The sequence below is a fragment of the Sparus aurata genome, chromosome 22 (assembly GCF_900880675.1).
Source record: "Sparus aurata chromosome 22, fSpaAur1.1, whole genome shotgun sequence".
NCBI lineage: Eukaryota > Metazoa > Chordata > Actinopteri > Spariformes > Sparidae > Sparus > Sparus aurata.
The window spans coordinates 24,153,547-24,214,494 of NC_044208.1; the positions used below are offsets into that span (position 1 = coordinate 24,153,547).

Genomic DNA, 60,948 nt, shown 5'->3' on the forward strand with positions numbered 1-60,948 from the left:
GATAGTTGTCTAACTAGACAAATGTCTGTTACAACTATAAGCAGCTGAACGACAACAGTTTATCTGTCCTCCATGAAACCTGTTGAAGCCTGTTTCCTGCAGCTGAGAACCATCTCCAGAACTCTTTTTCTTCCTGTCCTTCAGTGACACGGAGAAGGTCAAACAACTGAAGCTCTCTCAACTCTTCTGCTGACTTAAAAGAAACTTTGATGCCTCAAACTGGTTCAGAGTTCAGTTGGCAGGCTTTTAAACCAACATTATGTAACTTTTTTTTAACAGCTTGAAAATAATGGTGATGGCACAGTGTCTTGTAACAGGGCGAATGGTGTCTCTTTATCAGCCCCCTCTCTCTCTCTATCTGACTATCATATGTCTCTGCACTATGTAGCTTCAGCGGCCAAATCACACAAAATGCCAATTTCTAGATAATGTTACTTATCTAGACACCTGTCCTGATGTCAGTGCAGGAATAGAAATAATCATCTGAGCTCAATACAGTGTGCTGTATATGTCTCCTGGATTATTCGATTTACTTGAATAATTGTTTCAGATCTTAAAGTCTTTGACATAAGTCTGTTGTTATTTTAAGTTCATTTTTGAACGTTTTAAACTAAAAATCCTACATATTGCTTCTTTAGAAAGCAGTTCAGTGAGGGAAAGTGAGAGAGAGGAGAGACGTCGCTTGAGCTCAGAATTCTTATAAATAGCTTTGGACTGAGGGCCGTCGTGAAATGCTGAATAATAGCTTGAAAATGAACTTTTAGAAAGTAACACTCAAACGCCATTATTGTGTGGAAAACTGCACTTTGACTGGAAAGAGATTAGGTTGGAGGGAGGAGGCGTGACTCAGAGCTGCCATCGTGCACCTCGAGACAGGAAGAGCGATAACCGGTTAACGATGCTCTCCATGTAGAGAGCGACTGGTGCAACATTACACACTGATTTCATCAAACAGCACGTCAAGGTAGATGACAAGCGCTGGGACGTGAACTTGTAGATCTGAGGGGGTGGAGGGCGGAAATTCAAATACAGCGCCTGAAGGTAAAATCATTGAACATTTAACGTACGGTACGTGCTTTTTTCGTGTCAGATAGACAGTCAGTGCTCCTTATTGCTTTGAAACAGAACAATAAACGTGCTTTTTGAATTTTTCTGAAAGTGTGTTGAGATGATTTTATTACAAACATATTCCGTCTCAGTTATTATTTTATAGCTTTCACGCTTCAGTGTGTATCTCTGTCACACACACACACACACACACACACACACACACACACACACAATGACCAAGCTCAAAAACAAAAGCTTAGAGGAACATTTCACTTTCATAGTCTTTTTTTGAAGTCTTCGGAAAAATAGTGGTCTCAGTTTTCATCCCTCATTATCTATAATTGAAAAACAAATAGAAGCATTATTACTTCTTCGCGGACGGCACAAAAATATATATTTCCTCGGCCCAAATTGCTGTGAGGTTCAGCACACCACGCATCTATTACAACTGCCTCAGGAGTGTGGGCACACACAGTGTAAACAGGCAATCACAGGCAGAGTGTTCTCGGGTAATTTGCCGATGCTATTTGTCTCAGTGCAAAGGCTGCAGAGAGTTTCGAGTCGGAGTGAGAGGGCACAGAATGGCAACGAGCCAGGGAGAGCTGGTTTCCGACTCCGTGTGGGAGGTTGGATTTACTTGAAGCGGAGCTGCAGACACAGAATGTGTTAAACAAATTCACTTATCAGCCGTATGTAAATGCTGTTTTGCCACCACTCGGAGTGAGATTTAGCATTTAAACACGTCCCCCCGCGGGTGTTTGTGCAGAGTTTACCCGGGTCGGTACGCTGTCTCTCACGTCTCTCTCCTCCTGTAAATCCCTGGGTCGTCTGTTTGGTCGCTGATCATGCGAACACCCACTCATGCTAGACAGAATAAAAGAAATTAACCCTCTCCATGAAAAAAAAAAAGCACAGACTGTTGCTGATTGAGGGGTGGGCAGAAATAAAAAACTGACTGAAAAGGCTTCCAACAGTTTTTGAAACTTCATAAATCAACTAATTACAATGTACGAACTAGCTGATTGCTAATAAGCAGGAATTAGGAACCTAAGCATATAGGAGATAAATATACGTTACATGAATACATGCAGGCAGATAATGAACCCACTTTTTTAGGGGAGTGGATCTAAAATCCAAACACTCCAAACGCGATGTTTAGAGGGAGGTATCTGTAAGATATGGACAGAAATTTGGCTTAAAACGTTAAAAAAATAAACTGAAATTATCAACTGAGTGTGAAGAAAGAAAAAGTGTCGGCTTCATGTGAAAGATGTACTAAATGTCTCTGATGTTAGCATGCTAACCAGCTAGCCTCAGTCTGTCCTCTCTCATAATTGCAAATGTTGTCAGCCGTTAGCGTAAGAAATGAAAAGGACTGAAACATCTGGTCAAATCAAAACCATGTCCATGTCATGGCAACCCTGATCTAAAACATCAGCATGTTGCACAGTTGCCAAGTCCGCTTATTAAAAGCGACTTTGGGCTTGTTTTTCTGTAAAGTAGCTTATAAATAGTGGTAGTCGTGGGTCGCAGGCGTTTTGGGCTTGTTCTTCCTCGATCCTCTTCCTATTGTATTGTATGTCATATTGTTTGGAAGTTCTGGAATTAAAACAAAAAAGGATCATAACATATAAAAACAATAACAAATGCAATGATACAATTCAATAAATGTATGGATTCAGGGTGATATTTATGTGAGTGTGCAAAGTGTAATGATATCTCTTTTTTTTAACCATGACCGGAGAAGTCGCTTGTTTTGGGCTTGTTTTCATAGGCCCACTTGCTTGTTTCTCTCACAAGATCTGGCAACACTGGCGTGCTGCCTTCAGCAGTCTTAAACAGAGGGAATGTAAAACACCGGGATGAAGTGTTTTTGTGCATGTTTTCAGTTGAGGCATAAAAAAACCTGAGTATACATTTGATTAAGAAGACGAAATATTGCGAATTCTCTTGGGTTTCGGTGGAGAGGTTGGCAAAAGGAATATCTTTTTCTACTGTAGACGAAGCCAGGCACTCCACCAGAAAGCCTGAAAATAAAAAGAAGACACAGGTATGAATAGATTAACCTGCCAGGACACCCTGAGGCAAAGAAACCTCAAACTCTCTATGCCTGTATTTTTAATTCATTAAAGTGCATAGCTCAATAAAATCATTTTGAAAAAGGAGCAGCAGTTAAATAATGTTCAGTCTAATTTGTTGCTTTATTAATTACTTCATCTTGTCCCCTGAGAATATATATATATATATATATATATATATATATATATTTAGTAGTTGATTAAAACATGCAAGAAACAAGACAAAATACTTAATAATTCTTGATTTGACTTTGTTATTGTCACTGTAAGTCATGGCAACACACTGTCGACCAAAGCTATAAAAGCTGCAGGCCTTATTCATTTCTCATTTTGCACCTGGACTCTACACAAGTTGACCTGAGGGGGAACCTGTTGTTGTAAAAATGAAATCTTGGATACCTGATCAACTGCAAAACTTCTTCTGACCTTTTCCTGCTGGAAAAATGGGTTTTCATGGAGCCCCCCTGCAGCGAGGCACCTGCTGTGTAGAGTCAGGTGGTGGATGAGCGGCTTTTTGCAGGTGAGACATCTTTTATTATCACGCCAGATGTATTTATTCATCTTTTTAAACGCTTAAGAATGGATTGTGGTTGAGAATTTTGAGTAAGTCATGGTAAATTGTTGAATTTACAGATAGAATATTGATAGAATTTGAGTTGGCCTTTTAGGAAAAATCACATTTTGGTGACGTTCAACATTTTCTCTATGTAAAAAAAGATTTTCACATGATAAGAATGTACTGGAGGACAGGTGAGGAATCTGTTCAACTCATAAAATGTCTAGAAATAAAATGCTCTACTACAACTACTATACAGAAAAATGTAACTCTACCACTTCTAAATTCAAGTTTTTCTCTTACCAAACTAAGTTGAGCATAATTGCCCCGTTAACTCATTGTAAAACACACTTCATTCTCTAGAGCCACTGGCTGCACCGCTAACTGAGCCATGAGCAAATTAGCTAACGGTAACCAGCTACAGCCAAAGATAGCTAGCAAAGAGCAGCACGTCGGTTGTCAGTTACCTTGGTGATATGCTGCCCCTTTATGTTTTTGTTGCTACCTTTGAATTCAGGCAATATTCTAATAATTGCAACTTTAAAACAAAATTATGGACCCTATTTTACACCCATGAACGGTGTATGTGAACACAATGCTAACTTAACCATGCTAATATAGACACAGTGAAAATGTTGTCATGATGTTTAGCAGGTAGTTGATGTTTCCAAGGTAAAGAAGCTAACTTCTTTGGGAATGTGGATAATACAAAAAAAAACTGGAACAGAGGAATGTCTCTGCCATCTTAAAGGTGCAGTAAGTATGAATTTGAGTTGAAAACATAAACAAATTTACCAAATTTTGACCACAATGTGAAGAGAAAGAAAGACATTTGCATGCTATGTTGCTGTGTATTGTTATGCAGCGCTATCTACTGAAGTTAGCATGCTAACCAGCTAGCCCTGGTCAACGCAGACACCTGGTGGTTTGAGCTTCCACCCTGCACTGCCGCGACACCTCACAGACCCTGTCCTGAACACTCGGGCCGGCTTCCTGGTAAGGCTTTTCAGCTCAGAGGAAAAGAGAACGTTATAAATTGCATCGTGTCAGTTCTGTGTAACCCTGCTGCTCTTCACTTAGACCTATAACACAGTCTGGATGAATGCTTTTACAAACAAAACTCAAGTTTGTGCGGAGTGTTAAGACAGGTCGGCGGCGCTGTATAGCCGTCAGCTGTCTGATCCTCCAGACCGAATCTCTGAGCCGGATATAGATACAAAGATATCAGTGTAGTGGCTCAGGACTGATCTGTATGACTGCCGCTGTGTATGTCCAAACTCTTAGAGGAATTCCCCTCCTTTAGCGACTCGTTTTATTTGTCCTGCTCCTCGACGCTCTCCAAGTATAAAGAGCGCTCTTGATGTTTAATCCCGAAAGGTCTCCTTTTGATGCACATGATGATCGGGACAATGATAAGCCGACATTCACTGCCTGAGCAGAGAGCTGAATCTCAAGCAGCAGCAGATTCTGTGTCGTGAATGTAATGTGAGATTTAAGCTTATGTATCAGAGGGACGGTGTTCGTCGGATCGATTTTGGCTTTTGCTAAAGAACTCAAGCATCCGCGTGCCATCCGTCTCAGTGAAGTCCGGATAATGTTTTGTCGTTTTAGCGAGAGGTGTAATAAAATATCGTGATACTGATGAGTGGGAGCTGTCACACGCTGAATCCCGAATTCTCATTAATACCTGACATCTCTGCAGGCTCCGGCACTCGACGGAGGGGGAAAACGACTAATCTCCAAGAGCCCACATTTATTAATAGGGCTCCCATTCTGAAATAGTGGAATAAAATGACATGCATTCACGGTCTCTAATCATGGCTTTACCCCCAGAAGGTCTGCAGTTGGAACTTAAGAATATCCCATTTAATGGAAATTGGATTACCTTTTGGCTTTCATGTCCCCGCCATGCATGGTTAATTTCATTTAACTGTCCCTCTGATGAAATAGATGGGAAAATCTTTTACATAGAAAGAAAAACACATTTATAATTAAAAAGAAAGTGAAGTTGACATGTTATTCCATTTAACAGATGTTGCAGAGGAGGCAGGCGAGTATGCTAAAAAAGAAAAAATCGCTTTCTGATACAAATCTGCAGAGATTCATTTATTTGATGTAATGAGTTGTTTATAGACGGTAATTAAAATGGGAAAAAAAAGTTGATTTGACAGACATTTACTCAAGGCTGCAGTAAATCAAGATCATGATTTGCAATCTGTCCGCAAAAGATGTTTTCTTCGTAATCAAACAGATTTGTTTTTCTGTTGTTTTCCTCCCAGTCTCTTTCTTTCTGGTTCTCCGAGAAAGTCGCCCGAGCCGATCAGAAGATCTCTGTGCGCACAGTAGATCGGCGGGCAGAGGCGCCGTTGTGCGCTACAGGCAGGATTCAAAAAAGAAAAGACATCAAATTAAGTTGGCTTCATCATCTTAAAAAAACAACACGCAATCTCATCTAACCAGCTCTCTACCTCCCTGCCCTCTTCTGTGCCTCTTTACTCAGCTCGGTGTCGACTGAAAACGATTTCCAAATCAATTAACTTTGAGAAACACAATGAGGCCTGGGGTGCCGCGAAACCGGTGCCATCGGTGACGAGAGGCGGACAGGCAATTTGCCACTTGTGTGGACTTTAATAGTGCAGTCTAATGTTTTATAGCTGAGAAACGAGGCTATTTGGATTCCCCGTTAAACTGGGAAGGAGGGTCAGCCTTTCCTCTGCGCGCATACAATAATAATTCACCGCTCCTTCAATCAAGGTATTAAATATAAACTCTTTAAAGTGCATGTTCATATGTCGCCACTGAATATCACAGGACATTGTTACCATGGAAGCAGACGCAGCTTATATACAGTCGATCATGAAAACCAGTAATATATCGGAGACGATGTGAAAACAGCAAAGCGACCTTCAAAATCTCATATCTCCAGATGTAAGAAGGATTAATGGAAATCTGGTAGGTTATATTTGTTGTACATGTCCTTTATTGTGTGTGTGCAGCCGTAATAGTGAAACAGAGGGGAGCAGTGTGTCTGTACACACGTGTCATCATGTTACCACCTTCTGTCCTTAATGTATCAGTCATCATCTGTCTAATTAACACCTTCACGTACATTAGCGGATGCTGAGTGAGTCTCTTTTTCATTACAGCGGATTAGAACAGGTGAGGTGGTGACTGAATCAGCAGACAGCAGCAGATAGTTACTCAAAAATCAATGACTGTTTCAGTGTTTCAGCAGTTTTGTTAGTATGACTATTTTTTTTTTTTTGGCTTACACGTGCGATGGCCATCTGGTGTCATCCTTTGTCTTCTCTTTAGCGAAGACGCACAAAATGCAACCACATCCTTCACGCAACACATTATCAGCACACGCAAATAAACGTTTTTTTAATACCGAGCAACAAAGGGAAGGAAGAGCTGAAGTCACAGCGTTAAAAATGTCCACAGTAGTCAATGGAGAAAGGACGAATACATTTCGATCCCGTCTGAATTGTGCCATGAATCACACAAATGATGTTTGTGAATCAAAAAGATAGTTTTTCGACTCAATAAAGCCACATTTGTAAAAAGATAGTAAAATATCATCTCGTTTTCTGTGAAAGCGCTCAGTTAACTACAACGTCTCGCTCAACATACGTCACAAACACCAACATGGCTGCCAACTCAGCACAGTAAAAGGTGAAAATCACAATTATTATTTAGCAGTGTGAAAGGGTAGTAAGCTAATATACAGGGCCAGCTCTGTGTAGTCTTTGTGATTTCATGTCATTAGTTTCATGTCAAACTGCAACATCCTCAAGTTGAAAAGTGATCTTTTAAATTGACAAACATCACATCATGTGTACTTCATGGGACAATTCAACTGTAATCAGAAAATAATTTGTCTTCCTTTATTCTCTGTCTTTTCCAAAATAAGTTCCCATGGTGGTTCGCTGGAAGAGGTGTCACTTTGGCTCTCTGTTAATGGTAAGTTAGCAATGAGCTAACATAGGCTAGTGGACCATTGAGCTCCGCCAGCCAACAACGTATAACAAATAACAAACACTGTGAGAGGCATTTTCAAAATGTGTGTTAATAATGTCGGGACATGTAGGGAATTGACACCAACAACATGAATTTGGTATGCATGAAATTACTGTTATTGTGATACATGTTGATGTGGCGCTGATACAACTATATGGTGTTTTATGATAATGTATTTAAATGTTATAAAGGTTGTGCCACCTCCCAAACAACAAAAACTGCTGAGTCTGACACAGTCATAACCCCCCGCTCAGCTTACGCACGGCTATGGCACTCTAGGTTACATTTAACAGGTATTCAAGCTGTTGCGCTCACTTTATATTCATGCACATTCAGCATACGGATACAGACGCACACTAACACCGAAAGGGTAATAAAAAGAAATATGATAAAAACTGTTAAGGTTAGCGTTTATTAGAGCGAAGACCAGAGAACGGGGTTGTAAAAAAAAACGCAGCACCACCCACATGGGCGACGTACGCTAACAGCATGCATACACACAACCCCAATAAACTCAAACAATGAAACAAAGCACCCTGGGAATAGTCTCCAGTTTGCCTGTGGCGACGGAAACATTAGTTGAACAGAACAGTCTCTTCTGCACGTCGTGATCATTTCCCTCCCGTCTGACTGTTCCCCACCTCGTTCTCGCCGCCGTTTTCTTTGTTTTTTTTCTCTCACTAATTACAGCTACAGGTGGAGGAACTTGTTTAGCGGCGAGGGCCGCCATGTCGAAGGCAATCTGTACGAATCAATTGACTCGCCTCTCTTTGTCTGACATTCCCACATCTGTTTCGCCGTCTCTGTATTTCACACAAATGTCACGCATAGATGGATGGGTAGACAAAAACACACACACACACACACAAACATGTTGAGGTGGTTCATTGTTCAGCTACACACACACACACACACACACACACACACACACACACCTCAGAGAGTGGAGAGAAGGAGTACAGGGAAACTGCATCAGGTAGAATGGCAGGTCATTAACCAAACCAGTGGAACATGCAACTCTGACCTGTCTCGGCAGAGGAGCAGCCAGCAGTGTTATCACACACTCCATCGCTCAACCTTACCGAGACCATCTGGGGACTCCGTGTGTTTGTGTGTGTGTTTGTGTGAGTCTCTACTGTGTGTATTTGTGTGTATAAGTCCCTTCAAGGCATGCAAACACACACTTGCCTTGGTTGGTGACTGTAAAGAGGAGAGAGCGGAGCTGGAGTATTAGTCTTGACCTCGGTGATGGTTCACAGTTGAGCTTCATTATGAAACGGGGCGTCTGCGTTCATACAGTGCGAATCCTCTGTCGTGACCTTCGCCGCAGGTGAAAGGAAGAAGTCGAGGGTTGGCGCACATTATGTGAAAACGGATAAAAAGTGGTTCAGCTTTGTTCTTAGGCTGGTGCCACTGAGGGTCCTGGACGTGATTGTTGAGAAGTAAAAGAAAAAATAAACAACACGATCTTGTAAAGCTGGAGTGAGGCTCGATTTTGTCTCTGTGGCTGTGAATTCTGCAGAACAGCTCATGTGCAATACACACTTCTTTTTAAAGCCTGTCACATGCTGACGTGTGCACGTTCAGAACATTTTATAAGACTGCAGGGTGCATTGCCCGTTCAAAACATGCTGTTCAGCAAATGATCATGTGTTAATGTGACGGGTCTACAGATTCAGTATTAAAGGTCACATTTTATATCGACGAGTCAGTTTTAAAAAAGAATACATCAACAGAGTTTGTAGCAAGATTGAACGGCTCATAGACTCACTGGGGCCGAACTAAAACCAGCAAGCATGTTTGATATTTAAACATTTCATTTAAAATCTGGATGATTTCAAAGACAGACCACGACAACCAGTGATAAAGGCATCGCGGAGCAGCTGATGGACGCCGCCGAGCAACGACACACATTGTAGCCCTTAAGGTTACTGTCAGCTAGCATGCTACCGTTGACCGACACTTAAAATCTCACCTCTAGTTCTCGCTAAGAAAGCGAAAACGCGCGTAAACCTCATATCCCCACTCATTCAGACATGTATAACCGTCTACTTCTGTGTTTTTATTTTCCTCACTGCAACACTGCTACTACTACAAGCTGCTGCACCACGCTAATCTCTGTTTTGTTTATGTCTGCTTCCCCCAAGAGAGCGCAAGAAGAGGGATCAGGTGTGAGCTCAGTCTCAGTCTGCAGAGTCAAAAAGCCAGAACACTAAAGCCAAGTCGCAGCTGCTGCACAGAGCCATGTTTGCTGTGAAGTACATCGGATAACAACACAGACCGCCAGAGATTTCTTGCCTTTTAGTGAGATGTCCTGACAGTTCAATGCAAAAGTTTTGCTCAAGTTCCGTTACTGCAACAAACCTACGTGGGTCAAAGACTACATAAAGGTGAGCCATTCAGTCTGGCTACGTCAGACTGCCGCAGCCTCGTCTTACCTTCAGCTGGATGTAAGTCTTGACGAGAATTCTGTTTTCTCAGCGCTCGCTACTCAGGTCTCAGTACCTGGAGAGGAGGAAAGATTACAAGGTTCAACGTTCTACATTTTATTCTTCAGCAGGTTGCCTTTATGATACGCAAGAACAAAACAAAAAATTATTATTTATGGTGATCTTTGGCGGATGACTTGAGGGTTGTGTCTTTTGTATCTTTCGCTGCACAGCAGCGGGGTGAAAAGGCCGCAGCTGGGGTGGGTGTTTGTTTTTACCATTCTACGGCCTCGACCAGTGACTCTTTAAATGCACGGCAGATGTAAAACATTGCATTAAGATTCAAGATAAAAACCAGCCGAACAAAAGCAAACATATCCTGAAGGGGCATGTTGGATCTTCATCGGGCAGGAGTTTACTGTTTTTACTTGATCTCTTGATCTCGCACAGGCGTGGATTTGACTTGGATTTTGAAGTACAGCTGAGCTTAAAATGATTGTTTTTGTTTACTTCCTTGTTAAAGGAGATGAAGTTAAGCAATGAGAAAAACAGACGTGTTACTCATTTGCCTTTTAAATTGAGTAAAAACAGAAAATCCGAGCTATCTGAAGTGTTTATTAGCAGCGTTTCAAACCGGCGCAGGTCTTCCTCCGGCAAAGAGCTCAAAGCACTTCTAATAAAAGCTTCAGAGAGCGCCGGTTCCAGTGTGTGGGTGATGTTCTATTGTACTGCAACTGTTAACATTTGCCTTTGACTGTTGCTGTCCATGGTGCTGATTTAGTACCTCATGAGGCCTCTTTTATGCAGCTTGTTCCAGGCGGGAGTTCTGCACCTTTATTCCCTCTCTCTGGGACAAAAGCGGAACGTCGGGTCTCATCGTTGTTGGGACGATATCAACCCACAAGTCAATCAGGAGCGATTACCAAATGAAATAAGGACAATTGTTGGTGATGAGAGATGATATGTGAGGATAAAGTCTAGACAGAAACCCACTTTCAAACAGTCGCTCAAAGAAAAATGCTCTTCACCTCGAGAAACTACAGTTCTGTCTGAAGAACACAGAGTGCCAATTGAACAAGATCTTGATGTTCCTCGTCTGTTACCTTAGAAAGAACTCGAAGTGGATGTTCAGGGTTCATCAAGTCTGATGAAATGCCGACACATTTGCAAATAACTTTTATAATCTCCTCTACTTTATAATTAGGAGAGGGCATCCCGTCTTATCATGACCTCTTAAAAAAAGTGCGTCAGATCACTGCATATTTTTCTCTCAACGTAAGACAGAGAGAGGGAGAAAAGAGCGCATCTTTTTTAATTTCAACTGGCTGCGTTTCAGGTTTTGAGCCTCATTAATATTTATTAAAAGACGAATGCGTGATTAAAGACAAATGCACAGAGAGGTGGAGAGCAAAGGGAAGGAGAGAAACAAAGAGGGCTGTGAAGACGTCACACAGATGAAGGGATGGAAGCTGTTAAACTCTTCGCTTCTCTCCGCTCTGACCATGACGGAGCACAACTTTGAAGATGGCGGCGCTGATTTCACATGAAGTAGTTTACTGCCTCTTGAAGACTTTGAAAAGAATGAGATACCGGCCATAGTTGTGAAGACGAGACAGTGGAAAATTGGTATTCTTAAGTAGCGAGAAGTGTCACAGAACTGCACAGCGAGAGGGTCGTTTCGGGAGAAGTTGTGTTTTTTTTTGTTGTTTTTTCTTTTTCTTTTTACTAATTTCACATTCGAAAGAACAGAGCCTTCAATTTATCAAGTAATGACCTTTTCGAAAAGCAAAATGATTGGATGCTGCAGCGGGTAATTAAGTTTTTGTGCCACATCTTATCACAGCACAGAAAAAATAACAAATTGGTGGGATGAAACAAATTTGCCTTTTTGCAGTATCTTTCAAAAGTCGGGGTTTCAAAACAAGTGCAGATAAATCTCAGTTTCAGCCGCTGTGGTTAAGTGGCAGATCCGTTTGAGCCAGTTTTGTCCTGCTTTGAAAACAAAATGGCTAGTCGAAAGAAAATCAAAAACACATTTTAAACCTTTGACCACTCGGCCACTTGGCAGCTTCATACTTTGCGGATGTATTCAAGGTTAACTACTGAATAGAAAACTGCAAAATAGATTCTCAAATATTAATGTGACACTAGATATAATCCACAATTAGGGTTGTAGCGATTAGCATGACTCAACACACTGGCCTTAAGATTCAAACTATTGACGCTGCACGTCAGATTTGCATGTTATGGGCCACGCCAATGAAACGTGATAAACTTCATCCAGTTAGACTTTCAAAATAAAGCTTCACTTCACATAATATGACATATCATGACTTTTGGACTGTTTATAACGTGGTGAAATTGTCAGTTTGGTCAGGTTTAGGCACTAAAACTGCTTGGTGAAGTTTGGGAAAAGATCTTTGGGTTAAAATAACTACATTAAGCCTCGTAATTTACATAACTCACATCACAAAAGTTACGCCATTACGTGTGTTATTCACTCAGCATAACAAGTCTGATTTGCGCAAACTCCAGTCTCCAGTGTACGACCCATCCAACCACCACCCTACCTAGACTCCCTCAGCTCTTTGCCCTGCGCCACTGACCACGCTGCGTAATTGACACGTTGGGAGTGAGAAGGAGCTGGAGGATAAATAATCCTGGTTGATTATTTACAACACGAAGCTGAGGTAAAAGCATCGCGCCTATGAAGCAACTGCACCTGTGTCTGACTTAAAGAAGGACATTCAAGACGTAGCGCTCACTGCATCAAATTGTCCCTGATTGGAAACGCAATCATCAGTTACTTGGTAATTGCTTTTTTTTTTGTGCCGTTGCGATCGTAATAGAATAATGTGCGTAACTGTGCGCATACATTAAGGCTAAATTACCATTGGAGCCACGGCGGCTCATCGCCAGGTAAAGTGTTAATTACAGGGGAATGACAGAAATGCTCCCATGGGCCACAGCTGAATGGAGTTTCATGGAGCGAATTAGTGGGCGAGATAGAGGATTCATTCTCTCTCTCTCTCTCTCTCTTAGACACACACGTATACTCAGGGACACACACACACACACACACACAGTCTCTACCCATGTGTGTGTCCTTGCAGTCACAGCTGTCACGAAGCTCTGGCTTCACCCCGGTTGACCCCTTTGCTTTCAGGCCATTGTGCGCTCCCTTTCAATTTGAGTCCGCCCCGCGGTGGGTACAAACCATTTTGGAAACTGCTGAGTATATCGAACTTTTTTCAGCATGGCTACCGGGGAAAGAAATATCAGCTCATCAGGAAAAAAAAGCTCTCAGACAGGCCGAGACAAGGATTGGTCAATTTACACCTGGAGGAGGTGTTGTCTCCGCAGTGGGAGAGTTTAGAGTCGCTAAATCGTTCTATTAAGAACAACGTGGATGACTCATTTCAAGATTAATTTCAGTGCATGAAAGGCCGCTGGTGGGCAGTGAAGTTACTGCAGGCGGGCCGCAAGACGAGAACTGACTAAACTGGAGTAAATGACATGTTGTCCGTCATTTATCTGACCTGTTTTTATGCGGTGATGTGTTGAAGTCTGTTTCCTGTTGATGTGTGCCATCTGAGACTTCAACACAACACTGGACGTGTCTTATATTACAATCAATGATGGGGAGTTTTATCTGCATGCGTTTATATGTGTTCGCAAGTTGTTGTTTTTTTTGTTTTTTTTTAAAGGGATATTCCAGTGTAAATTTAATCCATGGTCTAACGCACCATGAAACTGTGTTAGACTCCCTCTCGAGAGATCAAGTTAGCAGACCGCTAATTTACGGAGTTTTATCAACCTCAGAAACGACCGCACGACAACAATACACTGCAGTAAATGGATCCAACAATAAACCGCCACCAAAAAGCCACAAATAATGCTCAGAACAGCACCAAACTTCAGCAACAGTACAAATAGGGTCTCAGCACATAGTCCGGGGCATCTAACCTCCGCTAGCTTAGCTGGATTTCTACTGAAAAGCTGACTAAATTTACCACTCTTCTGCAGCAGCTTCCTGTTGACAGGAAGTCCCGACGAGTCGATTACCGAGTGCAGTAGAGTTCCGCGGCTCATGGATGAAAATGTATGATTATGACTCCATGGAAAAGCAATCAAAGTTCATATGTGTCTTACCTGCCAGTTTATAACAGTTATTATCGAGAGCGGACAGGGAAAAGAACAGAATTGAGCATTTCTAACCACACTCGGTAATCGTCGCGTCGGGACTCCCCCGACCCGGAAGCTGATAGAGGAGAGTTGAAATCTGTTTTTAGCTTCACAATAGAAATCCAGCTAAGCTAGCGGAGGTTAGATGCCCCAGACTATGTGCTGAGACCCTGTTTGTACTGTTGCTGAAGTTTGGTGCTGTTCTGAGCATTATTTGTGGCCTTTTGTGTTCGCAAGTTTATACATTGCTACGTGTTAATGAGTGGGTTATTCATTGCATTGCATCTCAAAAATAAGGGAAATACTTCATCTTAGTCTCGAGTCGATCAGAGTTATGATTAGAAGTTTGCTTCCAGAAGATTTTCCAATGTCAAACTGGGCTGCGTTAATCTTGAGTCTGCGAGTGGCTGATATACTGCATATATATATTTAATCTTTGCCATCAAAGGTTAAGGTTATTTTTCTTTGCTTCTTTGTCACTCAAACACCGTCTGTAATAAAGTTCAGTCAGCAGTGGCTGTTTGCAAAGCAAAGACCGGTCTGACTCACTTTCCCATTTTAATCATTTCAGCTGCTGAAACTATTACTGCAGATTTGCTCTTTCATCACTGTTTGCTTTTTTTACCCTCCTCCCCTCACACACACACACACACACACACACACACACACACACACACACACACCACTATTCCCCATCTGCACCTATCTGTCACTGGAGATCATCTATTTCTACCCCCAGCTGCTTCATGATTATATTTTCACTCATAACCCTCCCACAGCTCCACACGGCAAACACACACACACACACACACACACACACACACACACACACACACATATCACTCTCCGTTCTCCGTTGCCTATCTTAGATTTTGATTCGGGGGGTTCGGCCGGGGCATGTTTGCTCTCTTCCTTTAGCTTCGCAGCCAATACAGGGAGAAAAAAAAAAGAGCGAGACGGCAGATTATTGTTTGCGAGATGTGTGTGTGTGGGAAGGCAGAGCAAAAGGAAGACGAAAGAGAAAGGGGTAGGGACGCAGAGATTGTGAGGATTTATTTCATAGACAGAGCCTCCTGATGGGATATGTGGTGTTCAGCTCCTCCGTGCCCGGCAGGAGGGTTCGCGGCCCCACTGTGCTGCTCGAGACTGAAGGAGGCGAAAACACACATCCACTCGTCCGTCGTCTATCACCTGTTCCTCATCTGGCCGGTATCCCCACTGTGGCACCACACGGGGCGCGCAGACAATCGTTTCTGGAGGGGGAGGTATAGATATCCCCCCTGCGCTTAACGGCTCTCCAGACATGGAAACGGTCGGTCAGACATGTCCGATTTTCAAGAAGCGCCATGGGTTCGAGAGCGAATCGAACTAATCTGAAAAGGCTGGAAGGAAAATAAGGAAAACAGCACACAAGGCTTTTTGGTTTGGGGAATTGTGTGTAAAATATTCCTAAAGAAACTGACTTTAAAGGTCAAGTGTGTTGGATTTACAGGGAATCTAATACAGTAATCACAGTTTTCATTAAGAATCATTGTGTTTTGTTACAGAGAGTGGATTGCCTTCCACTGAAACAATTCCTGAAAATGAACGAGAATCATGTCACACTTTACATTATTCTCGTACATTTTCAGGAATGATAGGGGTTCACTAACTTAACTTGACCAAATGTGACCCCATAAAAGTCAAGAAATACACAAAAGGTTTTATCACTCCCAATTCTGTGCAGCTAAGCAGTCTTTGTCGCAAAAAGTTTTTGACGGGAAGTTGAATAAAAACAAAACCAAGTGCGCTCAAGGCTTCCGTTCTCAAGGCCAAGTATTTTTAAGAAATCATTTTGCCTGCTCGGACGTGCCAAGAAAGTGATGACTGCTGAAGTCAGGGCTGCTGTTCGTGTGCCCATTTGATCAGAAAAACAGAATCGTCTGCCAATTTGAGCTTTCAGACGCACACACACACACACACACACACACACGCACACACACACACACACACACACACACAGCCCTCACTATCATTCAAATTATCTCTCTGAAAAGACGAACTGTATCAGAACACTGAGCGAAACCGACAGCACAAACCCATTTCCTTCCTCCTTTCTTCCCAAACAATGACCTCTGCTTGGACCCTGCCAACTCCAGAACCGATCAGGCAGAGAGTGGTCCGGTGGGGGCCGCCGCCTTACTTCTTCTATGTGTCTGCCAGAGTGCCGTTGCCCTTTTCACCTACAATTGCACTTCCATTTCGAGCAACTTATTGTTGTAGCCGTGCCCAGGGGTGCTGTAGAAGAGACATTTAAAGCCGTGCCCTTCTGCTCATTTTACGGCCCACAGACCGTGGCACCATTGGTCGGGCCCGCGTGCCAACTAAAGCTGGACAGCCCTGTGACTCAAACACTACCGCCTTTTTGGCCCCCGATCGCACAATGAAAACCAAAGAACCGAAGCCGAGCCGGCATGAGCCCCGAGACCGAACAACATGTTCGCTGATTGTTTATCTACGATGGCAGGAGGACGCATTTTGGAACAATAAAACCAGCCTGAACTAAGCTTGTTTAGACAATCGCTTCAAGTAACTTCCTTCCTTTTTTTTTTTTGCTGTGTGCTTATTTCACCAAGATGCTAGAAAAGAGGGAGGAGATAGATAAAGGTGTGGAGACGTTGCTTCAAGCGGTGGGAAAACAAACAATCACACTGTGAAAAAAAAACCAACCCAAAAAACCAAACGCTTAATTACTGTGACTACTGTGAAAGAAGCAAAATTGGTCTCCATTCTCGTGTTTATCTCCCATGAAGATGGATGCCAAGATTCGCTGAGAGCGCAGCAAACGTCTCTGCAACGGTGGAAGTGAGGAAGGAGAGACAGGAAGACGAGAAATATCTACAGAAGCCTGAAATACTGCTCCACTGTCGGAGCTCTTTGGTACAGTCCTTGTCTTTTTGAAGCTTTGTGCGAGACTTTGGGACATGCTAGATTTAAATATGATCTGGGAGCCGGCTTGTTACCCCTTGTGGGGGAAAAAAAGGACGCCATGTCCTCAGACACACCGCGGCGAGAGAGACGAAAAAGACGGAGACAGGGGGAGATAAAACGAGGAGGAGCAAGCGGAAGATTAGAGCGGCGGAGAGAGGATCTGAGAGTGCTTGAAAAAAAGGGGGGAATAAAGAGGGAGAAAAAGAAAGTTGAAAGAGAAAGATAACACCCAATAGAATATTCATGAACGTTGCCTCATATTCATTCATGCTCTGCTGCCGGTGATGATGGGACCTTGACACCAGGGCCCCCTGCTTCCTTGATAAGCGTGCGTTCACATGCTCCCACCCACCCCACAGCTCCCCCATGGCCCCTTGCATCCTTGCCCCCTGCACCCGGCTAATCCTCAACCTCCGCTTGGATCCCCGGCTGTAGGGACCGAACCGTCTTCATCCCCAGAAGCCTCCGAGGCTCCTGAGCGGTGGCGCTCACTGTGTAATATGATCAGGCTGGAGCAGAGCCCTCCGCCACTGACGACAGCTTGCTGTGGAGATAATTTGGACTGAAGGAAAGTCACTTTTTCTTTTTTTTTTTATTCTCTTTACATGACAGTCCGGATCATGTATGCAGAGGCGAGTGGGTGAAACACACCAGTGAAGCGGAGTAAACCATGACCTAACCGTGTGTAGACCACAGGGGCTCTTACTGCAGTGGAGGAGATAATGCTTCTTTTTAGTTTTTTTCCTACGATGATATTTGTGTTGCTGCTTTGTGAGAAGGAATAAATTGTGCGTGTGTGAATTTGTCTGTGGTTTTGAGGATAACTTAGGACTGTTATTGTCGTGCTCGGTCAAATTCTGTGGTGGATATTTTGGTGCCTGGTGTTTTTTTTTCTTTTCCTGTTTTGCTTGCAGAGGTGCACTGAGAGACTGGGCGGAGCTTTCCACGTCACGCTCACCTGCAGCAGGTTGGCAATCAGAGCCTGCTGATAAATCCCAGCTGTCCACACTACCCTCCTTTATCAGTTTGCTGTGGTACATGGCTCCAGTTAGATTGTCAGTTTTTATGGCTTCTAGGTGTTTCATTTTGCTCTCTTGGAGATCAAACATTTTCTCACGTTCTCTTCTCATCCAGTGTTTACCAGCACGCTCTGTGCTCTGTGGAGTCTGAACTCGCCATGCTACCACCAGCGCCGCGATGAGCTACAGCACCTCCACCTCCACACTCCCAGACGGGGACGCTCTGCACCATCTCTTGCTAAACCGTTGTGAAATCAATAAATTACCTTCTGACCTACTTTCAGCCTCATTGTCCACTTTCGCGTCCACGCGCTACCAATTGAGCGTGACACTTATTCAGCAAATGAATGCACTTTAAGCTCGACCACTGACTTGACTCTCCTTAAACGGTACGTTCACCCAAAAAATGTAAAGTCTGTCAACATCTGCTCACCCCCATGCAGAGGGAATGTCAGGCGGCAAAACAGCATTTCAGCATTCAGCCGAACAACTGAAATAGACGGGGATTTGTTCAAACGTACGAAAACAACTGAAAAAAGAAGAAGAAATGGCTCCAGGCAGATCCTCCTCCGGCATAATCCAGGTCTCCAGAAGCCCTGTGATTTAAAAAGGTAATATTTACAGCTCTTTTTCAAGGCCAACATCTTCATTGTAGCTGCTAAGCTAAGGGTGTTAGCGCATGCCCCCTGTCAAGTGTTTGCACGAGTTTGACTGGGTGTCGAGGTTTTAAGTACTGCATTTTCAAATTAATTACGGATCTCCGGAGACTTGTACTACTGCATGAGCTTTGGGGAGCCATTTTCTTTTTTTTCTTTTTCATTTGACGGGAGGCTCTGTCTATTCTTTGCAGTTGTTTAGGAGAATGCTGCAACGCTGTTTTGCTGTGAAGCTCCGGAAACAGATGCCGGAGACAATATTCCATCAAGGCTGTTGCAGCCGCTGATTGCTGCAGGACTCTTTTCTCCGGTGTGGACAAAAGGAGCCATTTATGAACTCATATAAAAGGTCCGCCAACGAGCTGAACCCCATCTTTGGTACCGCACCGGAGTAAGGGCTGTTTGTTAATGAAAGTCAACAGCATAGAAAAACAAGAGGATGATGGATTTGATGACGTCATCGGTCACATTTCATTGATGGTGCTGTGCTGGAGGGGATGGCACACACTGTATAACATAAAGCAGCATACCAACAACATACTGGAGGCTCAGGATTGTTGTAACTGCCGGCTGATTTCACGAGAACACGGTGTCAGCAGACAGTAATTTTTTTTTTTTGCGAGAAGTGGCCTGTAAAACATACCGACGTAAGCAAAGCAACACACATCGGCAGAACTTTGAGAGATTCTGCAGAGGCAGCTATTTTTTTTTTGAGTGCTTAAGTGGTGACCAGCATTTTCCCCCCGGTGCTGCCTATTATGTGTAATTCTGTCAGTTTAATGACAGCTATTCAACCGCAAGACATGGCATACTTTTTTTTTTTTTTTTTAAATCCTTCAATTCAGCATCCAGATCCATTCCAATGCTCTTCTTCTGTGGTGTCTTTATTTCAGTATGCCTGGTAATTTATATCCGCATTCACCATTGGACACCTAGTTTGTCCCTCGTTATGTAGGTATGGGAAAGTCAGAGTGAGGAAGTCTGGATGTGCAGTCATTTAGTGTGACACTTCATAATGAATCATGAATAAGTTGTAAATTGTAGCTTATGTAAATTAAACTTTAGTTAAAATGTATTTCCCTGTTGGCAAAGAATGAATTGCTTTATAAATCATTTCATTAAGCGAATATAAAGGTTTATAACTGCAACTTTGCAATAAACAGTTGCTTAAAGGTCAGGGTAAGGGTACATTTTTAAGTGGACTTAACACTATTACCTGTATTCTTGTTCACTACTCCTCCAAACAAAGACTCTGGTTCTTGCTATCTGTAAACATCTACAGTCCTCCACTCGCCCTCACTGCATCACAACCACAATTATTTTCCTCCGAGTTACTGCAGCGCGCCGTAATGAGCAGATATCAGAGAGTAAGTAAAGAAACATAAATTGTAAAAACCTGAACATGAAAGCGTCTGGCATTGAATGGAATCCAAGGTTCTGAAGACGCAACCGATATCCACCCCCCTGCTCAGCTGCCTTATTATCTTTTTTTTGTTGTTTTTTTTCCCAGCCAAAAGCTTGAGGCATTACTACATTTAAGTTGGACTGCACATGTAACAACCCCGAATTATCGGTGAGGGGTCAGGGCCACGTGTGTTGTTGCTCCACCTCACATCCAGGGGCTTCCTCAGTCTCTCTTGGACTGGCAGGAAGTTCGGAAAAGAGACTGGAGACACCTTTTTTTTCATCAAGTTTCATCAACTCATGTTTGTGTCAACACCAAATCCACTAATCAGACCTGCGCTTACTGACTTCGCAGGTGCCACTTGTGAAAGCGCTCTAAGTAGCCACTTTTCCCAATCCGCGATTCTGCCTCTAGTTACCTCCTCGTTTACAACACCCAGTCCAATTCAGCGCGGCTCGCTCTCTCTCTTTCATCCCCATTTTATGCAATTTCTGACTCCCATTCAGTTCCGTCTCCTCTTCCCCCCCCCCTCGCTGCCGGCGCCATTCACGACGCCTCGTGTACATGCGTAACCATGGCGACTTGCAAATAGAGCTGCACGGCGTCATTCACGTTTTTTTTTTCTTTTGTTGTGGTAGACGTGTTATCTGTGAAGATGTGCCTGGAGGAAAAAAAAGGCCCTTTTTATGTACCTGTTCTGCTCCGGCTGTATTTTGAAATTTTAAAGAAAAGCGCAGACTTTTGGTTACTTTCAGTGTGAAACCTGTAATTTTAGTAATTGTTCAATCATCCAACGAGCGCACCGAGTTTTAGAAATAAGAGCAGTTTATATGTGGCATATTAAAAAAGCTCTCGGCTTCTCGTCCTCGAGCCCCCACGCCCACTCAGCTACAGTCGGTTTGCTTTCAGTTTGCATGATTTCAAATGCATGCTAAGCTATCACATTATCCAATTTGAAACTATATCTCCAGTGCCTACAGTACATGCAGTGTGTTCAAAGACATAAGGAATAGTTTTCGGGGGGATTTGACGAAAGCCTCCAGACATCTCGGCAAACTGTCTGAAAAGTGTGCTGATGAGCTACCTGCAGGATGCTGTCTGGTCTTTGATGCAGCCCTTCTGTGCAGGTACAATATCTTCCTCCCATTACTTTCTGCAGTTCCATCCATTACAGTGATGGCCTCACTCTGAAACATGGAGCGTCTGCGCGGCTGGAAACTGATGAGCTGAGCTTCAGTCTTTATCGGAGATTTTTTCGGTTTTAGGCCTTCATAGCGGTGAGGGGAATTACGGCTATTTGATTGTGAGCCGGGTTTTACGGCTCTGTTACAATCCAAGAGCTGCTCATCGTTCCTAGGCGCTGGATTTTGTCTGCTGAAATAATCACTGGGATAATGATAGGGCGAGACTCGGATCAGACTCAAAGTTAGACATCCCACCAGTAACATCTGTTTGTCACGTGTGGCCAGAATTAGGCACTAAATAACTCTAATTGCCAGACATAATGACAATGATCTGATGGCCTCTGTTTGAAAATGGTATGTTAAGTTTCCGTGCATTGAGTAAAATAAGTATAACACTTGATGTTCTAACTGTTCATGTGAAGGTGACTGGATTAATTTGTGCCTCAGAATAAAAATATTGGCTCTCACCGGGTACAGCTCGGTTCCTTTCGTCTGTGCCGAGGAAGTGTTGACAAGAATCAGATCGTTCGTGAGCGTAACGTCGCCTCTTTACAGAATGATGCTGCCTGTGCATCCACTGCCACGCTTGGCTCTGTAACCCCTTGATCCCATTGGCCACATCCGTCTTACCTGGCGTGTCAGATTGTGTCCATCATGTCATTATCTCTCGCTTCTACTGTGTCTGTTTTAAGAGTGTTTCTTATTATTTCTGACTCTGTTGTGCTGCGTACAGATCGCCTCTGCACAGGGTGTTTTATTTTGAAAATTGATTGGATCCACAGTGCCAGCGTGCCGTCTGGCTTCCTGTCCGGCTTTATCTGCTCTGTGCAGCTCGACGCAGATGTGGCCCGCTTCTGTCGAAAAAAGACTTGTAGCCTATGGGCTGTTAGAAGTCCATCTGCAGCAGCGTCAGATCTCTTGAAGCTCTCATGAATCTTCACTGTGCGCTTGCCTGAGTGCAGATGATTGGCTTTTTTTTGGGGGGGGGGGGGGGGTGTGTCATACAACCACCATTTCTAGCGTTACAGACATTTTTTTAAAATTTAAATTTAGATTGTGTCCTGCCTTGTTTAGGGTATTGCTAACACTGTGTTTTGCAGGAAGTAAGCTACTGTATTTGGTCATGAATCCCAATGTTTAGAAAAATTGAAATGATAATAGTATGAGACAAAAAGTTAATTTCTACTACGGACACTAAACTTTATGGAGGGACATGAATGTCTGAGCCAGATTACGCGGAAATACATCCAACCAGAAAATTCAACCAGATAACTCCTTTCAATCTGTATTGATCGCAGCAGTCGCTCACGTAAGCGCACACATATTTGTCCTATGGGTGTCAAATATGTGTGTCCTCAAGAAACACACACACACACACACGGCAGCACTCACTTCTTCTAGTTTGTGCATTGCACAATTTAATCCTCAGTCCTCTGGTTTGTGATACCAGCCTGATTACTGAAAAAATTATAATTATAGGCTTTATGTCCAGCTGACATGTTGCTGATTGCAGAGGACTCACTTGAGATTTGCTGCCTGTACCACAGATGTAATTGATTTGCCTCGGACCTGCAAACATCAGGTTTAGGCTCGTGAGTCGGTATATCAATTTATCAAACTCAGGCCTCCCAGGCTGAACCCTCCCTCTGCTGCGTCACCTTTCACAGCCACCTGATGTGACTCCTCTGTGTTGCCATGCATCCGAGGCGTCGGGGTTTCTCCTTCATTTAAGCTCCATGTCTGACAGGGGCCCTCCCTTCACTCATCATCTGTCGCCTCCAATGAAGTTCATGCGGTTGCAGGCAAACCGGCCCGTTGCTATCGAGGATGATTAAAACGGCATCAAAGTCTCGGTCTCTGGCTTTAAATACATCACATGTCAGCTTATATGAGAGTATTGAATAATAAGCCTGGCTTAAACACCCTTTCCTCAATCTAAGATGCAAAATGCATCCTTACCAACAGCATCCTCTGTCGAAGACATAATCTCCCCGAGTCCAAACCAATTAATTGCTCCTTTTAAACTCTGTAGAAAGTTTGGAGCTAGTTTGTATTCCGAGGCCATTCATTAGCTGGATCAAGTGGTTTGGAAACACTCTTCTTTTGATTGTTTCCGTTTGATTCCTACTAAGCAGGGCCTGTAATTAAAAGAGATGCAGACAGAGGGGAGATAATGATACCAATTTAATTTTCTTCTGAACAATAATGTTCTGTGTTGTTATCCAGATAATTCCACATTTATATCTACAGATATATTTTGTGGAAAGTGTTGAAAGTGTTTCACCCCGACCGAGTGCTACTGTCAACAAGACAACAACACAACAACATTAAATATGTTCCCTGTTTCCCCTGCAGCATGCAAATAACCCATCATCAAAACTTCTCCTGGAAACTGCCTGTCACCGTAGAGAGCTGGAGACACGCTGAACTGTTGAGTCTGCAGCAACACATTGAAATATCCACCTCGACCTTATTTCAATCCTTCTTTTATCTCCATGTGTTGCTGCAGTAAGTTTATATAATACAGTGTTAAATCTGACATCACTGTCGTTGAGCAGCATGCCACCGGCCCAGGTTCATTTCCATGTTACAGAGATAACCATGTTCCCACAGCGACAATATCCCGTTACACATATTTTCGCCGACCAACATCAAAGCGGCATTATCTCCCCCGTTGACCTGCGGACTGACCTGCTCTGTTAACGGGTTTATGCCAGAGAAACTGCTGAGTGGCCCTTTTCCTACAAATGGGATTTCCTTATCTCTGGTCTGAGAGTATTCTGTTGTCAGCAGCAATAGATGACTCTCTCCATTTTGCTCTCTAATTCATTTTCCGGGCTTTCTCTTTGCCTCACATTCGTCCTCTCTGACAGGTGAGATAGATAAAAAAAACGGTGCGAGACGGTTGTTTTCTGATGGCTGCCGAGGATCTCGACTTCGCGAGTACGGATCGTGCAACAAGCCCGTCCGCTGGGCTCTTAAGAAGCCAAGTTGGACACAGAAAAGAGGATTACACAGAGCGTCCAAATTTGATTTAATAATTAAAAATTGATACACACTTTCAATTATTTAACATGCAAATGAGGAAGATAATTGTTAATTTTTGAATTCTAGAAGAGCCTCTGCAGTGCTATCAGCTCTGATAATCATTTATTCCTGTATGCTAATCTGCCGTGTTTATAATCTAACATTTGCATTCGGAAAGAATTACGCTTATCGAGTACCACACACACACACACACACACACACACACACACACACACACACACACACACACACACACACACACACACACACACACAACACAGGCACAGGATGGCAGAATGGATGGCAATGCAAGCTGGCCATATTTTTTTCTTTCTCGGAACACGGTGCACATTTGCATTTGCAATCTATCCGTTTCGGGAGATATCCTTCTGAAAGAGAACAAAGGGTAGACTGCAGGTCTGAGATTTTACTTTTCCAATTCAGATGACAGGAAACCTTTAGGATGGATCAAACATACTGCACCTTGAAAATAAAGAAACCCAGATCATTCTCACTCTGAACACGTCAAATACAGCAGCCTAGTCAGCTGTCTTATGCTTCAAAGTTTGATGCTGAAGCTCCACTCTAGCCTAGAAGTATAAAGAGTAAGGAGCATGAAAAATGTATCGGGTGGAGAGAAGTTATAGCAGCAATATTTTATCAAATCAACACGGACCCTGTGACATCTATTAATTGTGTTGTATTGAAATGAGCATGCTAACCAGCTATCCCTGGCTCTTCTGGCTCTAAAGCTCCTGTGCTAGTGGTGTCAACATCGACTCCCATCTGGTCTCTCAGCTCACAGTCTGGACCACTTAGCTGCAAGGCTAACTGAGCTAACTAGCTAACAACTGCTTCAGTTAGCGGCAGTGATATGCTGCTGCTTGAGTGACTCTCAAAATGACATGTATCCCCGTTCCCAAACCATGATGGTCGATGCGTACCACCAACACTTCTTGGTTAGGTTTAGGAAAACATCTGTTTGGGTTAAAACAACTTCTGTGACTTTAGTTACAAAAATTCTTACAGTGTGTAAGTAACTTTTGATAGATGATGTCATGTTAATGTAGGGGATGTAATTGAAATACATAGTAAGTCAAAAGCACTCACCTTTGCTTGTGCTTGTTGAACCTTCACACCTTTGGAGTGAAGCTGCTTTCACTGTTGACCCATATGGTTGTTTATCTGATTTGGACAGGCTCTGGAAATTTTTGTCAGCAGGCTTTATTTTGAAAGTCTATTGTACCACCCTAAATTTAAAGGGCTGTAAATCCAGGTACCAGTGGGTGATGCGGCCGTTGGCATCTTTCATGCGGTGATGACACTGGAGGGGAGCGTGGTCTGAACCCCAGCCCCCTGTTTGACGCATCAGTCGGCAGGAGAAAAGGGAGAGAAAAGTTAGGTGTGTGGAGGAGAGGCTCCCCACAAAGGGCTTGTTTGACATTCTTAAACGCCAGCTTACATGGCTCCGTCCACTAGACCGGATCTGAGGCACCCTTTTGGGTGAGGTCAGTCAGGGGGCGGGCTGGTCAGATCCCCAAGAACTGCCTCACCTCTTTTTTTAGTCACCGGACAGCCCCATCCTTCTTTGCCACCAGAACTACATCAGGCACTGTTAGACTCTTCTTTTACCCCCATCTTCAGCATTGCCACCAATTCCTCCTGATTCTCTTTTCTCTTGTGTTCTGGTAACCGATAGGACCGTGAATGCACCACCATGTCCAGGTGCGTCTTAATATGGTGCTGTATGAGGTCCATGGTCCTGGCCAAATCTGCTCCCTGGGACGGTGTGAGATGGTCAGCACAGAGGAGCGTTGCAGAATTTGAGGATTTTGGCACCTCAGGCCCCAGCTCATCTCTCTCTGTCACCGTTGTCACCAGGGAAACAGGCTACGCCTCTCTCCAGGCTTTGAGGAGGTTGAGGTGTTAAATCTGTGTTGCCCCTCCCCTGTTAGAATGCACCACCTCATAGTGTGACCACGAAGGGTCCTTGCCACTTGGTGAGTAATTTGGAGCTGGATGACGGGAGCCATACAAGCACTTTATCTCCCGGTGCAAATAATATTAATCTAGTTCCTCTGTTGGGCACTGTCAGGCACTGTTGATGCTCCTGGGCCTTAAGCACATTCTCCGGTGATAGCTGCCCTATGTGTGGAGTTTTACTCTAAGGCCCAGGACGTACTGAACTTCATTTTTACTTGGGCTTGGCCCTTCCTCCCGGCTTTCCTTAACCAGGGTGGAGCCCCCCGCGGTGTTCTGCCGACAGAAGTTCAAAGGGAGAAAATCCCGTGGAGGCCTGGGGTGCCTCCCGCACTGCAAACAACAGAGGATCTAGCCACCTATCCAAATTGCAGCCATCCTCGTGCACAGACTTACGAATCATGGACTTTATTCAGACGCTTGATGGTCTGCGGGTGATATACGCTGATCCAAATTGACATGATGCCTAATAACCCATAAAGTTCCCTTAGTGTACGTGACATAAACGAGGTGCCCTGGTCAGTTAGGATCCTTTTTTTGGGATCCCCTTAGGGAGATGACCAGAGACAGCACCTGTGCTACACTCTTGGCAGAGATAGAGCGCAGGGGCACTGCTTCGGGATATCATGTTGTGTAGTCCATGAGGACTAATGCAAAATGATACCCCCCTGTGCACCGGTGAAACGGTGCAACGAGGTCCATACCAATCCGCTCAAAAGGGACATGAGTGGTGCACACCAGCGGTGTACATCTCCCCAAATGCCTGACCAATAGAATCAGGCTTCCCGGTGGCTTTTTGGTACCAGCAACTGGGTAATTTCTTTTCCTGTCTGAGTGTCGGGACTCACTCTATACAATCTATCTCTAATCAATGTAAAGTGTGGATATGCCTGTGCGGCGTCAGAGTGCACCAAATGACCATCAATTTTTATCACAGGCAAAGCGTAGAGTCATCATCACGTTACTGTTCGAGTGGAAAATCTTCCATGGAGTGTAACAAGGGAACCTTCTCCCCGTCTGCAGTGTTGGACAACGTCGCATCACCACTGAGCACCGCACACATATCCCTACTGGTCGTGAATGCACCCCCACTAACTTATTAAACACCAACCAATCCGTGCCGAACATCCCATAGCAGCTGGAACCTGTGATGGAGAGGTAGCATAGGGAGGATTAGGGCGGAGTGCAGGGGAGGGCCCAGTGATGGCTTGGTGTGGACCGGGGGCAGCGGAACAGCTCTTCGGCGGGTGGCCGGAGTCGGGCGGACGGGAGCCGGAGACTGGCCCTCTAGTGGCTGGCCCTTGTGGCGGACCGCCAGGTGATCCTCCGCGAGGGTGACTGTGGCTGCCAGGTCCGGCAGTCAGTGGTACCACACCCACTCCAACGTCCCCACCGGGGGCCCCTCCACGAACTGCTCGAGCACGACTTTCTCGAGCATCCGCTCCCCCATCTGCAGCCACCTGGTGGCAGCGTCCTTCAGCTGCTGCGCCAACATGAAGGGTCGGCCCGCAGACCCTAACTGGATGCTCCGGTACCGATAACGGTGATCCTCAAGGGAGAACCCATCCTGTCCAGAACAGCTTTTTTTACCGCCTGGAAGCTTCCCCGTTGTCTGGGCCTCACCCAACAGTAAAGTGAGCAGCCGCACAGCCCACTCCGCTGCTAGCCAACCACACGCCACCGCCGTCAATTCAAACTCCAGAAAACTCTGGGGATTGTCCTCCGCAACCAGTTTGTGGAGCGCGATGCACGAGAGAGCGAGTGCTGTGACTGGCTGCAGATGCTGTGGCTCTGACATGTATCTGTGCGCTCGCTGGCCGAGTCCAGTTGGGCGCCAATGTAGCCTGTTCCGGGCTACCGTGAGTCGTCTCGGTAGTCACAAAGAACACAGTGGTTGATTTAAGTTTTATTGCTCAAATCCATCACACACAATACTGACAATGGGCGAACACGGCTCGTGCGTCTCGCTTCCTGGCTTCTCTCCTGAGCATCTCCCAGGCTTCCTCCATCTGAAGTCCAGCACACTACTGCATATAAAGGGACCTCTCTCTCTCCTGCAGCTGCACCTTGACCACGCTCACCTCCACACACTGCTCTTAATTAAATTCTGTCACTTCTAACAGCTTCAAGGCCACTAACCAAGCTGTGAGTGAAAACATGTTGACAAAGGATCTGTCCTTGTTTTCAGGTCCAGGAGAAGACAAAAAAAAATGCAAGTATTCATGTATGAACAAAGAGCGCGCTTATAGTCTGGATAATTTAGTTCTTTCCTCACTCATGTCCTTGGCAGTAATGCAGTTAATCATGTTGACACTCCTCTTGCTGCCCAGGTAGAAGCAGACAAGAGCCCCCCTTCGCTAAAGTTGCTGGTCAAGGTCATTAGTGAGTCATTACGGCCTCCTCCTCGCACATTTCTCTCCCCTTTAATGATGCGTGCATACAGCTGCCAGCAGACAGAGAGAGAAGAGTGAAAAATCATCCGTCCCTTCTCCTGACCTCCTCCTGCGCTCTCCCGCTCCTTTACCTTCCCCGTCTCCGCCCATCCGTTAACGCCAGCTCAACTCTTCCTCTCGGCCCTGTGGTGTTGACTGGGCGCGATATCTCTCCTCTCCTCCTTGACATTGATTCCAGTGATTTAAATCCTCCAGCTCGTGACACAAATTACCTGTAATTTACAGCCACTCCTCCATTTCACTCATAATATGCTCCAGTGAGAATTCAATGTTCCTTCTGTCTTTCTCCTGTTTTTTTTCTCTCCTGTTCCTCGCTCTTTGTTCTCTCTCTTTCAGTTCCCTTGTGCTCACACCTTTACTGCATGGCGATTTATAGCCTCCACTGTTCCCTTTTAGCAAAGAGAAAAGCCTTTGCAAGCGCAGGGAAACGCATTTCCTTTTGAATTGGCGCCTGGATGTAAAGCTGGGAAAGTGAAGTTTCTGTCGCGCCGCTTGAACAGACAAAGGCCGGATCCATCAATACGCAGCAAGAGATAATTATGGCATACGTCAGGAGCAAGGCCTATTTTACAATGCACAGGGTGTTTGTTCATTCTGTGGATAGAAAAACTCCACTAAATTGATAAGATTCCCCTCAAGGACTCTTCAGTAGCATAGAAAGAGACTAAATGTTTTCACTTGGCACTTGCAGAGGGATACTGTCAAGGTTTTGTTTTTATTTTTTGTCATCCGTTCTCTGTCATCCTTCTGAAAAGTTAAAAGCAATCGGCCGGTTGATTCAACTTGTGACAGCATAAATCCTGCCTATTGTCTCGCCTCCAAGGAGAAAATTTGAGTACATCAACAAAGAAAAGAAGTGATCGCATCAGATGCATTTTTTCCCCCCTCAAAATAGGAGCGCTCTTGGAAAAAGGGGAGACAAAAAAAAAAGAGGGGGGTTGGACTGTGTCACAAACCAGTGAGTGGAAAATGTCCTTTGTCATTTTAGTGTCTGCAGGTAGAAGCCTTGCAGATATGGCACTTCAAGAATGGAGGTTCCAATCACCTCTGAAATGGAATTACAGAGCACTTCACAGCTCAGTGGCATTTGAACGCTTTCAGCAATATGCCGCGGAGGGGAGGAGACAGCTCGAAAATGATACACTCTCAGACTATAGACACAGAGAAGCCCAAGTATTTTCCCCTCCTATTTCTTTGTATATAACCCTCTATTCTCCGTCTGTTTTTCTTCTGGTGTTTTCGTCTCTCTTGCTCAAAATTGCGATATCTCTACCCTCGATTGTGACTGGGACCTTTTTTGAACTTCAAAGTCGTGTCTATGGTGTGCTGAGGGTGTGGAATACAGATATTAGGGGGGGAAAAAACCGAGATAGAGAAACTTACTTGATTGGAGACATGTTTGTCTAGACGGCCTTGTGGAAATAAACTTTTCTTGTCAGGAAAATCTTGAAGCAACTGAACAATGTCTCCGCCGGTTCCTCTGACTGATGGAATAACTGTAAATATTGTCAAGACACTGGCAGCTCTCAGGCCTTCACACACTGATTAAAAAGAAAAGCCTAACTCCTCAGGGATGTCAGGTGTGATCAAAGATGGGCAGAGGATAAGAGAAATGGCTCCGGGTGAAGGAAATATCCAGACGTGGAGGGATACACTGAGTGTAACGGCTCCATTTAAATGATAATGAAAAAGTGGGAAATGTGCTGTGAGAATTTTAGTGCAATCACATTAAAGTCGTAGGAAAAACAACGCTTTGCATTTCTATTTTTCGTTTTGTGTTGACCTGCAATTTCCTGCCAAAGAAAGAAGAAGAAAACACACTCAAGAGGCTGCATCTGTATTCAGTCAATGCAGACCTTATTTAAGGCAATAAAGAAACTGTAAGAGCAAACCAATAAAATATTTCTCTCGTTAAAGATTCATCAAGGTGATTTCTTTTGATATGCTCTCTTATTTTTTTCTTATTATCTTATTCCTTTTCATTTAGTTGTGTTTGTGTGTGTGTGTGTATGTTTGTGTTTTTTTTAACCTATAAAAGTAGTTTTGCCTTATTAAGATTGATTTGATGTGTGGTGAGGGGCATAAAAGTGATGAAACGCCTCAAATCAACAGCTGGCAGAGCTGCACTTTTATTGTGCTTAAAATAAGGCAGCAATACTACAGATCACGATTTCATCTTTTTTTTTTTACATCTGACAATTCAAATAGCTTTTTGCTTGAATAGTGGGTTGATTGAATTGCTGATGTGTTTTGTGTGTCTGTGTATGTGTGTGCATGATTGTAACTGGCTGTGATCAACTTTAGCCCCAAGAAGCAGCATCACTCCTCTGACGTTGATTAAACAGCCCAATCACCAACAAAGATCGTGGTGATAAAATGTTTCTGCAAACCCTTGATTTTCAGTTTCTTTCGGTTGAATTTCCTATTACATTTTGTAATAATAATGTACTTATGGTCTTGTAAGGTTGAGGTGCAAACAAACGTTTAGTTGGGTGTTAGGACAATATCATTTTTGGACTTAAATATTTGTACCAACAAACATGCGATATGTTTATTTTTTGCACAGAATAGTATTTACACACATCAGATTTAACTTGATATTATTGTGCAAGCCTCGCCTTCAGCAACAGTCACGCGCTGAGGCAATTCGAAATGAATCAGGACACCAATATAAAACTTTTTGTGTTTTGAGGATATTCGTGATTGAATTTTAATTAATGAAATGCACAACAGGGCCTGAGTGAATGGACGGATTACTCAAGGCAGATTTAACAGGTTGTCTAGAAATGATACTAAAACAGAATCATTGTCAATATTTTTGGCTTTATTTTTGTTTCTCTTTGTGCTAAATGTCCATAATACACAAATGTATAGAAACAAGGCACATCCAATGCGTGTGTGTGAATGTGTGTGTGTGAATGTGTGTGTGTGTGTGTGTGTGTGTGTGTGAATGTGCTAACATACATCCGTATAATTACACATTTGTCCATCAGAGACTTAGATACAGTTCGATTGACTTATACTGAGTTTGTTCAAATAACCTGATAATATACTACTTTCACACCTGAGAGTCATAAAAACACACTGTACACAGATCATATGCTCAAATTCAACATTTGTTATTGTTTAAATTGCAGTTCATGCAACAACATGCACCTTTCATCTGAGGCTGGTGAGAGAACACTCAGTATGGAAGTCAGCTGAGCGGCTGCTCCCGGTGACATCAAAGCGGTTTAGAATGGTTTTTCACACATACTTTAGTATAAAGCAGGTCTGTCTGGTGGAAATCTGATTATTTCTTGCTGTTTGACAAGCAACACCCCTCGAGTTGACAAAGTACTTTAGAAGACAACTTTCGATCGAGTACTGCGATACTGGTAAGTCGCTCCCTCTTTCTTTCAGAGCTCCAGATGTCCTGTCATTTTACACCCAGTGTTGGAAAGAAGAGAGAGATGAACAACATTCAGATTTATTCAGTCATTTATGGGGAGGCCCTGACTGTTTTTTTTCTATATTTTATTGCCTTCAAATCTCAAAAAAGAGAATCAAATGTTCATGTAACGTTAACTAAAGTGAAGCTCACATTTAAAATCGTGATACTGAACGTTTTAAAGTGCAGTTCTGATAAGATTTCACGATGGTCAGGTGAACATTGAATTGTGGAACATGAGATTAATACATGATTTTCTATTAAACCCATACAAATGAGAGTTTTTACAAGCACTGTTGCTGGCAGGATGGAAACCACTGGACACTGTTACATTCTTTTGAAAGGTATTAAATGGAACACAAGTTAACTTGTCCTTCGTGCTTTTTTCATCCCATTTCATTTCAGCTTTCTGAGAAGGAAAATGGATTTCCAACTCCCCAACAAGTATAGATTTTTGAAGGTTTTGGGAGAAGGTCGCTATGGACAGGTGCTGGAATGTGAGGACGTTGACTCGATGCAGATCGTGGCTGTAAAGATCCCCACGAGCCGCCTGATTGAAACCGAGGTGGAGCCGTTTGTTGATTTAGATTTTTCAACATTGTTTACCCGACTTTAATACATATTTTCTATCTTTAATGCGACAAAGTAGAACTTTCTGTATCGTTGATTTTTGACTCTTATCTCCAGATGGTCAAATACTGACTCTTCCGGTGGGCATCCCAGGAAGCCATCCCAAAGCATCAGTATCTGATGACCTGGGGATGAGGGTCAGCGATCCACCATCTTTCTTCAAACAACTAATCTTGACCAACTTGTCGTGTGTCTTTAGGTTTCCATGCTGAAAATGTTAATGGACCACAACTTCGACCAACGCTGCATAATCAAGTTTCTTGATTCATTCGAAACACCATTTGGCGAGGCGATGGTGTTTGAGGCTTTGGATATAAGTTTATATGACTACATCTGCGAGGTTAATCAGCCCCCTGTGGAACTGGACCTCGTCAGAACCGTCGTCCAACAGGTATGAATACAGTAACTGCTGCCAGATAGAAAGCGAAACCCTGATCCGATCAAATTGTGGGGAAATTCTCTGACTTGTGTTGCTTGTTGCGTATTTGCAGGTAGCCACGGCACTGGATGCACTGAAGGGCATCGGGGTAACCCACAGTGATCTAAAACTAGACAACATAATGCTGGTGGATCATCTCAGACAACCCTTACGACTCAAGCTGATAGACTTTGGTTTGGCCATGAGAACATCAAAAATGAAGCGGGGCTGGAGATTCCAGCCAATGGAGTATAGGTAGGGTTCTCAAAGGCACTCATTGTTTTTATACTGTATTGACACATTTTGTTTAATGCTTTTCTTCCACCTTCAGGGCCCCAGAAGTCATTTTGGGCCAACGCTTGTCTGAGGCCATTGACATCTGGTCACTTGGCAGCATAATATTCAATTTGGTCACCGGAGAACTGCTGTACACGACAAACAGCAACTATGAATCGGTATGTTATCTACTGTAGTGACGCTCTTATGTTTTTTCTGTTTCTAATAGGTCGAGTTGCCTCAGTACTTTTCACCTGCTAGCCTAGCTAGAAAAGAAAGGGTTCACCTCACACTTTTCCTGCATTTTATTTTACAATTTATTTGTTGTCCGTGTACATCCCTTCTGCTTGATGAGAAATCGAAAGCTTGACAAACCTGCCTTGTTAAGTTACCAGTTAGGGATCCTTCGCACAACACAGTTAATTCATCACTATTAGCTCAAATTCAGAATTAAAAAGTGACAAATAAAGCAGGGAAGGACAGAAACAATACATCCATCGGGTTAGGATTAAGATAGTCCTTTGTTCAAACTGATGAAAATGCTTTAAACTGACAGTAGCCATGATGGGAGTTATAAACTTAGCATCCTGACCAAAAGAAGAGGGAGTTGCAGAACATGCTGTGTTTTATTTCCAGATGTGGGCTATTGTTAAACTCTTTGGTCAGCCGGCGGACCATCTTCTTGATAATGGGAAAAAGACAAAGCGGTATTTCAATAGAACTCACACCCAGAACTGGAAGTTCAAGGTACCACAATAAACCTTCTCTTACTTTACAAGTTATTTAATCTTTGTCAGACTTGTTTACTATTCAAAACAGTTATTCATTTATATTTATTAAGAATACACGCGTAACATTGCATTGAACCTTCTTTTAGACACCTCTGGAGTATTATGGACTGACCCCTCGAAAGAACTACACGGACTTAAAAAACCGTCTGGATGATTTAAAAAGGGTAAGTACTAAGTAACTTATATTGTAACTATGATTGATTTTCTTTTTATATTTAACATAACGATGATTTGGCTGATGGTGGATTTGAGCATTGTTTCTGTAACTAGATACGCGTGGAGCAGTGGAACGAAGCTGAGGCTGTAGAGCGGGACCAATGTATCGAGCTCATGAAGGCCATGCTGAAACTGGATCCAAAGGAGAGGATCTCTCCCAGTGAAGTCCTCAAACATCCATTCATTACCCAAAACTTTGACAGCAATGATGCTTCAGGATCTGCTACACAGAAACCACCCATGGTTTGTCCTCCAGTGCCCACACCCCACCCGCAATCAGACAGCAGCTCTTGGTGAGATGATTTTTTTCTGATCCTTCTTGTCGCTCAGGTTGAGTTCTCTTTTCTGATGTCAGAACAAAAGCAGGAATATTAAGCTGACTGTGTGCGTTTGTGCATTTAGTTTCAAGACTCCCAGGGCTTCTCCTGTCACTGCTGTGATGGATGATTCCTCTGCCGACATTCAACCAGACCACCGCAGATCATTTCACACAAACGATTCATCACGTATGATTGCTGTTCAGTGTGCAACACCTGAGAACACAGCGGTGTTTGAAGATGAGGAGAGTTCAGTAAGGTGAGATAATTTCCTCTGGGCTTAAAACTTGAACCCACCGGTTCAAGAGATTCATATGTTTTAAGATGTCTGTCGAACAGAGATACTGATTGTGTGTATGTTTAGTTTGGAGACTCACAAGAAGAACACGCCGAGAAGACCAGCCCCACCTTCTATCAACGATTCCTCAAACTCTCAGGAATCTTCCACTGCTGGGACGGACGATTCCTCTGCCGACGTTCAACCAGACCAACGCGGATCATTTCACACGAACAAACCATCACGTGCGATTACTGTTCAGTGTCCGACACCTGATAACACAACAGTGTTGGAAAATGAGGAGAGTTCAGTTAGGTGAGATAGCTTCTTCTGGTCCTAAAACTTGAACCCACAGGTTGAGGAGATTAATATGTTTTAAGATGTCTGTCAAATACTACAGGTTCTGATTGTGTGTATGTGTGTTTTTAGTTTGGAGACTCGCGTGAAGAACACGCCCAGAAGTCGAGCCCCGCCTTCTGTCAATGAGTCCCTAAACTGTCAGGACTCTTCCAACGCTGTGACGGACGATTCTTCTGCCGACATTCAACCAGACCACCGCAGATCATTTCACACGAACAAACCATCACGTGCGAATGCGGTTCAGCCTGCGAAAGCTGAAACATTGGTGTTGAAAGCTAAGGAGAGGACAGTTCGGTGAGATAACTTCCTGTGGTCCTAAAACTTGAACCCACAGGTTCAAGAGATTAATATGTATTAAGATGTCTGTCAAATACTTCAGGTTCTGATTGTGTGTATGTGTGTGTGTTCAGATTTCAGTCCAGAGTGGAAGTCATTCCGAGGGACGCGACGGTCCAGATGTCTCAAGACTCCACCGCACGTGGTAGGAAAAAGTCGCATCAGCTTGAGGGTGAATTGTTGTGCATTTGGAGGACAGTTGAGATATTGAACTTTGATATTTAACCCTTGATTTTCAGACGAGATCATTACCAAGAAGAAGAGGAAGAAGAAGAGCCATACCAGTCGCTTCTGGTGTTGGATAAAGACGAACTTCTCCGGTGTGACCTGCATTAACTAGGACGTGATGGGTGATGGGAAAAAGGTCTGTGAAGGTTTTTTTAATCATGATTTTCTGAGCTTTAAAAAACCTTCATAGACCTTCTGAGTAGGGGTGCATGATACACATCAGGCGGATTACAGCATCAGCACCGAATCATGCATCTCTAATTGTGAGGGGAAGCTCAGTGATTAGCACTGTGGCCTCGCAGCAGAAGGAGGTGGCTTTGAGTCGAGGGCTTCTTCCTGTCTGTGTGGGGTTTGTTCTCCGTGTGAATCTGTGGGTTTTCTCCGGGTTGCTCCGGTTTCTCCCGCTTTCCAATGTGAACAGAAAAAAATGTAATCTGTCAATATAACATTGAATTAAAATCAGGAAAACTGTCTGTGAAGGTTTTTTTTTAAGCATGATTGTGCTTTAAAAAAAATCTTCACAGACCCTCCGAGTAGGGGTGCATGATACAAATCAGGCGGATTACAACACGGTGACAACGACCAAATCATGCATCTCTACTTGCGAGGGAAAGCTCAGTGGTTAGCACTGTGGGTTTTCTCCGGGTTCTCCGGTTTCTCCCACTTTGAATTCCAAATTTAAAAAAGAAAAACATTCAATCAGTGAATGAAAAATTAAATCAAAATCAGGAAAACTGTCTCATGAGATGTTTTAATTAATACCACAATATTCAGTATTTTCCTGTGTTGGTCTCAGTATGACTGCAATGTGAAATTAGTGACTCGCAGACACACCTCATTGAGAATATTCAGCTTTTCTCAGTATAAATAAAAAAACTGCACACTCACTGCTCAGCGCTGAACAACCGGCGAACACAGTTAGAGAGTAGCTGGTGCATAAAGTGGATTTAGCATTTAGCAGATACAGAGACACAGCAGAGGGAAACATGGACTTACATTCATCAGGAGGACACAAATCCACTGCAAAACACTAAATTAAATGTTTTGTTGCTTTGTGTCTGCTGGATATGTTAACAAACTTTTTGCAAACATTTCACCATATCCAGGACACAAATATAATGATTTCTGGAATGAGACGTTGCTATTGCACATATTTATTGGGCGCTTTCCACACCAGTTAAGCCAGCTAGTTCCGTTATATTCCAGTATCTCCAAAACTCACACCAAAGCAATCTAGATTGATAAGTAGTGCTACAGTTAAGGAGTAATAATACATTGTTTTGAATTTGGGGCAAACTGTCTCTTTACTTGTTCTCTACAATACTAATTGTTCAGATCGAATCGATACACTTGATTTATATTAGTTGACACATAAATGTAAAAATAGGTCCCCAGTTGTCAATTAAGTCCTGATTTAGCACGTTGAACTCAATTCCTTCATCTGTGCAAAGGTTTGAAGGTGAGTAAGCCAACTAAGAAAATGTAAATTTCACCTATGTTTTTGTGATTCCTTTGGATCCTCCTCTAAAAACAGTGATCCCACAGGTGGTGATCAAAAAGTTGTTCCCCATTCCAAAAAATGGAAACCGACACTTGGAAGTGAATGTGTGTGTGTGTGTGTGTGTGTGTGTGCGTGTGTGTGTGTGTGTGTGTGTGTGGAAAAGGAAGGAAAATATCAGAGTTGGCGTGTTTATTGTTATTGTGAGAATTGGGACTCTTCTCACACACACACACACACACACACACACACACACACACACTAATCTCCATCGAACAGTTTGCTCCTGCCTGATATTGTTATGCTTTACAACCACCAATCAATCTGTGCAGAGCCGGAGCTGGTTGCGGCACCAAAGGGATTAAAGTGACCGTCCAATTTAAGTTTTTAGTATTCTACTGCCGGGGCCAATAGCAGCAGCTCCGTGCCAATGTAATCTTTATCTGACCTTTCCACTATCTGCCTCCAAATCAGCCATAACACTTTCTCCTTAACCGATTCATGAAATCGTCACTTTGGAAATCACAATTTCTCCGACGCAGAAGTGGATGCTGAGCCACATCCTCGTTCCTTTACCGTTTCAGTGTAGGAGTGGCGGAGGAGGCAGTGAGTCTCCTTCCAGGCCGGATTGCGTGAGCAGCGCGTGTGCGCGGCAGAACGACTTGCTTTTTTAATTTCGGCCTCCATTGTAACAGGTTAGAGCAGCCAGCTGGCAGCAGCGGCGCTTCATCTAGAGAATTGTTACCGTGACATGTGCGTGGATCTCGACAAAAATAATCCTAAAAACGACCTGTAGACGGTTGTATCGACATCATACCGGCGTTTCACTACAGTTTTATGAAGAGACTACACACAACAGGTGAAGGGCAGTTTCTTTCCTTCTCTTTACCTCTCCCGCTTTCTCGCCCTTTCATCGAGGGGGTAGGAAAATTATGCCATCATATTTATTGATTGATTGATGCGTGGCCAGAGGGTGAGTTAGGTATGAGGAGGTTTTTAGGGGTTTTGGGGGGGATCGACAGGTGAGAGTGAGAAGCTGGTGAATGAAACATGCCATCGAGCAAAGCTGAAACTTCACTACAGCGGCCGGTGTAGATGCAGAGGACTGTGGTGCAGATGTATAAAGATGAGTCACTTAACTGGACACAAGCAAAGAGTCTCATAATGGTGCCTGCGAAAACTGATGTGGGATGTTGGATGTAGTTTCCAGTTAATACATTGGCCGTGTAATCTCTTCAAATGGATGATGTGCGATTTGGTTTGACCCAGGCCAAGGCAGGTAATGAGGATAAGCACATATAATTATCCTTATGTTCAGTGAAAAGCGTGAACACAGAACTGGACCAGAAGGCCCGTGTTGTGACTTTATGCAAAAGCAGCGAGACATAATCTATCCTGAGGTAGCACAAAATGTCGAGCCGCTCTTTCACTTTTTACAAACGCCTCTGCCAGACTATAGAATTCCATTATAGTGGTAATATCTGTTCCTGGTGTCAAACCCAGAGAAGGTACGGGGCCCCTGGCAATACCCAAGGTGCATCTCACTTCATTTTCACCTCAGACACACAAATGGGACATTTCCTCTCCAGAGAAACAAAAAAAAAAAAAAGAAAGAAGACACCCTCCCATATGTTTTGGCGAGCGATAAAACAGAGATGGGGGAGCTGCTGTCAAATGCAGAGAAGTGAGAACATGTCGATGTGTGCGATATCACAGTGATTCAGTGGCGTGAAGAATACAGAACGGACTTGAATGAGGATCAGCGCCTAATTCTAAACGTGGTGCAATGTAGACTAGCTGCTGAGCTGAGTCTTTATGAGGACTTCATGCCAATGATAGTCTGTGTTTTTGCACATATTTAGCCTGTAATCGAGTCACTTGATCCAGTTTATCATTACTTGAAAAACGATTCACATTCCTCAGCCTCGGCTTCACTTTTTTGTTCAATGCTAAATAGCGACAGTCGGCATGCTAACACGTTAAACTCAGACGGTGCGCATGGAAAACCTGTTTAAAGGAGAACTTCGGCCGTTTTTAACCCACGTCCTTGTTGATCGAGGTTACCGAGTGCTGTCATTAGGAAAAACAACGAGAACATTTGGCGCAATATTTACCGAGTATCAGAACGGCAGCTAAAGCGAACCCATGGGGGCAGACATAACCGAAAGTGAAACTTAAGGATGTCCGCCCCCATGGGTTCGCTTTAGCTGCCGTCCTGATATCTGGTCAATATTGTGCAAAAAAATTCACGTTATTTTTCCTACTGACAGCACTCGGTAACCTCGATCAACAGGAATATGAGTTAAAAATGGCCGAAGTTCTCCTTTAACATCTGCTATGTCATTTTTTTTTTTTTCAGTTTGCTCAGTGACATTAGCATATAGCTAAATCAAACATTTGGACCTGTTGCTGGGCTGCAAATAAATCTCGAGGCAAACGACTAGTGAGTCTGCGCTTCTGCTCGAGGGCGGAGGGCGCTGTCTACATTTGTTTTGGACAATAGGCCTGAAGCTGATTCTTGCTTACTCACCTCAAGCGACAAGTCACAATAGCTATTGTCTGTCTCTGGCATTGTAGGGTGAAGCAAACAGGCCAGGTGGTGGAGCAGCGGTGGGCACAGCCGGCCTGTTTGCTCTACAGCAGCAGCAGCAGTGGAGTCTAACACAGCTGTGAGCAGAGTGGTAGACTGTCAGTGTAGTTTTAATACCAGAACCTCCTCAGCACATCTGAATAAGCTTGTACGCCTTCACGTTACATTACGTGTGCTTTCCTTTAACATACAACAGCGTCATACTGTGCAAACAAAACAAGGTACTTCAAGCTTACAATTAGCCTCTTTGGTTATAAATCTATGGGTGTGACTCCGGCTCTCCAGAGGCATGTAGAACATGACATTTCCACGGTATGAAAAAAAAAAGAAGCATTTATTTGCTTTTGTAAGAGCGCTCTGTACGCGATTAAATTATCCATGCATAATTACCTCCTGCAATATGATGGATTTCACAGCTTGCATTCTACAGCGTGTGGGCTAATGCGAGTCGACAGGAACAATTCCTCTTCATTAGACCGTTCCAACATCCTCGGTGACACGGGATGTCCGTGCTCACACGGCTGGAAAAAAAATACATGAACCAACGCCACTGCCATATGCACTCTTCTCCTGTCTGCAGTCTTCATTAATAATGAGCGAGATATTCCGGCGTAGAAACACCTTCTCCCGACCTGCCAGCGGTATCCTTCCAAAAGAGAGGACACCAGACTTTCATCAGAGGAGCAGATGTTGGCAGCCGGCTTTCTTTTAGTCCAATCACAGCGAAGCATATTTTTCCAAAGTGTTTCATCAGTGTTACACGTTGGCAACTGTGACAACAAAGCTTACTGTCACGGATGCATCTGTGAAGCTGCAGCAGTGCCCCTCTGAAGATAAGCGATAGTCACAGTCCCTTCTGCAGAACAAAAACACAGTCTCTTGAAAGTGGTGTGTGTGTGTGTGTGTGTGTGTGTCGCAGTGAACTGTAACATGACAAAAGGGAAAGCCAAAAAGGAATTTGTAACATTTAGTGTTTAGTGCAAATGTGTGTGCGCAGGAAGTTGTTTTTAGGTGGATTTAAAGTGACACCACATTCAATCAGGAAGTTGTAGTATTTTTTTTTACCTGAGAATGTCTTCCTGCTGAAAAAGCAGCGGTTCATTTACATGCAAAACCAACATTATGTGAGCGCTACATTAACTTTACACCTAATTAAAAGACGTCCCGCCAGCATTAAAGCCTACGCCGCTGGTGTTCAACACCTGTATTAGCACTTGGATTCTGAACAAACAACCAGCACAGCTCCATGATGTTCCCATAAGAGTACAACCAACTGCATCCATGGTGCGGGCATTGCTGATTGTTTGTGTCTCAACAGGCGAGTTCACCATTCCACGGTTGGTTATGTTCAAGCTCCTGAGGATGTTGGTGAGAATGCGCTATGAAATATAGATCTGTTTCTCTCCCGAAACCCCTTCTTCCTTAGCTCATCTATGCTGTGTGGAGACCATCTGGGGGCCTGTTGGAGGGCTGGTAATTGAGGATGTGGGGGTTAGAGACGAGGCCCCATCGGAAAATCCCCAGCGGATCAGCCATTATCCCGTGCCGAGGATTGGGTAGCTGCTCCGCTGCTGACATTTCCATTTATAACTGTCACGTTTGGATCCCGAGAAACAGAAGGGGAAAAACAAGACGTAGAGAGAAAAGGAGGGGGGAGATGGCTGGTGTGAGGCTTGTTTATGGCTGTAAACAAAAGTTTGAAACGTGTGTGTGTGTGTGTGCCAATACAATAGATTGGGATCTTGGTATAAGTTTCTGCTGGGGGAGCGTGTTTGGGGCTCACAGTCCAAATGTTTGACTTGTATGAGAAATGAGATGAAGCACTGCTGTGAACTCATTGGTCGTCAACGTTAAGGGGGTGACACAGTGAGACCAGGGAATCGAATTGTCAATTATCAGAAGTTGTTTTTTGTCCTTTTGTCGACCGAGCCAGTTGTAAAGGACGACTCCAAGCTCTGGTTTTCTTAAAAACCTCTGCAGTCATCTGGGCATACATTCACTAAAGAGAAACGATCCCACCATCTATATAATGGACCGAACTCAACCTCAGTAAAGAGCTGTTGTCTAGCAATTATGTCTAAAATGTAGTCAGTACACAGAAATAAAGGTAGACTTAATTGAAATTTAAACTTTGAATTTGATCGTGAAATAACGCTGCATCGCCCTTGTGCCAAACAATACACCAAGTACATCAAATCATAGCGTACTCAGAATAATCATCAGTGCAATTAAAGTGTGTTAATAATTAGTTAGCTGTCAAAATATTAATTGGGAATGACACATTTTGTACGTTGTATATTTTCCTTGTAATTCAATTGTAGAAAAGCACATTTGAAGTGCATTTAGTGTACTTATGTGTGCACTCGTTGTGGGGAAGCCCTGACGAGTTGATTACCGAGCGCAGCAGAGTTCCCCAGCTCAAGGATGAAAATGTGTGATTATTACTCTTTGGGAAAGCAATCAAAGTTCATATGTGTCTTGCCTACCAGTTTATAACAGTTATTATCGAGCGCTTGACAGGGAAAAGAACGGAATTGAGCATTTCTAACTGCACTCGGTAACCGACTCGGTCAGGGCTTCCCCACAACGAAGCAAGCTGCTGCAGGAGAGTGGTGAGTTGTGTGAAATCCGGCAAAGCTAGCAGATGTTTGATGCCCAGAACTATGTGCTGGAATCCTTTTTGTACTGTTGCTGAAGTTTGGTGCTGTCCTGAGCATTATTTATAGCCAAGAGTGGCTTTTTGATGGCGGTTTCTTGGTTGGAGGCATAGACTGCAGAGTAATGTTATCGTGCGGTCTTTTCTGAGGTTGCTAAAACTACATAAGCTAGCGGTCGGAAATCTTGATCTCTCCAGCGGTGGTCTTACTCGGTGTCGCGGTGTGTTAGACCATGGATTAAACTTATGCCGGAATATCCGTTTAAAGCGTAATTATTTGTTATATGTACATTAAACAGATATTGTGAGTCTCTTGTAAATATAAAAGCAGCTTTTTTTTTTTTTTTTACTGTAGTCATAGTGTGCTAAAAGTACATTTTAAATCTACATTAAATTAAGCACAAAAGGTAAAACTGTACTTTAATACAATAAAGTATACTGGGTGCTTCATGTACACTCAGAGTGCTGCTCCATCCGCATCGTACTTGATGGTTACACACCAATTTAGAATAATGATCGTAATATAAGATGCTGTAAATGCCACCTATATGAAGCTTACCGGGGCTCAATGTACAGCAGCGCTGCTTCAGTGAGTCGCCAAGAAAAGAAGCCGCTTTCGTGGCTAATGGAGTTGGATAATGTCCAAAGTGAATGTCTTTAGGTGTTCTGTGCTCTCATAAATGCATTCCCTGCTGTTTCTCTCCGAGTCTTCCCATGCCTGTCGACTGTACTTGTCAAGAATGTCCCTGTGCGTCCCGCAAACACCTCTAATGGCACGATTTCTCCAACTTTATGTAAAAATCCTTTTCCAGTTTGAAAGGTAATTGCACACACGGAGGGAGACGAGCAATCAATTCCTATAGAGAAAACAACTAAATCAAGGAAGGCGAGGAGGAGAGGAAGAGAAATCTATACACAGACAGTCGTTTGAAGCTTTAAAAACTGAAACGCACTCGGGGGACGTACCTTGGTAATTTTCTGAAAATTGGACTGGTTTATGAAAAGAAAAAATCATAAATATCAAATCTCCTTCTAAGAATACAAAAATGGGTTCACACTTAAACGAAAAAAAGAAACGCATGAATTACATTAACTTCCACTCGACTTGTGTATATTTGGTCTTTGTTTGTATTCTACGAGCGCTTCCCCCTTCAATAAACCACGCCGAGTCTGAAAGGCAAAGAGGATGGAGGAAGGATCACTCTGCCTTCCCCCGAGGAAGCAAAGGAGGTGAGAGGTCTTACACCGGTAAAAAACATTACATCCAAAGCAAAAGAGTTGCAATTTATATGTGCCAGACACCCACAGGTCCTGAACGGAGGGGGGGGGATCCATCCACTTGTCTTGGAGTAAAAGGCCCATGGGATCAGCACAGTGGTGGGATGAATGAGGTGTTGTGCCTGACACCGAGACATTCGAGTTAATAAATGGTGTGCTTGATCTGGGGCCGGCTGCGCAATTGTATTTGGACAGTCTGATGAATTGGGGACCGGGAGCTGTCCCCACTTTTTTTTTTCCTCAACAGAGGTGATAACTCACGTTGGAAAGCTTCGGCGTCACCTTAAAACTGTAGGTTTTTTTTTTTTTTCTGTCAGGGCCCCTCGGACACTGACTGGAATACAGAGTGGGATTAAATTGTCAATGAAGACTGTGATGAAGAGCGCTCATCGGCGGCATTTCCTCCTCCGTGAAAATTAGACAAGGACCGAGAATCAGTGATGAAAAAGGTGCAGAAGACAAATGGGCAAATGAATCTTTCTTAACATCAGCGTGAACACATTCACATCCTGTTCCAACGCAGTAGCTCCACTTTGGAACTGTGTTTAGCTGTACGCTCGACCTGTTGCGCTAACAAGCAGCGTCTTGCTTTTCAGAGGCGTCTTGTCTCTTCCGGTAATGTCAAGGCTGTCCTCGCAAGAACGAGACAATGAAAGCAGCTACAGAACTAACATCTGAGGAAAAGCTGCCGTCACTGCAGTCGATTATGCATCAAAGATGGCGACGACTGTAGCCCCAGAACACTGTGATGACAAATTAGAGACGCATGATGACATTTGAATTAACAACTCAGACAGCATTGGCAACATGGCTACAACTAGCAGCCCGGCTACTGTCAACAGACAAAAAACAAAATTGGACATAAGAGAACGTTTTACAAAACCCATTTTTATATGCTTGAAAGAATAAACTCTGGTCAGCTCCCCGATGAGGATTTTTCTTCACCACGAATACGGATAATTACACATTTTCTCTGGTACGATACTCGTACCAGATTCTAATTTCAGAGCTCAACCCTACGTGTTGTATCTGATACAAGCTTGCAACAAGCTTGGACTCCACCACAGTCGCCTCGGGCACGATTTAAACGATCTCAAGCGCAATTACTTCTAGGACGTGTCCAAGATCTAATAATAATCTCTGCATAAAATGAGGGTTGTATTTAGACTTTTTCAGTAGTCATGGTTGTTTTTTGGGCAGTTCAGGGTGTCAACTCATCATCACTGAGGGACGGTGGATGTGGTCCTCTGCTGGTGGACCCTGCTGTCTCTGCTGTCTCACATTCATCCGTCCCATCTACAACTCCAACTGAAAGAAATACACTGATATTTCACTGTGTGTCAACGGATCTCAGTCCATGGATTGGGGGGGGGGGGGGGGGTCATAGAAATTATCATTCTGATCGATAGCAGGTGGGTGAAATACGTCTTGAATTAGAAAATATTAATGACATCACCTGCAGCGGGACTCAAGCAGTGGAAACACTCACATCTGTGCACAAGGAACCGCAGATAAACTTCCTGGCTCCTCCTCCAAGATGACTTAAGTGAATGACAAATACAGTATATGGTTTTTCTTTCATCCAACACTTTTTGATGGTAAAACTACATGCATCTCACAGGGTTAAAGAAAAAAAAAAAGGGAAAAAAAGATCCTGGATCCGTCCCTTTATCCAGATCTGCAATCAAAAGCTCTATTCTGGGCTGATATCTGTCCTCCATCCAAGTTTTAGGGAGAGCCATTCAGTAGTTTTGGTGTAATTCTGCTTACAAACCAACCAACTAACAAACAAACACACACAGCTCAACACACAGCGCCCTTGGCAGAGGTAAGAGGCTGATTTATTAACAATGTAAGTGGCTCACATCACTCACCTCTGCTTCAGCCTCTGGTGGCTGTAAAGACTCCCTTGCGATTTTTACAGTTTAACCAGGATCCATCAGCACACAACTGGACCATTTGTCTTTCTGACGATAAGACACTTATCGATGTCGTGTTGGTTGTTTTGTGTGGTTGGGTGGTTTAATTTTTTTTTTTAATCATTATCAGTGTTTTATTTGTTTAAATGCTTGTTTAAATTGTCCTGATTTGTGCCCTGAGGGCCCCCGTTTAAAAACACAAGACAGTGCGTCTCAAAAAAAAGTTTGTCCTCTAATTACATTTTTGCAACAAAAACATGAAATCAGATCGCAATATAATTGGAAGTTGTTATCATGGCAACAATTAAAGCGCCTAATTAGCAAATGACAATTTTGTGATCGCAAGAGAATTTGCTCCTGCCAAAAAAACACCACGTTTGGTCTCTGGTCAGTGGAGTTACAGGATAAAAAGCTGGGCTAAAAATGTCGGTGGGACGGACTTTTCACACTTCGCACAGCGGGTCGGCACCAAGCAGCCACTGAGAACTGTCTCCTTTTCGCTCTGCCGTGCTGCAGAACTGTATAGGATGGCCTCAGATGCACGGAGCTGTGTGAGGTTATTGCTTTGAGGCTCACGCTAGAAGAGAGCAGACGTTGCCTCTGTTGCCGTGTCGCCCGAAACAACAAACCACATCTCCGTTTCATTTCTCTCCAGCAGGGACAAGGTGGACGTGAAGGACGTGGGCGCGCTGGGTCCAGGTAGAGTCGCCACCAAGGGGGAAATAAACACATTAATAACTGGATGAGGTGAATGTTTGAGCAAGTGTTTATTTGTTTTGGTTTTTTTTATCACAGTTTATGTCCTCTCTGCGTGGCTGGCAGAGAAACTCTCCCTCATAGATCCGAGTCAGATTACCAACTGTTCGGTCACTTTCAGTTTACGCGTTACAGTCAAACTACGAGCCGCATCCAAAGTTTCCGAATGACCTTCAGCGTTGCGTAAGAGGCACATCTATAGTTTTTTTTTTTTGCCAAAGCATACACAGAACAAACTCACAGCTTCATCTTTGTGTTCAGACGCGAGCCTCCGCTGCCCAGAATAGCTGGTGAATGGGTGCTAGAAGGACCTCAGTGCGTCTATGGCTATGCCAAATTATTACTTGCTTACATGGAGACAAAACATGAAACAGTGCTGCTTGATTTGCGTGTGTCTCATCCCGGATGCATAATGCATCAAGAGCATGAATAATTTACATAAACAAGTGGAGGGAATCTGTTTGGTGCTCTGCCAAGCCTTTCCTCTTTTACTTCCACCTGAAAGGCTTTTTTTGTGTGTGTGTGTCCGTGTGTGGAAAAAAAAAGGAAAACCTAAACAAACCTCCATATTGGAGAGACAGATGGCAGACGGGGTGAAACTGAGTCTCCTATCCAAAATCACACTGTGATGGAAATGGAGGTTGCCATGGAAATCAGGAAGTGGAGCAATTTGTTGGACTCTCCTGAGAGGACATGGCGGTCACTTGGCAAACTCACAGAAAAATCATCCACATCTGTAAATATCTCGTCGATGAGAAGTTTTGAGGCGAGAAAGTGAGGCGGTTAAAACACTTGTCACGCTGCTGGTGTCGCTTTTTGCATTCCAGCTCGGTCATTTATGAATTATTAATGAAGGTAATGAGAGGGTAATATCTTGGGAACATCAGGTTAAAACCATGGTTCTTACCTTAAAGTAACCCCATAACAGTTTTGTAATGAATGAGGCTGGTGGTAATGTTGGTGTTTAATCTACATAATGACATAATGACAACAATAGAGGATGTAACAACAGGCTCACCTGCTCACAATAATCAGGTCAAGGTAATATTGTCTCAGTAATGACAGGATATTAGTGTAGAAGCTATTTCTATTTTCTAGGTTTTAACAAATAGGTCGGGTAATACGTGAGGGTATGTAGAAATTGGTATTTTGTGTGATTTATCAGCCAAATGCTAATTCCACATGTTGCATTAAAAGCGCATAAATTAACGAGTTATTTCTTGTTTGTTTAATTCATAAAAAACTAATTTGGCATTGCATCAGGTGTTATGTGCAAGACTATTTCTAGTTGAGACAGTAAATAGTCAAGCTTCCACCTGTTACCTGCCTTCATGTTCAAGGTGAATGTGTAAGAATTCGCCACCTGTTGATCTCCAAACAAATAGGGAGCAGCATGTTACTAGATAAACCGCTAGCTGCTGCTAACTTTAGCTGCCGTTAGCTGGTTAGCTCAGCTAGCTGTGCAGCTAGCACTCCTATATAACTCGGAGCACCGGCGTAGTGTTGATGTTGTTTTTATACAACCGCTTCCTGGGGTGCAAAGTGGCTGTGTGCTAGCTGGTTCACATGCTAGATTCTGAATGAGTTGTACTAAAATTCTCACATGTTAGACTTTGAAGTAAAGCCAACTAGCTGCTGGCTCCAGCTACATATTTACTGGACATGGTATTGATCATGAAAGTAATGTGTATGTTACCCAGAAGGTTGAATTATTCAAACTATTTGTACTGTATCGTGTGTATATGTATATACGTCTATTCTATTTCTTACCTTTTTATTTATATTGTTTATTTTTGCTATTGGTTTTAACTTTTGTAATATTCTGTCATTTGGCTGCTGGGACAAACAAATTTCCCCATTTGCGAGACATTAAAGGTTTTCTGATTCTGATTCTGATATTCCTTTAACTGTACTATTAATGCGCTAGACTGTCATCTAGAGGAAACATTTTGCACATTAGCACGGTGTCTTACAACACTGTCAGCTCCCTTTATTGAACTTTCTCACTCTCACAAAACCTTATGAAATCTAAACTTGTAAAACCAAACCCCCCACAGCTTGTGACCCGGGACGGGCGGGTCATAAAAGTCCTTCTGCAGCTCCACCCATCAAGCCGTTCTGACTCCTCACCTGGGGATACTGATTTTCTGTTCGAGCAGCGAGTCATGCTCAGAATGTGACGGTGGGTCGTCAGGGGAGCGCTGGTGTCGGAGGAGAATTTCACATTGGGTGTATTTTTAGTAGAGAACACACATGTTGTTTTTTCCCTCCCGCCTCTGAAGTGCCATGTAGTGTCTGAATTTAATCAGAGGCTGGTTTTCGCTGCTGGTCATGCAGTCATCAGCTCCCATTAAGAAAAGGTGGAAAAAAAAACAAAGACAGAAGAAGAGTGTCGAATATGTTCTGTTGCTAGGAAACTGAAACATCATTATGACGACAGTGTTTCAGCATGTTCTCAGGGTGAAGGTTTATGTTGATTTATGTTCACACCACAGCTATTTATTAGATTACATTTTGGCTAAATGGAAATGGTCACTGTGTAATGTCCTAAATTGGATACAATTTCACGTTGATTGTGTGATGATTGAGGTGATTGCTGCAGCGTGACACCGTACGTAATGTCTCTCTTAATTTGCCTCACAGGTGCAAAGTTAGGCATATTCAGAGCAAAACATTTTCTTTTTCCTTTTTTTTCCCAAAACTTTTCCCCTATTATCAATCATTAATTTCAAATTAATGTTTCAGCTCCGGTTGGGCTCGCTGGCGGAGTCTGAATTTTAATGCTCCAGTCAACCCACACGACATCCCACTTGTGTCAATATTTGCTTTAATGTTATAGTCTGTGCACCCTCTGTATATTTCCGCCGCATGCCGTCTCTATTATTTTGCACCCATCAACATTAGATTTTTACCACCCACATGGACAAGAGGCGGAACTTGTGTTGTTCAGCTGAAAAGGATTCAGGAGTCAGGGTTAGAGCTTTGCTTCCATCTCAGCCCACTTTAAGACGCCTGTGTTTTTGTCAGGTTTATATTTATCTGCACTGCATGCTATCATTATGCGAGGTTCCTAAATATCAGCACATAGAAACCCATAGGTAGACCGCCTTCATACATTCATTCAATAGCAAGTGATGTTTTCCCAAGATAGCGATTACATTTTCTTGTGATCTTGAGAAATCCTGCTTTGTTATCCTGAAACAACGAGATAAATGAATCATAAATTAAAAAGTTGTTCGCTCTTATTCCTTCTAGCTTTACTCTAAGTGCTGTATTGTAGGCAACTGGACTTGTTTCAGTTTCTTGAAGACGTTTCACCTCTCATCCAAGAGGCGTCCTTAGTTTGAACTAACTGGAGGGGAGTTTTGGGCTTTGACCCTGTGTGGGATTGTCCTTACAGAGTCGTTAGGGCCATTTGTGGATCGTTGACCCAACCGGCCTTCATGTGGGCTTAGCCAGCATGCCACTGCAAGAAGAACCAATCATTAATGGAAAAAGTCATAAAAAGTTCATGTGTATGCAACGATTTAGTTTACTTATGAAGTCGTTCTCTGGAAATCTCTGGAAAACAACGATAGTTTTTCCATTATAATAAAATAGAAATAACTACAGACAACAAAATGTAACTTGTAAACGTGGGAAAACTGAGGAAATATTATGTTTGGCCCATGACCGCTTAGGGCTTCCGTAGGTGGGTATGGGAGCCCATTTGCACCAGTTAAGGAAAAAAGATGACAAAAAGTAAGCTTGATGGGAAAAAATGTCCCATAAGTCATGATAATAAGATAAAAAACTCAAACCTTTGACTCCACAATTTAAAATGTTTATCTCATATGACTTTTTATTTCATAATTTTGTCTTTTTATCTTATAGTTATGACGTAGCATGGGATGTTTAAAACAATTTTTAATCAAAGCTACGTTTTCATCAATTTATTTGATAGATAAGTATGAACACGACATGTTTTCAGTGCTTTGTTTGTTTGTTTTTCCGCATCTGTATTAAGCACTCATGGCCAACCAGTCATCTAATGCATTTAATTGCAAAAATTATGGGTCATTTAATACCACTGAGAATATCTTCCTGGGATTTCACTGTGGCACTCTTGATTACTGATTACTGACAGTGTGTGGACAGAAATCAGCGTTTATAATGTGCTAAAAAAAAAAAAAGAAAGGAAAGAAAAGAAGACATTGTAAGGTTTTTCTCTTAAAATTTGCAGACATCCTTCTTGTTCAGATCTGTGTGCACTCCCAAGTCCTCAAACATTACTGCGCGCTCTTTCATCCTGCTGCATTCACTCTTGCTCCGATTGCTGTTAAGAGTGAGGTTCACCACATCTGTCAGAAAGCGGCATGTCTGACTGTCTCTCTCCATCATCTTCCTTTAACGATTCAATTTGTTGTGGATTGACAGCATCCAGACGCAGCCGGAGTGATGAATGGCCTGCCATGCTCCCGGCTTACCAGATTAGCTCTGTATTTCCTGTGCAAAAAAAACTGATAGTCATAGTCATATATGGTTCTTATCATCAGGCTGTAGCGAGGAACACAGCATACGCATGAAATCTGTTGGATGGGTCTTCTATTTCCCGGACAACTGGCCTCATAAGCCTTGCCTGGAGCGGTGAGCTATGGAGAGCTTCAGTTTCACCGCTGGGGATGTTCAAGTCCTCCTGCAGCAGGGGATAATGGATGTACCGTACCTCATACATGCATGTGGTTAGATATGCAAAACATGTGATCACACTGCACATGGGGCTCCGGCGGGCGGCTCACAGCTCCTCTCTGCTGCCGGATTTTGTGGAAGAAAAACCTCTTTTCTCAGCCGGTTTCACGGATGGTTGGAGCCCTGGGTCACACACTACCTTCGCTGCCATCCCTGACGTCCGTCTGGTGCCTCCTGACGGGAGAGCTGTGGGTGTGGAGGCACTCTGCAGGTGCATGTCTGAGTGCCAGTTTGGACAGATCACGGCAGGTAGCCATTACAGCCACTTGTCTGCTTGTTAGACGGTGGCATGATGGGTACGGCCCACATGTCCGGCTCGCTCTTGCTTCCAACTGTTGATTATTTCGGGCTGCCGTGCTGGAAGGGATAAAACGGGCACGAATGGCCAGTTGACACATAGCTGACACATGGCCTCGTGTCCAGTTTATATATGGACACACATGCATGCACACAGATACTCATATAAATCCCAAGAGCCTAAAGATTTACGTTCATATTGGAAGATCCTGCACCATGGAATTTATGTCCTGTGTAAAATGTATTTCCCATGTGGAGATTTCAGAGATGCTCGGGTCATTTTATATCTATCCGGTCTGCTTTGAAACCTGCACAGCTAAATCTGTATGCTGTACCTGTATGTTCAGATACATACTTACATACAGATATAGCATACAGATGTAGCTGGCTGATGCTGAGCTACACGTATGTGCTAATGTTAGCTTCCTACCTAAAGGCCGACTGCAGTTCGAGTCACATCGTTGGATATTTTTTTGAGGAAACCTTCTGATTTTCACGTAAAGTCGGACCAATTCCATCCGTGATCGTAGTGACCGAAACAGATGTTTCAGCCAAATCATAATGTTTTCCCAGCTCTAACCAAGTTTTTTGTGCGTATACCCAACCAGAGCACAGTGTTATGACTAGAGAAACATAGAAAATCCAGGTTAAACAAACGTAAAGCTGCAACATAGAGAAAGTTAAAGTTTCAATTCGTCTGTTGTTTTGCAGAAACGTACTTGCCGATTGGTTTGAATATAGCAGATGTTGCTTTCAGTCATCTGTGGCTACAGAAGAAAATCTCAAATCTTCCGTCCGATCCCAGTCCCAAGAGTCAGTCTCTTGTTATCGGAAGGTCACTGGTTCGATTCCCCTGCTCTGCATGTCAAAGTATCCTTGGGCAAGACACTGCTCCTGATGTGCTTGTCGGCACCTTGCATGGCCATCAGTGTATGAATGTATGTATGAATTACTTTAAATCACTTTGGACAAAAGTGTCTGCTAAATGTAATGTAAACGATGTGGCAAACTTGATTTCATGTCCCCGGTAGATATGGCAGAATGCGATAATACAAAACTAGAAAATGGAATTAAACTCAATCTGGGAATTTTCCCAATTGGGGCTTTTTTTTATATGCTGTTTAGCAGCTAGTTTAACAAGCTCTCTTAGCTTTTTTGACAAATAAATACATAAACAACTCTGTTAAATGCCACAATCATGCAAACACCAGCAAAACAACCGGACGTACCTAATTGCAACAAGGCAGCAGGACAGTTATTGTTTTAATGATTATTATATATCACTGCACCATCATCTCTTCTTCTTCTTGAACAAGTACAGAAGAGAGAGCAAACATCCATGTAGTCAGTATGTTGTCGTGTAGGAAGTGAGTAGTAAGTGTGCCATCCCTCTACCAATAAAGTGGTCAAACAATCTTATCTTATCATCTCATAAAATGTAATTATAATCATTCCTCATGTATGGACGTCATGTTGGACACTCGCCCCCCTGAGGGCACGTCTTGACTCCAAGCTGGACGATGCTGTGGCTCTGTCCATGACCATCAAGCTGCAATTGTCCTCACGAAAAGGTCGAAGCGGAGATACAATCAAGCTCTTGTGCAAAATGAGCCCCGCGAAATGATGAAAGTAACTTTAAAATCAATCCTATGCTGGGAGCTAATTTGCCGTTGCTTAGCAGCATTGCAGACGAACTAGTGGGCAGATATGTTCTGCAGAGTACGACAGGTGTTCGGGGCATTACAGCAGCCAATGCATGAAAACACAGGGGAATCAATCACAGTTGCCAGGTGATTAAATCACACACGTAAGAGCTCTATTCTTAGACAGTCAAATGAATCACAGCTGCACAGCTGTTTTTTTTCCCCCCCTGCTATCTAGACTAGTAAATAATTAAGTGAGTAAATATGTATGAGATAACACACTCCATTTGTAGTGATCAGATATTCCTCTTGTATTGAGCTTTAAAGCTGTTTCAATATACTCAGGCCAACATGAGGAACAACGTTCAAAACCCCCCTTTTTCTCCTTCATGCAGGCAGCAGAGAAGACACATCTTTCTGGAATAAAATGACATCAGGCCAGAGAATGGACTCCATAGGGGAAATGAATACAAGAACAGAGCTCATGAATGAGAGATGAGCTGAGTGAGGAAAAACACTCTCAACAGGCAGACACACACAGAGAAATAAACAGAGAGCGAGCTGGTAAATGGAGAGACGTCATACACACTGAGCAGAGAAACTAATAAAGAACAAGTTTGTTTAGTGAGCCTGTTGTCGGAGAGTCATGGGAGGAAGCGATTGGGGTTAATTAAAGTCTATAATCGCATTAAGGAGTAGAGGTTGAGAGGGCCTGTCAGCGGGGCTGAATCTGCCACTTTATACTCACGGGGTACGCCAGTGCTTCGTTTACATCCGTCCCCGAGTCGATCAAGCTGTCAGTGCTCCCTGTCGCTGGGGCGGACTGTCCTGTCGCTTCCATCACCTCAACATCAGGTGCTGCAGCCTCAGCGACTGTCTCTCAATCTTTGTTTCCGCTTGAAGCGCTGAACATCCCATGCTACAGCTGGTACATCATTATAGTTTACATGGAGCATGATTTCAAGGTCCGACCCCTCGCTTCAGCAGCAATCTTGCAAATCATTGCAACAGCGTCTAGTAAGAGCCAGTCTGTCGAGCTTGGATTCCTCTGCAGTGGGGCTGTCATTACAGTTATACCAGAGTTTGAGTGTTGGCGTCTGTTTTCAGGCCTCTTCAGGGCCAAAAGTACAAGAGCTGAAGTGCGAGGAAAGGAGGGAAGTAGTCTAGCAACTGTTGTCTCCAGAGAAATGTCTACAGGAATGACAAAACATTCTCCTCGAATAACTTACCAAGTTGGCTTTAATTAACTGCGTAGCTTTACATAGCTGATTGAATCTAAAGCTGCATTTTGCAGTTGTCACAACATCAGCTGTAGTCTGTCAGAAACAAAAAAAAGTCCTCTCCACCGCAACGCGAGCGCAGACAGAGATGTTTGAAATACAAAGCTGTGTTTCTGACGAATGCAATTCTTGGATTGACACCGTTGTCCCACAATGCAAAGCACAGCACTCCCAGCTGGGGAAAGATGTAGACAGTGGATTGACAGCTCCAGTGACAGCTCAGAAAACATACAAAGGGAGAAGACCTTTGATGGATCGTCGGAAGAAAAAGGTCAGCTGTTGGGGAGGTTTAGACGCGCACACTTGGCCGCAGTGGTCTTATGTCGCACTTCGATCTGTTTTCAGGAAATACTTGAAATGTTTTGTGTAATAACCAGCGTTCAGCGGGTTGAAGACGGAGAGTCATTTCCCGGGTCTTTGAGGATGATGTGACCCGGTAGAAGAGGGCAAAGTATGGGAACGGGGAGATAAAAGGAAATGCAATGCAAAAATGGGAGAAGCCATTTCGAAATGAATCGGGGGTTGAAAGGAAGCGAGGTGACACAAAGACAAAATGTGAGCAAAGAGGTTTTTCGGGATGGAGGGCAGCAAGTGAGTACGCCTCAAAAGAAGAATGAAAAGTGAAGAAGAAAAACACACTTGTCATATCTTTTCAAAAAAAAAAAAATGAGGAACCTGCTCAGAATCATTAACTCCAAACTGTTTTTTTTCTTTTTTTTTTAGGGAATTGAATTTACACCAAATGCATGTCTGTCCAGCCAGAGGCTTTAATTCGCCTCAGTTCAATTCTGGAAATCGGCTTTGTATTTTGAAGTAGAGAGAAAGAAATCCCGATGAGGTGGCGTTACAGGATTAGTCTTTTTGAAAGCAGCAGACGTTTCTTTTCACATGTTTCCAGCGGGGTCTAAGCTGTCAAATGCGGCTCATCGAAACGCTTTATATTCCTCTTAGGGTTGCACCACATATCCACCTATGAAACGGCCTTGCGGTGATTCTCTACTCATGCTGTTTTGTTGTTTTTTTTATCGCTGACGGACCACACAGCATTAACTCAATAAAACCAAGAGAAGACAAAACGCATTGCAGCTTTTGATAATGAAAGCAGTCAGCGCAAATAAGAAATACTCCCGAGGTGCTATTTCAATTTCAAATATCATTTCACGAGGAGTAAAAAGGGAAATAAAGTCATCGCGAGACAGAGGCCGAGTAATCCTTCAAACAAACAAATTAAATGAATCCACTAATTGTGTTTTTGTTTTTTTTATTTCCAGTCTCCGTGTTGATGTCCTTAGGAAACCTTTAACGGTTTTCTAATTAACTGACAAAACTGAAAGGACAAACGTTGAAACGAAGCTTCTAATTTTTGCTTCAGCACAGATATTCATAAATATCTTCAGGGTGAACGGTATTAACTGAAACATTTAGGAGCCGTCAGCACACTGCTGCATCAAACACACCGTGAGGATTACGTGCGCCGTGTGATGTCACCGCGGGAAAACTTCGAGAAGAAAGACACTTCCTGTGTATTTACAAAACACTCGCTAACAGCCATATACTCAAATATGCTAAGATTTAATATACTTAGTTTATTTCTCTCCATATAGGCTCATCAAACCTACCGGTCTAATATTAAAGGGGTATTCAAGAGATATAAAAGGTGAGAAACTTGTGAAACACAGGCTTAAAACACAAATAAATCACAGATATCTCCATTTTTAATCTAGTTAAACTACAAAAACAATGAATTTTACAACTTTTATTTTGTAACTCAATAGGCTCTTTCATAGGAACTCCCTGACTAATAAAGGTTCATTTATGTGCTTCCACAAAGATTAAACTGAACTTTGTAGGATCTAAAGCGATGCATGCGTCCTATAAGGATGATGATCTTTACTTAGCGTTTACAGCCAGATGACAGAATTAATAAAAAGAAAATGTTTAAATCAGCACGGTAGATGTCGATCTTATAAGTTTACAGCAAATATAAAACAATATCACCGTTTGACCTTTTTTCTCTATTTCTCAGTCATTGGCTTTTAAACCTTTCCAAAAATCCTCCTCCTGAAGGGAAAGTTCTTCTCCACTAAAAGTATTTCCGGCCTGTTCCTCCGAGAATTTAAATGTCAGCCGCTTCGTGTGAACTCCATTTTCTCCTCTAAAAGGACCAGTTCACACCTCCAATCGCTCCCTTAGGCATCCGTTTGAATGTGCTCATTGAGACAGGACGGAGAGGAAACTAGCGAGAGGGCTGATGAGGCGTCATCTGAACTGAGAGGGAAGGCTACATTTCAAACCTGACTAAGTAAAACTAAGTAGTGCGTTGAGACGAGTGCAGATCTGCAGTAGCTGCGACCGGGTGCATGCGGGCATCAGGGCGATGATGTCACACTTGACCTCCATGGCAAATTTTAGCCTCATAGGGTGGATGCAACTTTGTGGACCAATGGGCACATCTCCTTAGTCCAATGTTGTGTGTGTACGTCTTTCTACAAAGTCTGGCCACGTAAGTCTGTTCAGAAGTTGCCTCATTGCGTTGCCCCTCCCATTGCCACACCTTCTTGTTTAATCCATTGTGGCCATATTCACACGGCAGCTATTATCAGTTTGTAAGTTACTGTAAATGACCAAATAATAGCCGGGTTTCAATTAACCGCAGGGTCCCTTTTAAACGCGGATGCAGGTTAATGTCTTGATAAATAACCGCCGGTTTTGAATAAATGCCGATTCTGATTTATTTTAAAAAACGTCAAGGAAGAAGACTGACACTGCACGTTTTTCTTCTCGCCTTGCGCTTGCTTTCTGTCAGTCAGTATCACATTGAGGATGTGGCTCCAGTGCAGCAAAAATAAAAGTACAACTTGAAATTCAAACTTTCTGTCGCAAAATATGCAGAGGAAAACTCGGGAGAAGCAGCCGCTAGACGTTTCTCTGCCGACCCGAGAGAGTGAGAGACTGACGTAAAAAATAAAACGGAGCTTCAGCGTCTGTCCCAGGAGGACAGCGAGAGGGCCAGACTGCCTGGTGCAGGGAGGAAGAAGGCTCGCGAGGAGCCTGAGATAAACATGCGGGAATGAGTTATCAGCAAACGGGCACACCACGAGAGAGTGTCCCACAAAATGATCAGGGCGACGGCGAAACAAATGTATGCCCCCGTGAGTGACAGCAGAGATGAGGCGTTTTTGTGAGGAAGGAATTAAACGCCTGTCCAAAATAAACACCTGGTCTGTTAAGTGATTGAAACAAATAAACGCCCCGGCTATTATTTGGTAATTTACGGTATGTAAAACTAGAGATTCTGACAAACTGTTATCATTTCACCGCATTAGTGATGATGACTGGCTAAGGTAGAGTGAGAGTTCGTAAGCCAATCACAGGCAGTGTTCAGTTTACACACAAACCACACACGCACACAGCAGCCTCACACACACAAACTAGCAGAGGTAAGCTGCAGCAATGGCGAGTCCGGAGGGTAAGTTGGCGTTTTCAAAGTTGAAGTACTTTAATCTCCTTGAGGTAAAAGGCAAGAACATACATGTGTATTTTCTAAATACATAGATGCCGAGTTTGTTAAAATTAATGCCGAGCTCAAAAGGGGGAAGAAAAAAAGTAACGCAATAGTTACTTTCCCTGGTAACTAGTTACTTTTAAAGTGGAGTAATTCAGTTACTAACTCAGTTACTTTTTGGGAGAAGTAACTAGTAACTATAACTAATTACTTTTTAAAAGTGACGTGCCCAACACTGTTGATCAGCAGCTGAAACGATGACGGATTGTGAAAATTTGGAGGGACATATTTCGAGATAAAACCTGTAAGCTAACAATAGCATTCAACCACTTTCTACAGCAGCTTACATTAGCGTTTGGAGTGAGATATTAATTTATTAATTTGTGCATTTCCAAGCGTATTGCATAATATGTTTCCAAGTGGTTGAATGCTAACGTTAGCTGCTGTCCAACAGAAGATTATGGGCTATCAAACACATTGTTTTACCTTAGAATATGGCCTGATGTCCCTCCAGATCTTCACTTTCCATTGTCTTTGCAGTTGCTGATCAATGAGGAAGCAATTAAGGGGTAACAATTCACCAGATTCCCCACGTTTATGTATATAGACGCGAGCACAGCAGTACGGAATTTGAGCTTCCTGCGCTGAGCATGTCAGAGGAAAATGGCTGCCGTGTATATGGTCTATCAACACAAACATTTTCAATGAAAACTGCGTCCACCAAAGGGCAAGGACATTTTTGTGGACTGACTGAACGACAGCTGTTTGAAGCTAATCATGTTCTTCAAAGCTGGACCACAAAAATCTAGTTAGTGTTGTCTGTAGTGTGGATTTCAGGTTCCCAAGGTGTCTAAAGTTTTTTTATCACATATGTCTTGCTCCATATCTCACCGATACGCCTGTGTGGTATTTCAAAATTTACAACTTCCAGGATGACACTCGAGGGAGTCTACTAATTTTTTGTTCCACAAACACTTCTTTTATCACAAGAGCGTTGTGTTGCTAGGGACCAGATCTTTTTGGATTACTGCACAAAACACGATTTTTTAACTCTATTCATAGATTTGGGTGAAATCCGTTACCTGGCAACTCAGGAGCATGCTATTATTATGGCTCAGTTCACCTCAAGGTCCAAGGCGACACATACAACATCATTTTCAAAAAGCCACAACTTTAACATGTTGGCCTACCTGATGACAGCTGCTGTGCCAATATTGTTGGTTCGCTGAGCATATTGAAAATGAACAAATCATAAATAGTACAACAATGTTGTGATTTTGCATGGCCTGCTGAGGGGAGGGAAACGCTGAGGGCTATGATCAAAAGTAGACATGAGAGCCTGTCCTTCACCAAATGTATTGGCCACTACACTGTCGAGAGGCTTTGAAATACAAACCAGGGTCCAAATCACTAATGAAGCTCAGCTCGCTCACAAAACAAATCAGAGGGTTTGTCGACTGCAGAGAAAAAAAAGACAAAGGAGGTCATCTTCCTTTCTTGCTCTGCATCGATTCTGCTTCCTCTCCCATGGGAGCAGGTGATTCTGTGGGCAGACGGACCTCAGGGAACATCTCTGTGGGCTTGACTACATGATAGCTTCAGGGAGTGAAAAAAAGTGACTTTCAAGATGAAGATGAAGAGGTGGAACGCTTGAAAGTAGAAATACGATGAAAGGTCATTTTTTAATTGAGGCTCATCTTATCACCTGGGGATGTCAGTACCATCCTGCCTCATTCCAGACTTATAGCCTGACTGTGACTTCATTATGACAAAGCAACTTTTCTAATAAATGTTGTTACTTGACTCTCAGCTGACTCAACATATGCGCATCATCTCTGACTTGAGCTGACAGATTTTCTGGTGGGCTTTGTGTGATCTCAGACTCCTCGCCGGCCCGTTCCACTTCCTGGGTGCGCTCGTCATCAGCAGAATCCTGGCTGCTCACGTGGACATGGATCTCAACCGAGGTTGTGGCCCCGCCTCAGCATCGCCGTCAGACATCCTTGTCATTTCCTGTCAAGGGCCATGCAAATGCAGCCTCCGGTCATATTTGATAAGTGCTGCAGCGGTCTAGGATCCATTCCAGGGCGATGGACACTAAAGCAGAGCGTTTTCTTTTTACATTAAAGCATCTTGACATTGTCTTATAGAGTCCATAAATAAGAGGAATGAACTACAAATAAGCATAATGTGAGGACCTTTAAGCTGTAGTAGAACCAATGTAATGTTAGCTTATTACATTCATTACAGGCAGTAATACTGACATCAGCCTAATCAACCATGAATTGTTGTTTATTCTTTTATTGTTCTCCATACACAAGACTACAAGAGTTGTAGTTACATATGTATTCATCAAACTTTTATTATTCTTCTGGTATATTATGAATTATCTTCCACAGTGATACACAGTGCCACTTACTGCCCCAAATCTCACTTTTCAAACAATGTTTTTATAGTGTGATTTTTCGTTTGAACCAATGAAGAAACTAAACGAAAAAGTGGACCAT

The 60,948-nt window shown here is 43.2% G+C and overlaps 1 protein-coding gene across 2 annotated transcripts; it reads left to right on the forward strand.

Moving 5' to 3' along the window:
* Positions 1-32,231: 32,231 nt before the first annotated feature.
* LOC115573710 (homeodomain-interacting protein kinase 1-like) lies at positions 32,232-37,028 on the forward strand. 2 transcript variants are annotated; one of them, XM_030404607.1, is made up of 13 exons: positions 32,232-32,389; positions 32,848-33,007; positions 33,272-33,463; positions 33,564-33,745; positions 33,822-33,945; positions 34,403-34,513; positions 34,644-34,721; positions 34,828-35,066; positions 35,176-35,349; positions 35,455-35,682; positions 35,797-36,021; positions 36,138-36,208; positions 36,303-37,028. In XM_030404607.1, exons 2-13 carry the CDS (start codon positions 32,864-32,866, stop codon positions 36,401-36,403), a joined length of 1,869 nt encoding a protein of 622 aa, XP_030260467.1. In that variant the 5' UTR covers positions 32,232-32,389; positions 32,848-32,863; the 3' UTR covers positions 36,404-37,028. The 2 variants fall into 2 exon arrangements, with proteins under 2 accessions (XP_030260467.1, XP_030260468.1); XM_030404608.1 differs by lacking the exon at positions 34,403-34,513.
* The last annotated feature ends 23,920 nt before the right edge of the window (positions 37,029-60,948 follow it).

Excerpts from the sequence above, each read along its gene's own strand:
- LOC115573710 (XM_030404607.1), top strand. The coding sequence starts at position 32,864 with ATGGATTTCCAACTCCCCAACAAGTATAGATTTTTGAAGGTTTTGGGA. Across the intron at positions 33,464-33,563 it reads TCAGAACCGTCGTCCAACAG|GTAGCCACGGCACTGGATGC; the intron begins GTATGAATACAG and ends GCGTATTTGCAG. Across the intron at positions 36,209-36,302 it reads TCAAGACTCCACCGCACGTG|ACGAGATCATTACCAAGAAG; the intron begins GTAGGAAAAAGT and ends CTTGATTTTCAG.